This window comes from Ranitomeya variabilis, chromosome 1 (genome assembly GCF_051348905.1).
Source record: "Ranitomeya variabilis isolate aRanVar5 chromosome 1, aRanVar5.hap1, whole genome shotgun sequence".
NCBI lineage: Eukaryota > Metazoa > Chordata > Amphibia > Anura > Dendrobatidae > Ranitomeya > Ranitomeya variabilis.
This window is the reverse complement of record NC_135232.1, coordinates 103982342-104054430: the sequence shown is the minus strand read 5'-3', so window position 1 is coordinate 104054430 and position 72089 is coordinate 103982342. Positions and strand designations below refer to the sequence as shown.

The 72089-nt window shown below is 41.4% G+C and overlaps 1 protein-coding gene across 1 annotated transcript; it reads right to left on the bottom strand.

The window, feature by feature from the left end:
- Positions 1-40463: 40463 nt before the first annotated feature.
- OTP (orthopedia homeobox) lies at positions 40464-51550 on the bottom strand. The gene is made up of 3 exons (XM_077287103.1): positions 51391-51550; positions 49510-49916; positions 40464-42307 (listed from the first exon to the last, which is right to left on the bottom strand). The coding sequence occupies exons 1-3, from the start codon at positions 51425-51427 to the stop codon at positions 41786-41788; spliced, it is 966 nt and encodes a 321-aa protein (XP_077143218.1). The 5' UTR covers positions 51428-51550; the 3' UTR covers positions 40464-41785.
- Between the last annotated feature and the right edge of the window lie 20539 nt (positions 51551-72089).

Sequence of the window (72089 nt, the reverse complement as noted above, 5' to 3'; positions counted from 1 at the left end):
CAGCTCCACTGGAGCATTTACCACCAATGTGCGCCTCTGCAGGGCGGCAAGTGATGTCAGCAGTGTGATCACATGATCTGATCACGCTTCTCGCGTCACTCTGATCAGGTGGTCAGAGCTTCAATTGTACTCGCATCTGCAAGTATAATTGATTCCTGGTATCTGATGTGCTGCAGCTTCTCTGTTCTGGGTGTCAGCTTAACAGCCGGTACAGAGAACAGCTGACTCCCCACAGTCCAAGGGGTGGCAGAATGCAGCCGCCGGGGAAGAAACTGCGGAACGCTGCATTATGTGCCCCAACTGAGCCCCCTGCAGGCTGCGCTCAGGGCACATGCCCCGGCTGCCCCCCCTCCTAGATATGCCTCTGAAAGGAGTCAGCGGCGCAGAGCCCCAGATGTAGACAGTGAGCGGGTGGGCACCGTGCGGCCTGTGGACCTCTGATTTCCAGCCCCACGGCAGTCTCAGTCCGCGGGCTGGACTGAGACAGCCAGAGGGCCGGATGTGTCCCGCGGGCCTCACTTTGCCCAGGCAAATTATGCAATTCACCACAAATTAAATTTTTGTGGAAAGTTCAACTAAGTTGGCAAATTTAAATTTCACAGGCTCCACTCATCTCTGGTGTCATCCTGGTTGTATCCTAGTTGCTTTCATTTTTGTTCTTATATTTTTTATTTTTTTTTTACTGTAGCAGGTGGACTGTCTGAACTTTTTTTATCCATTAATTTATAATAATAGATCAATATGAATCCCAGATGGAAATCTCAGATGAAATTAATATTGTTTCTGGTCTCAGATACCTGGTTGCCAAATAAAACATCCTTCTCTTCTAACTTACAGTACATAATATACGGTAAGTTCCCTAAGCCTTAAGGTAGGATCACAACTTGGTCAAGGCTTCTTGATTCCTTCATTTACTTAGTATTTACCTATAAGAATTTTCTATCATAATCCCATCTGGTGCTCATTGTACTAAGTAAATATATGTTTCTCTACACAATTAACATTCTTTTCATTTGTCAAGACAATAATTACATGCAACATTGTACAATCCTTTAGAAAATGCCATCTATATTGATGTTTGTGAGCACTAGTAAATGATTGCTTTAATTAACTTTATGAAAAATTACTTTATTAATCATTAAGTAAACCTTGGTGAAAACATGATGAGCGCAGATCCAAGGAAAGTGATGTTTGCATTAAATGGGTCTTGGCTTTAAAAGGGGCTCCATTAACCCATTTAAAAACTATTAAATCTGCCAAACAAAAATTAGGAAATGATGACAGGATGATGTGTCTTTCAGAAATCCCATCTATTACTCACTTCTCTGGCAGGAAGTATGTGCACGGGAATGTGCATGACAATGTAAGGTATCCAAATATACTACATTAAAAAATATGGGGGTACTGAGTGCTTAAATGTCTGAAAATAGCAAAAAAAATATTAATAATATACTTTTGATACCATTAGACTTCCTATTGTTGTGCATTGATGTGCCAACAAATGACTTGTCTATTGTAATGACAATAAGGTGCAAAAGGTCACCTCTATAACCTCTATAATCATCTAATTTGTGAGTATACTAAAATGCTTTTTACTGTTTTCAGATGAAATTGATTTTACGAGTGCAAAAGGTTTTAATTTTTACTAAATTATATCAGCTTGCTTTCTTTAAGTAAATAAGGCAGTAATAGGATTTATACAGTGTTTTGTGCCAACCCTGAAGATAAAGGTTCACTTGTAATAATAAAGTAACAGTTGTGCAGGGAGACGGTGCACATGCACCCCTTCTAAAGTCATTTTATGACCCTATTTTCTAGACGTTTTATGATGTGAATGCCTCTTCCATTGCAATGTGCCTTGTAAAACATTCCCTTAACTCTGATAATAGTACTTTGTAACCATATATTGAGATCAATGAAGACTAGATTGAAAACTGTAGCGCTATGCCGGCATCCCTGCATGACGCCCATCCCTCCTCCCTGCAGGGACGCCAACACACTCACTGTCCTGACTGCTCAGCGGTGCATCCCTGTTCTATGTGGCTTCCTGGTCTCCTGGCGGCGTGCCTAATGCGCGGTCCCCAATTCGGGGCAGCACACGCACTTTGGAAATGCCCCCAGCCAACAGCTGGGAGGCATCTAGTATTTAAGGTACGCTCCCCTGTAGGGAGATGACTTTACAACACCCTTTCCTAGTGTTAGTTTGTGTTTATTCCTATTAGTTTGTTGTCAGGTCCCTGAACCTATCCCTGAACCTATTGTATTTGTGTCTGGACCTGTAGTAGATCCCGCTTAGCCTGAACCTGAATCCTGAAGCCACACCTGTGGTACCTGAACCATGTGGTCGCACCGCCACTACTTGAACCTTGAAGGCACTGTGGCAGCACCTGAACCCTGACACTTCTCCTGGGATACTTTTGGTAAAACTACTAAACTCACACTGCTCCAGCGGTACCTGTGAGTGAAGCTGTATTTGCTATACCTGAATCTATAACTGTTCTGGCAGTATTTGAATCAGTACCAGTGCCGTCTCTGGTTAGCGATTCAGAGTCCGTACTGTCAGAGCCTATTCCAGTATCCAAATCCAGGTCTGCCTGTGGCTCTGTGTCAGTATTCATTCTGCCCGATGATCCAGAACCTGTGTTGTCTGAGCAGAGTCTGAATCCTGTCCTGCCAGGAACTCCGAGCCCTTTTCGTGTCTACGATCCTGACCTCTTGGGTCAGCAGCTGCAGCACCAGGGACTGCCTAGGAGTAGTACCTGGCGGCTACCTGCAGCTCAATCATAACTCCACCATGAAGAGCTCTAGCAAAAACCAGATGGCCGCTTAGCAACGCCCCTCCTAGGAAGGCCCGGATCATGGCACAGTGGGTCCACAAACCATGTGTACATGACAAAAACAAATCAACTTTATCAGACAAAAAAACTTTGCAGGAAGTACAGGGATTGGACTGCAGAGGATTGGTGAAAGCATTTTTTGTCTGAAGAAGCCCCGTCTAGACTCCCCAGAAAGTCCCCAGAACTCAATCCTATTGAGAATCTGTGGTCAATCCTCAAAAAGTGGGTGACCGAGGAAACATACAGAAATTGTGATAAATTCCAAGCACTGCTTAGGCAAGAGTGTGTTGTCATCAGTCAGGATTTGGACCAGAAGTTGACATCCGGATGTCAGGGCGAAGTGCAGCAGTCTTGAAAAATGAAGGACAGGACTGTAAATATTTAGTTTTTGCAGAAACTTGATATATTTGTCAATAAAAGTATAAAAACGTATGAAATGTTTGTAAGACTATGTTCATACATTGCATTATTGCTGCATTTTTTGCTGTTTTTTATGCAAATTTTAAGCTGCGGTTTACAGTACTAGCAAAAGCTATGAGATTTCATAAATCTCATGCACACACATTGCTTTTTTCCTGATTGAATTGGAAAACTGCTGGACTTTTTAAAACTGCAACCTGTCACTTCTTTCAGCATTTTTTCATCATTTTCCCCATAGGAAGCAATGAGTAAAGGCAAAAATGCAGCAAAAATGCTGAAAAAAAGACAGGTATCAGGTTTTGCAGCTTTTTAGTGAAAAAAAGAAGGGAACTGTGTGTATATGTATGTAGCAGAGTTGTGTGCATATTCATATATGCAGCAGAGGTGTGTGTATGTGTGTGCTGCAGAGCTATGTATAATGCACATGCTGTAGAGAAACACTAACAAGCGCTGTTACCTTCTTATTATACCATAGATCATTAACCCCTTCCCGCAAACAGCAGTATATACCGTGGCGATCATGTGCGGGTGTCAGCTCTATGTGAGAGCTGACACCCCGCAGCAATGCCCAAGATCGATGCTAGCACCGATCACAGGCATTTAACCCCTCTGAAGTCAGTAGTGACAGTGGCATAGAGGAGCATCGCGCAGGGAATCGGTTCCCTGCGCGCTTCCATCAGGACAATGCAATGCAATTGCGTTGTCCTGATGGATTCCATGGAGACCCACAGCCTCAAGATGGCCACGGGGTCCTTCCGGGGCCTGCAGGGAAGGTGCCTTGTGAGCTGGCATGCCTACTTCCCTGCATGTCAGATCTTGATGTGATACTCTGCAGTGCAGAGTATCAGATCAGCGATCTAACACTATACAGTGATGTCCCATCCTGGGACAATGTAAAAAGAATGAAAAAAAAATTTCAATAAATACATTTATTTATGCAAATAAAAAACAATAAAAGTATACATATTTTTTGTATCGCCGCATCCATAACGACCCACTCTATAAAACTGTCCCACTATAAAAGAAACAAAGCAACAAACAATGCTTTATCATCACACCACCGAACAAGGCCGGCGTCACACTAGGCGTATGAAAATACGGTCTGTTTTTTACAGCCGTAATACGCAGTAATTGTCCCAAAACACTGTTCCGTATTCAATGTGAGGATGCGATTTTTACGCACAAATTTATCCGTGTGTCATCCGTATGGCTTCCATACGGCGATTTTTTCTCGCAGGCCTGCAAAATGGACATATCATGGATCCATCGGCTCAAATATTCTTAAAAACATATATACAGTCTATATATATATATATATATATATATATATATATATATATATATGTCAGTGAGACATATATATATTTATATTTAATTCAGCGTGAGATTGGATTAATAATGGATAGGTGTCATAATTGATGCCTCTCCATTATTAACCTGGCTTAATGTCACCTTACAATAGCAAGGTGACATTAACCCTTCATTACCCAATATCCCACCGCTACACGGGAGTGGGATGAGAGAGGCTAAGTGCCAGAATAGGCGCATCTTACAGATGTGCCTTTTCTGGGGTGGCTGGGGGCAGATGTTTTTAGCCAGGGGCGGGTCCTATAACCATGGTCCCGCTCTAGGCTATTAATATCTGCCCTCAGTCACTGGCTTTCCTGCTCTGGTGGAGAAAATTGCGTGGGAGCCCATGCCAATTTTTTTCCGGGATTTAACCCTTTAATTTAATAGCTAGAGCCCCCAAATTTTACACAGAGACACTTTTTACATTAGTAAAGAGGAATATGTAATAAAAGAAGGGATATGAGATGGTTTACTGTATGTAACCATGTCTCATATCCTGTCGGGTTTGTGAAGGAGATAGGAAAAGCCGGCAATTGAATTACCGGCTTTTCTGCTATCTAGCGCTGAATTAAATATAAATATATATATATATGTCTCACTGACATATATATACCTATTCTATGTGTACACATTTATTCTGCCTATTCTATTTTATTCTGCCAGTGTGATTTTACTGTACACCGCACTGAATTGCCGGCTTTTCTATAGAACACCGGTGCGTATTTCTCGCAAGTCACACGCATGGTCCATGCGTAATCTATAATTTTATCGCCCCCATAGACTTTCATTGGCGGATTTTTTGCGCAATACACTGACAAACGCAGCATGCTGAGATTTTCTACGCCCGTAACATATCATATATTACGGATGAGTAATATACGGCAGATAGGAGCTGCCCCATAGAGAATCATTGGGCCGTGTGCAATGCGTATTTTCTGGACATATTTTCTGCGCTCATACGTCCGTAAAACTCGCTAGTGTGACGCCGGCCTAAGAAGTGCAATAACACACAATCAACAAGACTGATGTAAATTAAAATAGTACTGTTGAAAATATAATCTTGTCCCGCAAAATACAAACCACCATACAGCTCCATCAGCATAAAAATAAAAAAGTTATAGCTGTCAGAATAAAGTGATGAAAAATAATTATTTTTTCTATAAAATAGTTTTTATTGTGTAAACGCGCCAAGACTAGTGTTGAGCGATACCGTCCGATACTTGAAAGTATCGGTATCGGAAAGTATCGGCCGATACCGGCAAAGTATCGGATCCAATCCGATACCGATACCCGATACCAATACAAGTCAATGGGACTCAGGTATCGGACGGTATTCCTGATGGTTCCCAGGGTCTGAAGGAGAGGAAACTCTCCTTCAGGCCCTGGGAACCATATTAATGTGTAAAAGAAAGAATTAAAATAAAAAATATCGCTATACTCACCTGTCCGACGCAGCCGGGACCTCAGCGAGGGAACCGGCAGCGTTGTTTGTTTAAAATTCGCGCTTTTACTTGGTTACGTGAGGTCCCGGCTTGTGATTGGTCAGGGCGGCCATGTTGCCGGGACGCGGACCAATCACAGCAAGCCGTGACGAAATTACGTCACGGCTTGCTGTGATTGGTCCGCGTCCCGGCAACATGGCCGCCATTAACCAATCACAAGCCGTGACGTCACGGGAGGCTGGACATGCGCGTATTTTGAAAAGCGCGCGTGTCCAGCCTCCAGTGACGTCCCGGCTTATGATTGGTCACGGCGCCATGTTGCCGGGACGCGGACCAATCACAGCAAGCCGTGACGAAATTACGTCACGGCTTGCTGTGATTGGTCCGCGTCCCGGCAACATGGCCGCCATTAACCAATCACAAGCCGTGACGTCACGGGAGGCTGGACACGCGCGCTTTTCAAAATACGCGCATGTCCAGCCTCCCGTGACGTCCCGGCTTGTGATTGGTTAATGGCGGCCATGTTGCCGGGACGTCACTGGAGGCTGGACACGCGCGCTTTTCAAAATACGCGCATGTCCAGCCTCCCGTGACGTCCCGGCTTGTGATTGGTTAATGGCGGCCATGTTGCCGGGACGTCACTGGAGGCTGGACACGCGCGCTTTTCAAAATACGCGCATGTCCAGCCTCCCGTGACGTCCCGGCTTGTGATTGGTTAATGGCGGCCATGTTGCCGGGACGTCACTGGAGGCTGGACACGCGCGCTTTTCAAAATACGCGCATGTCCAGCCTCCCGTGACGTCACGGCTTGTGATTGGTTAATGGCGGCCATGTTGCCGGGACGCGGACCAATCACAGCAAGCCATGACGTAATTTCATCACGGCTTGCTGTGATTGGTCCGCGTCCCGGCAACATGGCCGCCCTGACCAATCACAAGCCGGGACTTCACGTAACCAAGTAAAAGCGCGAAATTTAAACAAACAACGCTGCCGGTTCCCTCGCTGAGGTCCCGGCTGCGTCGGACAGGTGAGTATAGCGATATTTTTTATTTTAATTCTCTTTTTTACACATTATTACATTAATGTTGTTGCGATACCCGATACCCGATATCACAAAAATATCGGATCTCGGTATCGGAAATTCCGATACAGCAAGTATCGGCCGATACCCGATACTTGCAGTATCGGAATGCTCAACACTAGCCAAGACATAAAAAAAGATATAAATGAGGTATTGCTGTAATCCTACTGACCCGAAGAATAAAACTGTCTTTCCAATTTTACCACACGCGGAACGGTATTAATAAAATCCAAAAAGCAATTCCTAAATTGCTGGCTTTTGTTCACTCTGCCTCCCAAAAATCAGAATAGAAAGCGATCAAAAAATGTCATGTGCCCAAAAGTGGTACAAATAAAAATGTCAACTCGTCCCACAAAAAACAAGCCCTCACATGACTCTGTTGGCTGAAATATGAAAAAAGCATAGCTCTCAAAATATGGTGATGCAAAAACTAGTTTTTGCAATAAAAAGCATCTTTTAGTGTGTGACAGCAGCCAAACATAAAAACCTGATATAAGTCTGGTATCTCTGTAATTGTACTAACCTGAAGAATAAAGTCGCCTAATCACTTATACCGCACAAGAAACGGCATAAAATATAAATAAAACCAATTCTTCACATGCTGTTGATTTTTTCATTCTGCCCTCCAAAGACCGCAGTAAGGCTCTGCGCACATTTATCCTGTACTCTATTATGAGCTCTTACACCGGGGTTTCCATGTAAATCTCTGAAATACGTGATTCAGAATGAACCCACAGTGGAAAATTCCCTATAATGAGGCAGATGAAAGCACTGTGGACGCCGTCTGACCTGTGATGTGGCAGTGTCCATCTTTTTAAGATTGCATAAATGTGCAATCGGCTACAGTTTTGTGCGCTTCTGAAAAGGACACCGCTGAACAGAGGCCAGACAGAGTCCAGAGTAACTCTGCTGCCTCATTATAATGAATGGATCCCTCCGGGGTTTCATCTGAATCACGTCACTCAAAGATTTAGATGGAAACCCCAAAGTAAGTGCTCAGCATAGAGCGCAAGATAAATGTGATCCAAAACGTTATGTAAAATGTTCCCAATAAAAGCTTCAACTTGATCCACAGGAAAAGCAAGTCCCCACTCAAATCTGTCATCTGTTAATGGAAATATAGGGGGCTTCAACGTAACTGGTAGCACAAAGGCTCTGGAAAAGCTAAATGGCTCCTCGCTCCCCAAAAGAAATTCAGCAAATTCTCTGCTTCCAAATCCAAATGATCCCCCTTCCTTCTGAGCCCCAGTGTGCCTAAACCACATTTAGTGCCCACATGTTGGGCATTTCTGTAGTGACGAGAGCCCGCCTAATTTACTGGTGTGTGTCTCCAGAAGCATGAGCTGGGCATAATGTTCTGGTGACTGCAACGTACTGGTCACTACAATGGCAGTTTGCAATTTTCACTCAGCAACATGCACTGCTGCCTGTTTCTGGAAAACACCCATGGAGCCAAAATCGTCACTACAACTGTAGATAAATTCCCAAAGGGTTATAATTTCCAAAATGTGGTCACTTGAGGGGGAATTCTGCTTTTCTAGCACAGGGACTTTTTATATGGAATCCGCAAATTAGTCTAGGAAACTCTGCGCTCCAGGAGGCAAATAGTGCTCCATCCCTCCAGAGTCACTCCGGATGGCAAAGTAGTACTGTAGAGCCACATATGGAGTATTTCTACATTCAGCGGAAATTGTGGGACAAATTCAGGTGCCATTTTTACCCATTTCCCAGAGTGAAAATATAAAACTTGGGGCTAACACACAATCTTGGTGGCAAAAATGTAAATTATTTTTTCACTGCCCAATGGTATAAAAGTGTGTGACACACCTATGGTGTCAATATAATCAGTGCACCCCTAGATGAATTCATTGAGAGGTTTAATCGGTAAAATGGGGTCACGTATGGAGGGTTTTGCTGTTCTGACACCTCAGGGGCTCTGTCAATGTAACATGGCACCCTCAAACAAGCGCAGCAAAATCAGCACTGTAATATGTCGCTACTTCCCTTCTGAGCTTTGCACTGTGGCTCAAAAGTAGTTTTCAACCACATATGGGGTATTGGTGAACTCAGGAGAAATTTCACAACAAACTTTGGGGTCCATTTTCTCCTTTTACCCCTGTGAAAATACAAAATTTGAAGCTAAAATGATTTTTGTGGAAAAAATGTGATTTTTTTATTTTCACGGCTTAACGTTATAAACTCCTTTGAAGCACCGGGGGTTTCAAGGTGCTCAATACACATCTAGATAAGTTCTGTAAGGGGTCTAGTTTCCAAAATGGTGTCACTTCTGGGGGTTTTACACTGTTTAGGTATATCAGGGGCTCTCCAAATGCGACATGGCAACCACTAAGGCTGGGGTCACACTAGAGAGGAATACGGACGAGGGAGAGGCGCAATAACAATGCATTGCACGCGGACCAATGTTTCACTATGGGGCAGCTCCCATCAGCCATATATTTCTCGGCCGTATTTTACAGGCTGAAAAAAATTGCAGTATGCTGCGTTTGTCAGCGTGAATCCACCAATGAAAGTCTATGGGGGCGAGAAAAACACGGATTACACACGGACCATGCGTGTGACTTGTGAGAAATACGCACCGGTGTTCTATAGAAAAGCCGGCAATTCAGTGCGGTGTACAGTAAAATCACACTGATAGGTTAGAATAGAATAGATAGAATAAATGTCTACACATAGAACAGGTATATATATATATATATATATATATATATATATATATATATATACATATATATATATATCATTGACACACATGTATATTTATATTTAATACAGAACTAGATAGCTTAAAAGCCGGTAATTCAATTGCCGGCTTTTGCTATTTCCTTATCAAACCCGACAGGATATGAGACATGGTTTACATGGTTTACATACAGTAAACCATTTCATATCCCTTATATTTTTACATATTCCTCACTAATAATGTTAGAAGCGTCTGTGTGTAAAATTTGGGAGCTCTAGGTATTAAAATAGAGGGTTAAATCACGGAAAAAACTGGTGTGGGCTCCAGTGCAATTTTCTCCACCAGAGTGGGAAAGCCAGTGACTGAGGGCAGATATTAATAGCCTAGAGAGGGACCATGGTTATTGGCCCCCCTGGCTAAAAAGATCTGCCCCCAGCCATCCCAGAAAAGGCGCATCTGTAAGATGTGCCTATTCTGGCACTTAGCCACTCTCTTCCCACTCCCGAGTAGCGGTGGGATATGGGGTAATAAGGGGTTAATGTCACCTTGCTAATGTAGGGAGACATTAAGCCAGGTTAATAATGGAGAGATGTCAATAAGACACCTATCTATTATTATTCCAATAGTAATAAAGAGTTAAAAAACACACACACATTATGAATAAAGTATTTTAATGAAATAAATACAAGGGGGTTTTAATATCTTTATTGTACTCTCAATCCAACTGACGACCCTTGATCTTCTGAAAAAAAAGGAAAAATAAAAAAACAACAATATCCCATACCTGTCCGCTGTACAGTCATGTCCCACGATGTAAATCCATCTGAAGGGGTTAAATAATTTTACAACCAAGAGCCTGCTAATGCGGTCGCTCTGGCTGTAAAAACTGGGGAAAGAATGGAATGCAGCTTCGTTGACTTGCAGTGCTGCACCCCCTGGTGGCATAAACTCATATGAACTCCTAGTGTGGGAATTTTTCTGAATATTTTCACACGCTAGAGTTCATATGAGTTTATGCCACCAGGGGCGCAGCACCGCTAGTCATCGAAGCTGCATTCCATTCATTCCCCAGTTTTTCCAGCCTGGGTGGCTGCATTAGCAGGCTCTTGGTTGTAAAATTATTTAACCCCTTCAGATGGATTTCTGTCTCTGAGCTCCTTGGCCAGTTCCTTTGACGTCACGATTCTGATTTGGTCTCATATACACTGTGAGCTGTAAGGTCTTATATAGACAGATGTGTACCGTTGAAATTAAAGTAATATCAATTTAATTAAACACAGCTTGACTCCAGTGAAGGAGTAGAACCATCTCAAGGAGGATCATAAGGAAATGGACAGCATGTGACTTAAATTTGAGTGTCTGAGCAAAGGGTCTGAATACTTATGACCATGTGATATTTCAGCTATTCTTTTTTATTACATTTGCAAAAATTTCTACATTTGTTTTTTTTTTTCAGTCAAGATGGGGTGCAGAGTGCACATTAATGTGAAAAATGAACTTTTTTGAATTTACCAAATGGTTGTAATGAAACAAAGAGTGAAAAATTTAAAGAGGTCTGAATACTTTCCGTACCCATTGTACAGGTGGTTCTCACAAAATTAGAATATCATCAAAAAGTATATGAGCTTCACTTTCTGTAATGAAGAGCTGAAATAAATTAACTTTTTGATGATATTCTAATTTTGTAAGAAGCACCTGTATGTGTGTGTGTATATATATATATATATATATACAGTGCCGTATTTGCCACTAGGCACTTGAGGGCACGTGCCTAGGGCAGGGACAATGCAGGGGGTGGCACCTGAGCAAGTTTAAAAAAAAAAATATATATATATATATATATTTTTTTTTTAAAGTGCGGGGTTGCCCAGCCCACCCACCTCAGTCCCGGCTGCTGCGGGGGGAGGGGGTCTCGGGCGCAGGGCTGCCATCAGGGCATTTCTGCCCTGACTACTGTATGGGGCAGAAATGGGTGCTGTACCTTTAAGCAGCAGCAGGCCCAAGTGCATCATGGTCCTGATGCCGGTCATGTGACACGCTGCGCGCTCTTCTTAATGTAGGATCACTGGAGCAGACTGAGTGCAGAGAAGCAGGTCATGTTTGTGGAAGAAGATACTGAAGTCGGCGGTGAGCAGGGAGAGGAGGCGGGCAGTGTGTGAGGACTCAGAGGAAGCTGCAGTGAGGAGTGAGGTGAGAGAGGAGACGGGAGTCTGCTGATGTGAGTGAGGAGAGGGGAGGCTGGTAAGGAGAGGAGATGAGAGGCTGGAAAGGAGAGGAGATGAGAGGCTGGTGAGGGGAGTCTGGTAAGGAGAGGAGATGAGAGTCTGGTAAGGAGAGGAGATGAGAGTTTGGAGAGGAGAGGAGATGAGAGGCTGGAGAGGAGAGGAGATGAGAGGCTGGAGAGGAGAGGAGATGAGAGTCTGGAGAGGAGAGGATATGAGAGGCTGGAGAGGAGAGGAGAGGAGAGGCTGGAGAGGAGAGGAGATGAGAGGCTGGAGAGGAGATGAGAGGCTGGAGAGGAGAGGAGATGAGAGCTGGAGAGGAGAGGAGTTGAGAGGCTGGAGAGGAGAGGAGATGACAGGCTGGAGAGGAGATGAGAGGCTGGAGAGGAGAGGAGATGAGAGGCTGGAGAGGAGAGGAGATGAGAGGCTGGAGAGGAGATGAGAGGCTGCTGATGTGAGTGAGGAGAGGGGAGGCTGCTAAGGGAAGGATATGAGAGGCTGGTGAGGAGAGGAGATGAGAGGCTGGAGAGGGGAGGCTGCTGAGAGGAGCTAAGAGGCTGGTCTCATGCTGTATATGGGGAGGCTGTGTGGGGCTCATGCAGTGTATATGGGGAGGCTGTGTGGTGCTCATGCTGTATATAAGGGGCTGTGGGGGGTTTAAATATATATAGGGGGGTGTCAGCATACTTAATTTTGCTCAATATTAAGTGGTACAATTAATATTAATTAATATTGAGTAGAATTATTTTCATGCTATTGGTTCTGCCTCCACAACAGTCATGGTCTTTCATCTGGCCCCTCGGGGAAAATAAATTGCCCACCCCTGATCTAGAGACATGGAGTGAGAAGCCCACAGACGATAGCAACAGATTAGTCAGTTCTCTCACTAAATTATCCATCCAGCTCTTCAAACTATTCTCTCTGAAACGTCCAAGCATTGCAGAGATAAACTTCCTTGCTTGCAGTCTGACTGATGCTGCCCGTGGTGTTGGTAGTATGAATCGACTGACAGGTTCCCCTTAAAAACCTGTCAGCCAAACCGTGCAACCGTGGCAGAATCAACTGACCATGTACTGTGTATGAGATCCACCAGATTCTCACATGACAACTAATGGAAAGGTTTGCTAAGGCTACTTTCACATCAGCGATTTTCTCAGTTCGCGGCAGATACTGCAGTTTTTCCACAACTCTGCGTTCGGCCTCATTCATTCCCTATGGGACTTTTGGACATGTGCGGCACTTGAGGTGAGACAAAAAAAAACACTGCTGGCAGCATTTTTTTTCCTGTTGCTGCAAGTACCGCATTTGCCGGATCGCAGCAAAACCGCAAGTGCCGCAAGTCCCATAGGGAATGAATGAGGCCGAACACAGTGTTGCCATAAGTGATCCATTACGGATGCAGAAAAACTGCCGGATCTGCCGCAAATGTCAAAAATCGCTGATGTGAAAGCAGCCTAAGTCACTGTCGATAGTGTCTGCATTAGTCATACTCGCCAATGGGGGAGGCAGCACAAAAAGCGCCTAGGGCAGCAGAAACTCTAAATACAGCCCTGTATATATATATATATATATATATATATATACAGGGTCGGACTGGGGTGCCTAGGGCAGGGGCCCACTCTACAGCTTCCATAAACAGGGATGTTAATCATATTTGCAATATACCTCAGTAGGAAAATAAGTTTCTGGCAGCAGTGAATAATGAGCCCGAATGTTCCTGAGCTCCCGGCTTTCTCTACACCCGGGCCCCTGATTTACAGGGTTTTACAGGCACATGTGGAATTATATACTTAACAAAAAAGTGTGAAACAACGGAAATTATGTCTTATATTCTAGGTTCTTCAAAGTAGCCACCGTTTGCTTTGATGACTGCTTTGCACACTCTTGGCATTCTCTTGATAAGCTTCAAGAGGTAGTCACCGGGAATGGTTTTCACTTCACAGGTGTGCCCCGTCAGGTTTAAAAAGTGGGATTTCTTGCCTTATAAATGGGGTTGGGACCATCAGTTGTGTTGTGTAAAGGTCTGGTGGATACACAGCTGAGAGTCCTACTGAATAGACTGTTAGAATTTGTATTATGGCAAGAAAAAAGCAGCTAAGTAAAGAAAAACGAGTGGCCATCATTACTTTAAGAAATGAAGGTCAGTCAGTCCGAAAAATTGGGAGAACTTTGAAAGTGTCCCCAAGAGCAGTGGCAAAAAACATCAAGCGCTGCAAAGAAACTGGCTCACATGAGGACCGCCCCAGGAAAGGAAGACCAAGAGTAACCTCTGCTTCTGAGGATAAGTTTATCCGTGTCATCAGCCTCTGAAATTGCAGGTTAACAGCAGCTCAGATTAGAGACCAGGTCAATGCCACACAGAGTTCTAGCAGCATACACATCTCTACAACCACTGTTAAGAGGAGACTTTGTGCAGCAGGCCTTCATGGTAAAATAGCTGCTAGGAAACCACTGCTAAGGACAGGCAACAAGCAAAAGAGACTTGTTTGGGCTAAAGAACACAAGGAATGGACATTAGACCAGTGGAAATCTGTGTTTTGGTCTGATGAGTCCAAATTTGAGATCTTTGGTTCCAACCACCGTGTCTTTGTGCGACGCAGAAAAGGTGAACGGATGGACTCTACATGCCTGGTTCCCACCGTGAAGCATGGAGGAGGAGGTGTGATGGTGTGGGGGTGCTTTGCTGGTGACACTGTTGGGGATTTATTAAAAATTGAAGGCACACTGAACCAGCATGGCTACCACAGCATCTTGCAGCGGCATGCTATTCCATCCGGTTTGCGTTTAGTTAGACCATCATTTATTTTTCAACAGGACAATAACCCCAAATACACCTCCTGGCTGTGTAAGGGCAATTTGACCAAGAGGAAGAGTGATGGGGTGCTACACCAGATGACCTGGCCTCCACAGTCACCAGCCCTGATTCTGAACCCAATCGAGATGGTTTGGGGTAAGCTTGACCGCAGAGTGAAGGCAAAAGGGCCAACAAGTGCTAAGCATCTCTGGGAACTCCTTCAAGATTGTTGGAGGACCATTCCCGGTGACTACCTCTTGAAGCTCATCAAGAGAATGCCAAGATTGTGCAAAGCAGTCATCAAAGCAAAAGGTGGCTACTTTGAAGAACCTAGAATATAAGACATAATTTCAGATGTTTCACAATTTTTTGTTAAGTATATAATTCCACATGTGTTAATTCATAGTTTTGATGCCTTCAGTGTGAATGTACAATTTTCATAGTCATGACAATACAGAAAAATCTTTAAATGAGAAGGTGTGTCCAAACTTTTGGTCTGTACTGAATATATATATATATATATATATATATATATATATATATATATACACACACACGCACACACACACACACACACAGCCAAAATTGTTAGTACCCCTCGTTTGATGGCAGAAAATCCCACAATGATCACAGAAATATCTTGAATCTGACAAAGGTCGCATGGACATTAATTAACATTACATTACATAACATTACAATACATTACAATTACATAACATTACATTACAATATATTACATTAATTAATGTTATATTGTAATTACATTACATTAACATTAATTAATTAATAGATTAAAAATCTATGAAAATGAGCAAGTGAAAGCCTGACATTCCTTTTAAACCATGCTTCCACTGAATTTAAAAAAAAATAAAACTCATGAAATTAGGCCTGGACATTAATGATGGTACCCTTAACTTAATATTTTATTGCAATCACTGCTATCAAGCGATTCCTGTAATGGTAATAATCTTTATTTTTATATAGCGCTAACATATTACGCAGCGCTTTACAGTTTGTACACATTATCATCGCTGTCCCCGATGGGGCTCACAATCTAAATTCCCTATCAGTATGTCTTTGGAATGTGGGAGGAAACCAGAGTGCCCAGAGGAAACCCACGCAAACACAGAGAGAACATACAAACTCTTTGCAGATGTTGTCCAAGGTGGGATTAGAACCCAAGCCTCCAGCGCTGCAAGGCTGCTGTGCTAACCACTGCGCCACCGTGCTGCCTAATGGTCAATGAGACTTCTGCACCTCTCGACAGGTTTATTGGCCGACTCCTCAAGAGCAAACTGGCCCATTTCCTATAACCATCCCTCCAATGTTCTTATGGTACTTTGTGTTTGCTAATTGTGTAAGAAGGCTAATGGATGGTTAGAATACCCTTGAAAACCATTGTGCAAGTATGGTAGCACAGCTGAAAACAGTTTGGCTGATTACAGAACCTATAAACCCGACCTTCCTTTGAACTAGTTGAGAATCTGGAACATTAGATTTGTTGGTTCCATAAAACTCTCAAAATAGCCAGAAAAAAGAACTTTCATGTGAAACGCGACAGCCTATTCTTGTTCTTAGAAATGAAGGCTATTCCATGCGAGAAATTGCCAAGAAAATGAAGATTTCCTACAACCGTGTGTACTACTTTCTTCAGAGTAGAGCACAAACAGGCTCTAACCAGAGTAGAAAGAGAAGTGGGAGGCCCCGCTGCACAACTGAGCAACAAGACAAGTACATTAGAGTCTGTAGTTTGAGAAATCGACACCTCACAGGTCCTCAACTGGCAGTTTCATTAAATAGCACATGCAAAACGCCAGTTTCAGCGTGTACAGTGAAGAGGCGACTCCGGGCTGCTGACCTTCAGGGCAGAGTGGAAAAAAAAAAGCCATTTCTGAGACTGGCTAATAAAAGGAAAAGATTAATATGGGCAAAAGAACACAGACATTGGACAGAGGAAGATTGGAAAAAACTGTTATGGACAGACGAATCCAAGTTTGAGGTGTTTGCATCACACAGATGAACATTTGTGAGACGCAGAACAATGGAAAAGATGCTGGATGAGTGCCTGATGCCATCTGTCAAGCATGGTGGAGGTAATGTGATGGTCTGGGGTTGCTTTGGGGCTGGTAAAGTGGGAGATTTGTACAAGGTAAAAGGGTTTTTAATAAGTAAGGCTATCACTCCATTTTGCAACGCCATGCCATACCCTGTGGACAGCACTTGATTGGAGCCAATTTCATCCTACAACAGGACAATGACCCAAAGCACACCTCCAAATTATGCAAGAACTATTTTGGGAAGAAGCAGGCAGCTGGTATTCTATCTGTAATGGAGTGGCCAGCGCAGTCACCAGATCTCAACCCCATTGAGCTCTTGTGGGAGCAGCTTGACCGTATGGTACGCAAAAAGTGCCCATCAAGCCAAACCAACTTGTGGGTGGGGCTTCTGAAAGCATGGGGTGACATTTCTCCAGATTACCTCAGCAAATTAACTGCTAGAATGCCAAAGGTCTGCAGTGCTGCAATTGCTGCAAAGAAAGCATTCTGTGACGAAAGCAAAGTTTGAAGGAGAAAATTATTATTTCAAATAAAAATCTTTTTTCGAACCTTGTCAATGTCTGGACTAGATTTTAAATTCATTTGGCAACTCATTTGATTAATAAAATTATGAGCTTTCATAGAAAACACAAAATTGGGTGACTCTAAAATTTTGAACAGTAGTGTGTTTCCATGACCGCATGTTGCTAGATGATGCAGCAAACCGGGACTCGACATTTTAGTGAGGAAAGAGGCACTCCAGTTTACGAAAATCTACCATATTTTGCTGGTGGAACTGATGAGACGTATATACTGTATAATGGATATCAACCACAAAGCTTGGTTTTACACAGGGGTGCATATATTGTGGTTAAAAGTGGTAGAACAAAACTTGAGAGAAGCATTTAATCCATACACCATATTAGAATGGGGTTCTCTATGTTTCTCTTGTTTCTTTGCACAGCTCACTTCGGTGTAGGACCCGTGATCCAGCCTGGTCAGCCTAGTATGTATGCACTCAAATTTCTAGGTCCTACCTTTACGACTCCTAGGTCCATTTTGTCTCTTGTGCCGTCTCAGGGTCCCCACTAACCTAAGGTTAAATCTCTGGGACATCCAATTTTATACCACCAAAGTTGAGCTCGCCTGTCTGCTTGTCGTCTTACTCTTCTGAGGTGCCTTAAGGTACCTTCACATTAAGCGACGCTGCAGCGATAGCGACAACGATGCCGATCGCTGCAGCATCGCTGTTTGATCGCTGGAGAGCTGTCACACAGACCGCTCTCCAGCGACCAACGATGCCGAGGTCCCCGGGTAACCAGGGTAAACATCGGGTTACTAAGCGCAGGGCCGCGCTTAGTAACCCGATGTTTACCCTGGTTACCAGCGTAAAATGTAAAAAAAACAAACAGTACATACTTACATTCGCGTCCCCCGGCGTCCGCTTCCTGCACTGACTGAGTGCCGGCCCTAACAGCAGAGCGGTGACGTCACCGCTGTGCTGTGCTTTCACTTTCACTTTACGGCGCTCAGTCAGTGTGGGAAGCGGACGCCGGGGGACGCGAAGGTGAGTATGTACTGTTTGTTTTTTTACATTTTACACTGGTAACCAGGGTAAACATCGGGTTACTAAGCGCGGCCCTGCGCTTAGTAACCCGATGTTTACCCTGGTTACCAGTGTAAAACATCGCTGGTATCGTTGCTTTTGGTGTCAAACACGACGATACACGCTGGTCTGACGACCAAATAAAGTTCTGAACTTTGTTCAACGACCAGCGATATCACAGCAGGATCCTGATCGCTGCTGCGTGTCAAACTAAACGATATCGCTAGCCAGGACGCTGCAACGTCACGGATCGCTAGCGATATCGTTTAGTGTGAAGGTACCTTTACTTGCCTGTGGTATGAAGATCTAACATGCAGTGGCAGTCTTGCTATCTGTATTTCGTTCCTTTCACACACACACTATCTGCAGACTAGTCTGTCACACTCCCTGTGAATGACTTTACCCTCCTTCTCTAAATTAAACTCTCTCTAACTCTCTTCCTCCCAATTAAGTTGCAACAACCCTTTTTTTTTTTCGAAAAAAAATCCTGCTAACTACAAGGCTTGGTTAACTATTTACCCAGGGGCAGACACAGGGGCTGGCTGGCAATTTTCAGCCTGGGGGGCAATCACAAGACAGTGGCCCTCGAGTTACGATGGCCTTCCTTTTCCCTGCTTATATCTGGCCACTGCATTAAAGTAGCAGAGATAACAGGATTTAAAAACAGGCTGGTACACAGATATGGGAACTGAACGGAGCTTGCTGCATAGATATGGGAGCAGAATCGACCTTACTACAGAGATATGGGAGCAGAATCGACCTTACTACAGAGATATGGGAGCAGAACCGAGCTTACTACAGAGATATGGGAGCAGAACCGAGCTTACTACAGAGATATGGGAGCAGAACAGAGCTTACTACAGAGATATGGGAGCAGAACAGAGCTTACTACAGAGATATGGGAGCAGAACCGAGCTTACTACAGAGATATGGGAGCAGAACCAAGCTTACTACAGAGATATGGGAGCAGAACCGAGCTTACTGCAATGATATAGGAGCAGAACGGGGCTTACTACAGAGATATGGGAGCAGAACAGAGCTTACTATAGAGATTGGGAGCCGAACCGAACTTACTAGATTCAGAGATATGGGAGCAGAACCAAGCTTACTGCAAAGATATGGGAGCAGAGTTGAGCTTACTATAGAGATATGGGAGCAGAACCGAGCTTACTACAGAGATATGGGAGCAGAACCAAGCTTACTACAGAGATATGGGAGCAGAACAGAGCTTACTACAGAGATAAGGGGGCAGACCCGAGCTTAATTAGTCTACTACATGGAACCAAGTCTGCTACATAGAAACTGGAGCAGAACTGAGATTACGACATACATACAGTACCATAATCTAGATTACTACATTGATAGAGTACCAGAGCCAAGCTTATTGCTTAGATATGGTGCCATAACGGAGCTTACTTACAAACATACACACAACAATACAGCTACACAGTGCCTAGTACTATCACCACTACACAGAGAATACATAATATTATAATATCACCATTACCTCTACATGAAACTACATTCTATACAAAGACCAATGATGCCACCATACACTCCCTGACAGAAGTTATGTCGCTTATCCATGTTATGTAAATAAAAGCTTATAACCTGACGTTAAATTCATCCATTGGTTGTATAAGTTATTCTTTTGAAAGCTGAAACCTTCCAAAATGTGGTTTAGGTTAAGAAAATAAATTGTTATCAAAGCAGAAATATTGATCAGTTAATGGACACAGAATGGTCAGATTTTGGCAAGACAAAATTTTTATTGCCCACAGACAAATAATTAACTTAAAATACAAATATATGTTGCATAACATTGGTGAATGAAGTTGTGGTGCTCATCTAGATTCTTAGCTTTTTGTCTTCCAAGCTTCCTCTTTCATCCTTCCCCAAACATGCTCAATGATGTTCATGTCTGGTGACTGGGCTGGCCAGTCCTTGAGCACCTTGATCTTTTTTGCCTGGAGGAACTTTGTTGTAGAGATGGATGTATGAGATGGAGCACCATCCTGCTGCAGAATTTGACCTCTTTTATGATTTGGAATATAAGAGGTAGCTAATACTTCTTGATATTTTAGGCTATTGATATTGCCTTCCACCTTGCAAATGTTTCGCACACCCCCATACTGAATGTAACCCCAGACCATGATCTTTCCACCAACAAATTTAACTGTCTTCTGGGTGTATTTTGGATCCATACAGGCTCCAGTAAGTCTCCTGCAGTGTTTGTGGCAGGCAGCTGTGGTGTAATTCTACTGAAGAGAAATCCACCTTCTGCCACTTTTCCAGTGTCCATCTATTTAGCAGGCTGTGGGAGTTTGCAAATGCCACACGGTTTTTTATTTGCCTTTTGTTTAGTGCTGGCTTCTGGGCACTGATTCGACCATGGAGGCCATTTTGAGACAGAATCCTACAAACTGTTCTAGTTGACACAGGGACTTGAGGTGACCAGACCTGTTGGAGCTCTGCTGCTGTGGAAGAGGGGCTTGCTTTGGATTTTCTAACCAACAAACATTCCTCCTGAGCATTTGTCTTGCGGGGTCTGCCGGACCTGGGCTAGTCAAACACATCTCCAGTCTCTTCAAATCTTTTTTTTAATTCTTTGTACTTGACACTGAGACACATTAAAGGTGTCCGCCACCTCTGCAGTGGATCTGGTCTTCAGCCTCTTGATAATCCAGGCTTTGGTCGCAGGGTGGATTTTTGGCATGTTGTCAGAGCTTAAGTTGCAGTTCAAGTGAAGGTCTGGGGTGCTGGGTTTCTTTTTATACACACACACACTAAATAACCGATCATTTACTGAGCACAGGTGAGGATGTAAACTAGGATTGGGTGCATTATATGACCAGGCGACAAAACTTTTGTCTTGCTAAAATCTGACCATTCTGTGTTCATTAACTGATCAATATTTCTGCATTGATGTCAATTTATTTTCTTAACCTAAATCTCATTTTGGAAGGTTTCAGCTTTCAAAAGAATAATTTATACAACCAATGGATGAATTTAACATCAGGTTATAAGCTTTTATTTACATAACATGGATAAGCGACATTACTTCTGTCAGGGAGTGTACACCTTTTACTACTTGTATACTACAATACTGATCATTAATTTTAAAAAAGCACAATACTAAGTGCCATTGTATACAGGAACTCTGTATTTACGGTCAGTGTAAAGATACTACAGTGATCACTGGTGACATTATACACAGGAGATCTGTATAAGGTGTCAGTGTACAGGTAATACAGTGATCATCACTGCCAGTGACATTATACACAGGAGCTTTGTATATAGTATACAGTGTATAGTGTCAGTGTACAGGTAATACACTGACTCACTAGTGATGTCTCTAGCTGAAGTCCTTCATCTTTGCTCTTCATTTTTATCCAGCACAGACTGCCGTCACTTCTTCCAGCCAGGACTCGTCTCTGCATAAAATAACACAGTTACCTAGAGCACGGCTTCCAGACCACATTCCCCACTTTTTCCCTTTCTTCTACACCATGTTCCAAATTATTATGCAAATTATATTTTTCTCGGATTTTCCTAATTGGTTGGTGCAAATGACAGTCAGTCTAATAAAAGTCATCACCCGTTAGAGTATACATCGAATTTTATTGAAGAAACCTCCCAATGATAACAGTATAATCTCCAAAATGAATAAAAACTCAAAATGCACTGTTCCAAATTATTAGGCACAGTAGAATTTCTAAACATTTGATCTGTTTTAAAGAACAGAAAATGCTCATTTGTGGAATTTGCAGCATCAGGAGGTCACATTCACTGAACAAAAAAGCTAAGCTAAACATCCTAACAGGCCAAGTCACATGTTACCATAGGAACCCTTCTTTGATATCACCTTCACAATTCTCGCCTCAATTGAACTTGTCAGTATTTGGAGAGTTTCTGCTTGTATTTCTTTGCATGAAGTCAGAATAGCCTCCCAGAGCTGCTGTTTTGATGTGAACGGCCTCCCACCCTCATAGATCTTTTGCTTGATGATACTCCAAAGGTTCTCTATAGGGTTGAGGTCAGGGGAAGATGGTGGCCACACCATAAGTTTATCTCCTTTTATGCCCATAGCAGCCAATTACTCAGAGGTATTCTTTGCAGCATGAGATGGTGCATTGTCAGCATGAAGATGATTTTGATCCTGAAGGTACAATTCTGATTTTTATACCATGGAAGAAAGTTGTCAGTCAGAAACTCTATATACTTTGCCGAGGTCATTTTCACACCTTCAGGAACCTTAAAGGGCCCAACAAGCTGTTTCCCCATGATTCCGGCCCAAAACATGACTCTTCCACCTCCTTGCTGACGTTGCAGCCTTGTTGGGACATGGTGGCTGTTATGAACTATACTTTTTGGCTCCCTCTTGTGGTCACTAGCGGTATGGCTCTTGGATACTCTTTCCCCAGGTTGGTAGTCACCTGGTTCGTTAAGACTCTGGGTGTTTCTATTTAAACTTCCTGGAGTCTTAGTCCATTGCCTGGCATCCATGTAACCAGTCCTTGTCTGGTTGCTCTTGTCTACTGGTCCTGATTTTTGCAACATAAGCTAAGTTCTGCTTTCTTGTTTTTTGTTATTTGTATTATTCTGTTTTTTGTCCAGCTTGTTCATAATGTGATTCCTGATTTTGCTGGAAGCTCTAAGGGGGCTGATATTCTCCCCCCATACCGTTAGTCGGTACGGGGGTTCTTGGATATTCAGCGTGGATATTTTTGTAGGGTTTTTCGCTGACCACATAAGTCCGCTTTCTATATTTCTGCTATTATTTAGTGGGCCTCTCTTTGCTGAATCTAGTTCATACTTACGTTTGTCCTTTCCTCTTACCTCACCGTTATTATTTGTTGGGGGCCTGTATCTACTTTGGGGTATCTTTCTCTGGAGGCAAGTGAGGTCTGTATTTTCTCTGAAAGGGTTAGTTAGATCTCCGGCTGGCGCGAGACGTCTAGAACCAACGTAGGTACGTTCCCCGGCTGCTATTAGTTGTGAGCTAGGATCAGGTATGTGGTCAGCTTAGTTACCACCTCCCTAAGAGCTAGTTTTTATGTTTGCAGACTTTGCTGTAGACCCTGAGATCCTCTGCCATTAGGATCACAACAGGTGGCCATCCACCAACCATCCACTACTCCATCCATCTGGACCACCCAGGGTTGCTCGACACTCATCAGTAAACAAGACTGTTTGGAAATCTGTCTTCATGTATGTCTGGGCCCACTGCAACTGTTTCTGCTTGTGAACACTGTTTAGGGGTGGCCGAATAGTAGGTTTATGCACCACAGCAAGTCTTTGAAGGATCCTACACCTTGAGGTTCGAGGGACTCCAGAGGCACCAGCAGCTTCAAATAACTGTTTGTTGCTTTGTAATGATATTTTGGCAGCTGCTCTCTTTATCCAATTAATTTGTCTGGCAGAAACCTTCCTCATTATGCCTTTATCTGCATGAACTCTGTCTTTGCTCTGTTTCAGTCACAAATCTCTTCACAGTATGATGATCACTCTTAAGTTTTCATGAAATATCTAATGTTTTCCTACCTTGACCAAGGCATTGCACTATTTAATGCTTTTCAGCAGCAGAGAGATCCTTTTTATTTCCCATATTGCTTGAAACCTGTGGTCTGCTTAATAATGTGGAACATCATTTTTAAGTAGTTTTCCTTTAATTAGAATCACCTAATAATAATAATAATAATAATTTTATTTATATAGAACCAACATATTCCGCAGCGCTTTACAACTTATAGAGGGGACTTATACAGACAACAGACATTACAGCATAACAGAAATCACAGTTCAAAACAGATACCAGGAGGAATGAGGGCCCTGCTGCTCGCAAGCTTACAATCTATGAGGCAAAGGGGAGACACAAGAGGTGGATGGTAACAATTGCTTTAGTTATTTGGACCAGCCATAGTGTAAGGCTCGGGTGTTCATGTAAAGCTGCATGAACCAGTTAACTGCCTAAGTATGTAACAGTACAGACACAGAGGCTATTAACTGCATAAAGTGTATGAAATGTATGTATCACCTGGAAAACTAATTATCACATGTGTTTAAGATTGATTTTAGTGATCCATTGAGCCCTGAGACACAATACCATCCACGAGTTTATTTGAAAAACAAAACAATTAAATCTTTATGACACTTAAATCCAATTTGCATAATAATTTGGAACATGGTGTACACTAGACATCTGAATACAGAGGTGCACCCACAAACAATATATAATTGGTTATTATGCAACCTCATAGATTGTAAGCTTGCGAGCAGGGCCCTCATTCCTTTTGGTATCTGTTGATCTATGTGTTTATTGCTATGCTTAATGTCCATTGTCTGTACAAGTCCCCTCTAAAATGTAAAGTGTTGGCACTATAGAAATAAAATTATCATAATTATTATTATTAACCGACCATTCCAAATATAAATTATAATCCATCACTGTGCACCCACTAACTATAAATAGCCACTTTCCCCATTTAATATATAAATTAATTAGCACCTGTACTCTTTCCCCCAATTCATTACCAGTCACTTCATCCTCAACGCCCCCCACTATATACCTACCACTCTAAAGGTACCTTCACACGAAACGACTTTGTAACGATATCGCTAGCGATCCGTGACGTTGCAGCGTCCTCGCTAGCGATATCGTTTAGTTTGACACGCAGCAGCGATCAGGATCCTGCTGTGATGTCGCTGGTCGCTGAATAAAGTTCAGAACTTTATTTGGTCGTCCGATCGCCGTGTATCGTTGTGTTTGACAGCAAAAGCAACGATACCAGCGAAATTTTACACTGGTAACCAGGGTAAACATCGGGTTACTAAGCGCAGGGCCGCGCTTAGTAACCCGATGTTTACCCTGGTTACCAGTGTAAAATGTAAAAAAAACAAACAGTACATACTTACATTCACATCCCCCGGCGTCCGCTTCCCACACTGACTGAGCGCCGCAAAGTGAAAGTGAAAGCACAGCACAGCGGTGACGTCACCGCTGTGCCCTGCTACTGCCGGCGCTCAGTCAGTCAGTCAGTGCAGGAAGCGGACGCCGGGGGACGCGAATGTAAGTATGTACTGGTTGTTTTTTTTACATTTTACGCTGGTAACCAGGGTAAACATCGGGTTACTAAGCGCGGCCCTGTGCTTAGCAACCCGATGTTTACCCTGGTTACCCGGGGACCTCGGCATCGTTGGTCGCTGGAGAGCGGTCTGTGTGACAGCTCTCCAGCGATCAAACAGCAACGCTGCAGCGATCGGCATCGTTGTCGCTATCGCTGCAGCGTCGTTTCGTGTGAAGGTACCTAACCTTTCGTGTGAAGGTACCCTAACCCCGATTCATTATAGTTACATGCCCCTCCCACCCCAATTCATTGTCATGTCTTTCTCTCTCACCCTCTATTCATTATCAACTGCTCTACCCCACATCCAATACATCATTTACTCCCCCACCCTTAAAATTAATTATTTGTTCTTCCCCTAGATCATCATTTGCTCTCCCCACCCCCTCTTCAATTGATCATTTGCTCTCCCCACCCCCACCTTCAATTAAATTGCGGTCCCCTGTCCCTCACACTGAATTTATCATTTTGCAGCCCCCCCACTTTAATTTGAAGTCCCCTTACTTCATTCATTGCAGTCCCCTATCACCCCCTCACTTCATCTGCAGTGCCCCTTCATCATTTGCAGCCCCCTATCCTTCCATTTCATCATGAGCAGTCCCACATCAGACACACTTCATCATGTGCAGTCCTGCAGTCCCCTTCCCCCGACTTCATCATGTGCAGTCCCCTTACCCCCCACTTCATCATGTGCAGTCCCCTTACCCCCCCACTTCATCATGTGCAGTCACCCTTACCCCCCACTTCATGTGCAGTCCATCTTACACTCCACTTTATCATGTGCAGTCCCCATTACCCCCCACTTCATGTGCAGATCACCTTACCCCCCACTTCATCATGTGCAGTCCCCTTTAACCCCCAATTCATCATGTGCAGTCCCCCTTACCTCCCACTTCATCATGTGCAGTCCCCTTACCCCCCACTTCATCATGTGCAGTCCCCTTACCCCCCACTTCATCATGTGCAGTCACACTTACCCCCACTTCATGTGCAGTCCATCTTACACTCCACTTTATCATGTGCAGTCCCCATTACCCCCTTCATGTGCAGATCACCTTACCCCCCGCTTCATCATGTGCAGTCCCCTTTAACCCCCAATTCATCATGTGCAGTCCCCCTTACCCCCCACTTCATCATTTGCAGTCCCCTTACCCCCCACTTCATCATGTGCAGTCACCCTTACCCCCCACTTCATGTGCAGTCCATCTTACACTCCACTTTATCATGTGCAGTCCCCATTACCCCCCACTTCATGTGCAGATCACCTTACCCCCCACTTCATCATGTGCAGTCCCCTTTAACCCCCAATTCATCATGTGCAGTCCCCCTTACCCCCCACTTCATCATGTGCAGTCCCCCTTACCCCCCACTTCATGTGCAGCCCCACTCCCCCTTCATCATGCGCAATCCCCCTTACCCCCACATCATGTGCAGCCCCATTCCATCATGTACAACCCCACTCTCCCCACTTCATCATGTGCAGTCTCCTTTATCCACTAAACTATCATGTGCAGCCCCACTCCCCCTTCGTCATGTACAGCCCCACTCAACCTTCATCATGTGCAGCCCTACTTACCCCCTAACTCCATCATGTGCGGTCTCCTTTAACCCCCAAATTCCATCATGTGCAGTCTCCTTACACCCCCCACTTCATCACTTGCAGTTACCCACCATAAAATTTCTTGTATAAAGAAAACAAAAAAGTTCTTCATACTTACCTCACCAGTCGCTCCCCTGCAGTGCCTCTCTGCTTCTAGCATCTGGGTCATGTCGGCGTGTGCGTGAGGACGCCATCGCTCATGCCCAACACCTAACCTGGGAGTATAGAGAACATGAAGGGAGCAGTAGCTGCGCAGCCGTCAAGGTGACAGCCAAGCATAGCTCCTGGCCCCAGCGCAGACGTGTGCGCTGACTGAGATGTGGCTGTGTCTGCTGCCGGCCATGTCACAGTACAGCAGACATGGCTGCGTACAATTTGCTGTGTGGCTGTAGCCACCACCAGGCAGCCGGCCCTGAACAGCTGCTGGGGGAGCGGCCCGGGGGGCATTTGCCTCTTTGCCACCTGGGCCAGTCAGCCCCTGGGCAGACATATCATTGGTACAGGGGCCCAAAAGGTAAGGGAGACCATTTCTACCTCCAAAGCGGGTGCAATTTTGCATTATGATGAGCTCTTTGGCTGCAAAGGGCCCATACATTGTTCTTGCACAGGGGCCCTTTTCTGTCTGTATCCGCCATTGTGTTAACCCCTCTGTGACCTGCAATGTTCCCTTCGATATCATTACATTAGAATTATACATAATACTATAAGCAGTTGCATCAAACGTCAACATATAACAAATGCATTATTGCAGCACATATAGGCCATAGCAACATCTTCAGGGGTGTCAGACATCTCTCTTTTACATGTGCACCAGTTGGGGACTTTAAAAATCTGAGGTGTGTTTGTGCAAAATGAAACCCTACCACAATTGACCGATCATACACGAGAATAGTATGCAAAAGGTAATGCCAGGGGCCTCATGAATATGCTGCATAAATGTGCCAGCTATTTTATACACAGTTCTCTACATTTTGTTAATCTGTGTTGTAGTTGAAGCTCCACCATCATATTTCACGTAGATTAAGTAATCCATAGATTGTATTTGCAGTTAGAAAATCAATGTGTAGCGTCTAGTCAATGGTGCTGCTGATTTCCTGCTTGGTCATCAGCTTCATCTGCATTTTTCTTCATCCAGTTTAGGATAAATGAGCAGGTCGTCTCCCCAAGGTAAAGCTCAGGACACTAACCAATAGTTTGTTTATGCCGTACTGTAGCCTATTGGCAAGCCTTCAGTTTATCGGTCCTGTGCACATGAAATAGCGCAGAACACTCATGGCAACTTCATTTTCTTTCAGTGAGTACAGAATTATTGTAAAAATTCTATACATTTTCTTCTCCGTACATTTACATTCTAAACATTGAAGAAAACCGTCCTCTAGGAATTACACATTCATGAAAATATCGAGGACATTTATTATGCTAAATGAACCAAAATTCTTGTGCAATTTGCACCAAAGAAAAATGTTTATGTCCTTCCACCACATTTATTATGCGCTTATGATTTATTTTTAGTGACTTGTTCAATATCATAAATGGAGTTTTGTGTCCGATGCTGGATGCTGGGATTAATCTGAATTTGTTTCAATAATATGGTTGAGTTTCTTGCCTTGGTTGGATGTCTTTGTGGTAGGGAGTATAATCCCATAATGTGATTCAAAGAAAATCATGGCATGTTGCTCTATACATAGTAAGCTGGCCAACGTTTCAGTCCAAATTGGACTTTGATCATATCCGCGGGAAGAAGGGTCAGGGGTGTTTGTGCTATGATAAAGCTGACATATCATGCAAAGACATTTAGAAATCTATGAAGACTTTCTTGTCTCCAATTTGTATATTTTGAATAAGAGCATTGCTTGCCGTATGGCGTCTAATATATTGAATAGAAATGTCAGAATATATTCACACAAAGCAAATGTATTGCAAAAATTTCTGTGACAAATCTGCCATGTGGGAATATACTCTAAAGTAGATTTGGGCAAGCTGCAGCCAGCCCTCTGGCTGCTCCAGTCTGGCCCATGAACCGAGACAGCTGAAGAGCTGAAACAATGATCCCCCAAGCCCTCCCCCGATGCCATCCATTCGCCACTGTTGCCACTTCCTGCATCCTAAAGAAGCAGACAGTGGTGAATAAGCGATGTGAAAAAGACTTGTATATACTAATAGGTCACAGACTGCACATGAGTCAACAGTGTGATGCAGCAGCAAAAAAGGCAAACACAGTTTTAGGATGTATTAAGAGAAGCTTAGAGTCTAGATCACATGAAGTAATTATCCCCCTCTACTTCTCCTTGGTCAGGCCTCATCTGGACAATAGATATCAAGGAAGAAAAGAGAAAATGCGGCACTCACCCTGATGAATTGCAAATTAAAGTCCTTTATTCATCATAACTTGACAACGGACATAGCAAGGAGAGGTGGCTGGGAGAGATCAGCGGTGCGGGGAAAGAGAACAGGACTACGATCGTTTCGCGCTTGTCCGCTTCCACGGGTCCACCCGTGAGCACCACCCTAACATTGCTGACTATACACGTGCTATAGGAGTCTTGCAGTGGAATCCTCGGGCTGTGAGTACACCACCCGCTACGTGATACCTAGTGCCGTTCATGCTTTACACTCATCTGGACAATACTGTGTCCAGTTCTGGGCACCACATTTTTAAAAAGAAATTGAAAAATTGGAGCAAGTTCAGAAAAGAGCTACCAGGATGGTGAGCGGTTGAAAACTATGCCCAGCGAGGAATGGTTAAAGGATCTGGGAATGTTTAGCTTACAAAAAAGAAGGGTAAGAGGAGACTTAATAGCTGTCTACAAATATCTGAAGGGATGTCACAGTGTAGAGGAAGCATCTTTATTCTCATTTGCACATGGAAACAGAAGCAACGGAATGAAACTGAAAGGGAGAAGATAGAGATTAGATATTAGAAACAAAATTTTGACAGTGAAGGTGATCAATGAGTGGAACAGGCTGACATGAGAGGTGGTGAGTTCTTCAATTGAAGTCTTCACACACAGGTTGGACAGACATCTGTCTTAGATGGTTTAGTGAATTCTGTGCTGGATGAGCAGTGGGTTGGACATGTTGGGGGGAACGAGAGCAAGATGAGTACGTGTTGTTTGTATGTATAAATGGAGGATATGTGGAGGATCTCATTGTATATATGGAGGCTCTCTGGGGCTCACGCTGTATATAGTGTGGCTATGTGGGGCTCACTCTGTATAAAAGGAAACTATGTGGGGACCTACGCTGCATATATGTAGGCTATATGGGGCTCACGCTGTATATATGGGGGCTATGTGAGGCTCAAACTGCATATAGGAGTCTATGTGGGGGTTAGCGCTGCATATAGAAGGCTATATGAGGGCTTACATTGCGAACAAGAGGCTATGTGGAAGCTCATGCTGTATGTGGTGCCTCATATTGTATATAGAAGGCAATGTGGGGCTCATACTAAATGTAGGAGGCTATGTGGGGGTTCATACTGTATATAGGAGGCTATGTGGGGGCTCATATGGTATATAGAGAGGCTATGTGGGGGCTACATACTGTACACAGGGAGCTACAGTGGGGCAAAAAAGTATTTAGTCAGTCAGCAATAGTGCAAGTTCCACCACTTAAAAAGATGAGAGGCATCTGTAATTTACATCATAGGTAGACCTCAACTATGGGAGACAAACTGAGACAAAAAAATCCAGAAAATCACATTGACTGTTTTTTTTTAATTTTATTTGCATATTATGGTGGAAAATAAGTATTTGGTCAGAAACAAAATTTCATCTCAATACTTTGTAATATATCCTTTGTTGGCAATGACAGAGGTCAAACGTTTTCTGTAAGTCTTCACAAGGTTGCCACACACTGTTGTTGGTATGTTGGCCCATTCCTCCATGCAGCTCTCCTCTAGAGCAGTGATGTTTTTGGCTTTTCGCTTGGCAACACGGACTTTCAACTCCCTCCAAAGGTTTTCTATAGGGTTGAGATCTGGAGACTGGCTAGGCCACTCCAGGACCTTGAAATGCTTCTTACGAAGCCACTCCTTCGTTGCTCTGGCGGTGTGCTTTGGATCATTGTCATGTTGAAAGACCCAGCCACGTTTCATCTTCAATGCCCTTGCTGATGGAAGGAGGTTTGCACTCAAAATCTCACGATACATGGCCCCATTCATTCTTTCATGTACCCGAATCAGTCGTCCTGGCCCCTTTGCAGAGAAACAGCCCCAAAGCATGATGTTTCCACCACCATGCTTTACAGTAGGTATGGTGTTTGATGGATGCAACTCAGTATTCTTTTTCCTCCAAACACGACAAGTTGTGTTTCTACCAAACAGTTCCAGTTTGGTTTCATCAGACCATAGGACATTCTCCCAAAACTCCTCTGGATCATCCAAATGCTCTCTAGCAAACTTCAGACGGGCCCGGACATGTACTGGCTTAAGCAGTGGGACACGTCTGGCACTGCAGGATCTGAGTCCATGGTGGCGTAGTGTGTTACTTATGGTAGGCCTTGTTATATTGGTCCCAGCTCTATGCAGTTCATTCACTAGGTCCCCCCGCGTGGTTCTGGGATTTTTGCTCACCGTTCTTGTGATCATTCTGACCCCACAGGGTGGGATTTTGTGTGGAGCCCCAGATCGAGGGAGATTATCAGTGGTCTTGAATGTCTTCCATTTTCTAATTATTGCTCCCACTGTTGATTTCTTCACTCCAAGCTGGTTGGCTATTGCAGATTCAGTCTTCCCAGCCTGGTGCACGGCTACAATTTTGTTTCTGGTGTCCTTTGACAACTCTTTGGTCTTCACCATAGTGGAGTTTGGAGTCAGACTGTTTGAGGGTGTGCACAGGTGTCTTTTTATACTGATAACAAGTTTAAACAGGTGCCATTACTACAGGTAATGAGTGGAGGAAAGAGGAGACTCTAAAAGAAGAAGTTACAGGTCTGTGAGAGCCAGAAATCTTGATTGTTTGTTTCTGACCAAATACTTATTTTCCACCATAATATGCAAATAAAATGATAAAAAAACAGACAATGTGATTTTCTGGATTTTTTTGTCTCAGCTTGTCTCCCATAGTTGAGGTCTACCTATGATGTAAATTACAGACGCCTCTCATCTTTTTAAGTGGTGGAACTTGCACTATTGCTGACTGACTAAATACTTTTTTGCCCCACTGTATGTTGGGGCTTATATTGTATAAAAGAAACCATGGTGCTCATACTGTTTATAGTGAGCTTTGTGCGGGCTCTTATAATATATAGGAGTCTGTGTGTGGGCTCATATGGTATATAGGGGCTGTGAGAGAGTTCATACGGTATATAGGGGGATTTCAGCACACTTAATTCTGCTCAATATTAAAGGGCCACTGTCACCCCCCTCCAGCCGTTATAAACTAAAAGAGCCACCTTGTGCAGCAGTAATGCTGCATTCTAACAAGGTGGCTCTTTTAGTTTTGGTTCAAGTATTCCCAAAATAAAGCGTTTGAAACTTATCCAAAATACCTGTCTTTAGCCAGGGAGGCGGGTCCTCACTCCCCAGCTTGAACCGCTACTCTGCCGTCACTCAAATCTTCAGGGGCTTTCGGCGCCGCCCCCTCCGCGCTTTTTTCGCTTCAAAACCGGCGCCTGTGCTGTGTTTAAGCTCTGGCCGTCTGATGTCCCAGCCAGGCTTGCAGACTGCGCCTGTGCGGGCATTGCGGCCACCCACCTTGGGAATCCCAGCCCCGCAGTGTGTTATGCATTATGCACAGTGCGTGGCTAGGATTCCTGGGCATGCGCACTGCGTGTGTCAGCCTGTCACCCCGGTCCCCCGCCTTACAGCATCTGTATACTGTATTCAGCTGATCGTGCCTTCTCATACAGTATACAGTACAGGATACAGTACAGTACAGTATACAGTATACTGACGCTGTAAGGCGGGGGACCTGGGTGACAGGCTGACACACGCAGTGCGCATGCCCAGGAATCCTAGCCCCGCACTGTGCATAATGCATAACACACTGCGGGGCTGGGATTCCCAAGGTGGGTGGCCGCAATGCCCGCACAGGCGCAGTCTGCAAGCCTGGCTGGGACATCAGACGGCCAGAGCTTAAACACAGCACAGGCGCCGGTTTTGAAGCGAAAAAAGCGCGGAGGGGGCGGCGCCGAAAGCCCCTGAAGATTTGAGTGACGGCAGAGTAGCGGTTCAAGCTGGGGAGTGAGGACCCGCCTCCCTGGCTAAAGACAGGTATTTTGGATAAGTTTCAAAACGCTTTATTTTGGGAATACTTGAACCAAAAACTAAAAGAGCCACCTTGTTAGAATGCAGCATTACTGCTGTACAAGGTGGCTCTTTTAGTTTATAACGGCTGGAGGGGGTGACAGTGGCCCTTTAAGTCATTTAATTAATATTAATATAAATAATTAGAATTAATATGTTATTGTTAATATTGAGCAGAATTAATTTCAGCCTATTGGTTCAGCCTTCTACAAGAGTCACTGTCTCTCATGTGGCCCCTCGGGAAAATTCATTGCCCAACCCTACCCTAAAAGTAGGTTCAGGCCTAAAGGATAGCAACACATTTTTGTTTTGTATTATCTGTATCAGTATGACTGCTCTTATAGCGCTGTCTTTCTGCTGGTCCCCACTCGTCTTTGTTGATGTGGCAGCAGTGATTTTTTTGTCTACACTACCTAACCACTGCAGCCAATCACTGGATTCAGTGCTCATGCTTAATTAGCGCTGAAACGGCAGTAAGAAAGCACTGGAACGGCACTAGGTAGGTAAAGCTGATTTTTGTTATTTTCAAAAAGACCAAGTCTTTAGTACACCAGCATACACCTCTAATGTCATCATGCCTAGGCCATTTAAGCCCAGTCAAGGTGGCTGTGCACCAACTGAATATTCATATGGTAGTGCACACTGCTGCCACTTGTTTTCCAAGAGTCAATCTACACTTCCCACTTGATGCTGCTAGAGCCAGATGCCTAATTATTTTACTCGGCTGCTCCTGAGTTCTACCAAACATCATACTCCACTAACAGTACTAACAGAACTGCAGTTCTAGATGTATATGTCAGGAGGTTGAAGAATATTCCCTTTGCACATCCTGGGTAAATAGTTATTTTACAGATCTGTAAATGTAATGTGATATGTAACATATGTACAGCCATTTGAAATGTTTTATATGTGATTGCTGCTATTGTTTATAGGTAAAGTTGAGTACCCTAGTTTTGCCACAAGATGGGGTGCAGCATAGTTTTAGCTACAGTCCTGTGAATAGGTAATTGTAGGAGGGGTCATTGTAGTTATGGGAAGATAGCTTCCTACATAGAGTCAGTAGGGCCTGGGAGCCCATAGAGCTCGGGTGGGCTATTAACCCGAGCAACATAGATACCCCGCAACATTGAGCTTAAGGAAAGTGCCCAGCCATCCAGAACTAGGGGACTAGCATAGCCCCTGCAACGCTAGCATCATCAGCTTCAGGAACAAAAAGCTACAGTGAAAGGACACTGCAGGAAAGACGGGCAGGTCGCTCAACATGTAGCAGATGATAGCATGGGCTGAGGCCCTCAGAGCCGGTGCAAAGCGGCTGAGGGAAACCCCAAATGTGAAATATCTGGACAGGGAGGATGCTGAGATACTGTGTGATATGGAAGGACCCGGGCTCGAGCCGTGTGACAGGGAGAGGAGTGAAGGGAAAGCTGAAGTGATGTATAATGTAAAATCTGATGGTAACGCTGTAATGGATCTGGATGTGCCGCGAAGAAGTGAGAGTAAAGTTTTGCATTTTGAGTTATACCTGGACTGTGTCTCTGTTTATTCACAAGCGACCAGAGAAGACCCTTAAGAAGAGAAAAGGGACCCTGCCATTGCAGAAAATGGATAGACAAGTAAGCTGCCAGGGAGATTTTTATGCAGAGGGAGGCCAGGGCACGCAAAGCCTGAAAAGCTCAGCCACGACTACGGCCCTTGCCGACCTCTACATATACACCCTCAACTCTGCTGTATCAAGATACCTGCCATCCTACTCCACTCTGCTCCTCCAAGGTATTTTACAAAGCCTCAACTCTGTTACATCGTGGTACCTGCCATCCTACTTGCCTCTGCTATTTCAAGGTGCTGTTCACACCCTCAACTCATCTCCATTAAGGAACCTGCCAGCCTACTTATCTCTGCTATTCCAAGATACTGTCTCCATTCATACTTTTCTTGCACTAAGGTGTGAGACTAACTACTCAATTCCAACTGTTCATGCTACAAGATGCACTTTCTCCAGACAGGGGAGTAGCCTCATCTACCTTGGCCCTTATTCTCGAAGCCTCTCACTGTGCCTCTCTTACTCGTTTTTTTCTGCACCTAGTCCATTTTTCTCCAGGCTATACTTAGACCTGCAGAGCAACCAGACCTTACTGTAGCAATTTACAAGCTCAAAGGTATATGAATCCTCTTCCACAGAACCTAACAGCCTGCTCCTGTTTTGAGCACACCCACAGCTCACCCAATATTGGTTTTCTAACTGGACTTACTATATCCACACCCCAGCGGACTCTCTTGAGGTATTTTGGCCTGGATGATGACTCATTTGTTTGATACAGCTTCAGCAATGTCGCACACTGAGAACCTTTGGGCTGACTACACTCAGTCTCTCTTGTTGCTCAGCTTAAATTTCAGGCCCTGCCAGTACAAGTAACTTAATCATTCACCTCTCAAAGGTTTGCTACCACAGGCCCAGGCTTACTACTCCTGACCATCCCACTGTCCTAGCGATCGGGTCCCAGTCTGTAACTTACACAGTACTCAGGTCTCACCACTTTGCAATTTCTTGTTATTCCTCAATTTGGTGAAATCTGTTTTCTTTCTCAGGCTCTTGGTGCTTTGTTCTTGCAGCCCATTGGCTTTTATTACAATTTCTGGATCCAGGCCAGCTCCCTTCTCACATGGAGCAGGTTCCCTTTGTACATAGTGTGGCTTCAGCCACATTTTATCTGCTTTCCACTGCAATATCATCTACAACATTTACTATCCATAAACAATGCCACATTATACAGAATTATGTGAATAATTAAATGTATACATCACATTAAAATTATTTGTACAGGGCAAGAACAAATAAACAACAAAATGCAGTCCTTTACTGGGGTAGGAGAGTTAGTATAACGTTTACTCCTTACAATAACATAGAGTTGTCAGTAACTCTACGCCCAATTTAATATAATTTAATATGATTTTGTGACAATAAATTTCCTTTAAAGTTTGTCTGGAACTGATATAAATATGTCTACCAGAACACAGGACTCAGGATACATTCAGTACAGAGCTATTTAGACGATACATGATTAGCATACTCTAAATATACTGAGAATTTAGGTCTTTATTCTGTACATATTCAGACATATGGCTATAGACTGCAGATCAATCCAAATTTATCACAGCGCGAACACTCTGTGTTACATTTGGCACTAGATATTGCAAATGTTTAGACATTTCTGACAATTTTTTTTTCTTACTTTTTGCCAATCACTTTCTCTTATGCAAAAGTGTCTAGTGAGAAACACAAATCTGTTCTTTTTGGCACAAAACAATTATGCGTGTGTCTAAATTGAATTGCGTCAAAAAAGGAGGAGCAACATCCACCAAATTTCTGGAACAACCAAACTTGAGGCAGTATATCTGTGTATTGTGTATTTTTTTCCTATAGTTTATTAGATTTGTGTACTACTGTTTTCTTCCAGACAATGAGAATATTTTTTCTACATAGACTAAATGGAGTTTTATCATAATATTCCAGATGCAGAAATAAATTCGTAGCATAAGATATAATTCTTGATTTTGTTATTTGATGCTCAGTTTGTGAGTGATGAATTACCAGAAGATGAAAATTTGCAATGAGATTGGGCATAAGATTTAGGTCTCGAGGGCACGACCATTGCCATTTCAGTGTTTAATATTGGACAAATATACAACTTTTACCAAACCTATAATGGCCACCATAGTCTTTTGCAGGGTGCATTATTTTAGAGTAACATCTTCCCTACACAAACAATGCACCTAACTCCTAAGCGGAAAATTGGCCCTATGCACAGTAAAGACACTGCAGCATCCAATTTAGTAAAAGATCAGTCCATATTTTTTTGGATCTCTACATATTTTATATTGTACACTTTTATTACTATTGAGTTTCAATAAGAAGGACTGGATCGTCCTCTAGAAATCTTTGCTCCCTTTTTCTGCCCACCCCCTACATACACTCAGTCCCATATAGTGTATTTATAAAAAATTAAAAAAATACTGTGATTTACATTTTCTGAACTTTATCCACCATTGTATGTCTATATGTTGCTTATTATATACGACCCTATGGAAATGTACCACATTCACTATCACTATGCTGTAGATAAGGAATATAAGAAAAAAACAATAAAGGATAAGTGCAAGGCACAATAAACTGAGACTGAAATAGGTATATTTTATTTATTATTTAAAAATGGACATAACATGTCAGACACAAGATTGTCAAAACTGGTGGGAAATAAATGCATACTAAATATGCTGTAAATATTTGAACAGCACGATATAGGCATTTGATAATAATGACTCCTTGACCAAGCTACGTGCGAAACACGCCTCGGGTGCTTTTCTCCTCTTGACTGGTAATACTTTTTCATGCTACTGTTTACATATTTTACTCATTTCATAAATATTATTTTCACTCCATGATACTCTATACTCTAACTTACTGAGCCTTAATACTATCTATCATACTTATATATATATATATTGGTTGCTGTCTGCAATTTTGTGACTAAACTGTGTACACTTTATTATCAAATGCCTGTATCATGTCGTGCAAATATTTATATTTAATATTCATTTATTACCCACCAGTCTTGACAATCTTGTGTCTTACATGTTATGTTGATTTTTAAATATTCAATAAAAATATACATATTTTATTCTCATTTTACCGTGCCTTTCACTTATCCTTTATTGTTTTTTCTTCTATCTATCTGTGCTTATTGGCCTATTATCCAATGTTCACCAAACCTATGTCTTATATAGCTATGGAATATAGTCAAGGCTTCATTTTGTCAAGTGCTTTTCAAATATTACAAGCAAACATCTAAATGAATGCTAAATATTTGAGAATTTGCATAATAAACTTCTAGCTTGATTTCATGTCTTATGTTTAATCATTTGTATTCTTAGTATTTTCCTTTATTTAAAAACAGGAGATTTTCAAAATTAAAATAAATGAGATTATAGTACTGGGCTAAAAAAATATATTTCTTTAAAACAATATCCCATCAAGACAAAAAAAAGCCTAATTCCTTCTATATCCATAAAGTTTAACTTTTATTAAACTTTTATTAACGCTAACCTTCAGACTGATCTATAAAACATTCTGCTGCTCTAACCATTTTATTTACAGCATATTCACTGTTTATTGTTATTTCATATTTAATAAAACAAGTTTGATATGCAAAAAAGTAGTATTTTACATAAATCCTTACATATTATGATAAATGTAAAAGCATTCTGTAGCTCATGTATCAGCAGTAAACCAGGTTGAATGGACAACATTGAATTATCTTGTAATATTCAATACTGTATAGCAGAATTATAATACGTTATTTACCTAATATAATTATTTTTTTACTATGATACCGTTTGTAAATCAATGTAATATAATTATTTTCCTAATATAAGTTGTGAAACTTTGCAAATTTAGTTTTTAAATAAGGGACCTATGGGATGTCAAACAATAATATTCTATTTCTATATAAATCTATGTGTCTGCAGTAATGATCTTATTTTCTATCTTGCTATTGGAAGGCAGCAATTCTGCAAAATCATTTCTAGCTATGGAAATTATAACAGCGTTCAACCAGTTTCCATATATTAAACAATATAACAAATCAGCTTTGCCCTGTTTTAGTGATAAGAGGCTTTTATGTGTTTTAGTGGAAGATGTCCAAAAGAGAACCTACTATCTAGTGCACCTACATGCTGTTTATGCAAATAAAATGGATTTCCAGTCTGTTTTATGGTCTAGGTTCTTTACCAAGCTTCTACCTTATATATAAGGAAATGCTGCAATCCCCCAACCTAGGTCTCATTTCCCATTATCCTGTAGACTGTAAGTTTGCAAAGGCAGGGAGGACCCTCCTCTGTACCTGTCTGTCATTGTTAGCTTGTTCATTGTAATTTCTATGTTACCCCTTCTCATTTACAGCACCATGGAATCAATGGGGCTCTAAAAATAGATGATGATAATAATAATAATATATTTATTGTTCTCTTTACTCAGCCATTACATTACAGCACAATGGAATCAATGGGGCTATAATAATAATAATAATAATAATAATAATAATAATAATATATTTATTGTTCTCTTTAATCAGCCATTACATGATAAACAGCACCATGGAATCAATGGGGCTCTAAAAATAAATAATAATATATTTATTGTTCTCTTTAATCAGCCATTACATGATAAACAGCACCATGGAATCAATGGGGCTCTAAAAATAAATAATAATATATTTATTGTTCTCTTTAATCAACCATTACATTATAAACAACACCATGGAATCAATGGGGCTCTATTAATAATAATAATAATAATAATAATAATAATATATTTATTGTTCTCTTTAATCAGCCATTACATTATAAGCAGCACCATGGAATCAATGGGTCTCTAAAAATAACTAATAATAATATATTTATTCTTCTCTTTGATCAACCACTACATTATAAATAGCACCATGGAATCAATGGGGTTCTAAAAATAAATAATAATATATTTATTGTTCTCTTTAATCAGCCATTACATTATAAAAAAAAAAAAAAACCTTTACCTTGGTTAATGTACATTTTGTGAATTATTATCTTATTTTATAAGTTTGTTTTTTTTTAAGTTTGTTCACCTTTATAAAGAATAGACAAAATAAGGCTGGTGCAAGAAGTAGACACAAAAATGCCATGTTTTAAATATAAAATGCCCTTCGAATAAAATATTAATATATTAAATATTAATTAGCATTTTCTGTATTCAGAATGGACTCTTCTGATACTTTTAAGGATTTGATACAGCACCCCTAGAGGCCAAAGTAATTTATTTAAAAAAAAATCTATTATACTATCCAAGACCAATTGTACAAGTTATTTCCTCATAGTGTTTAATAGAATTTCCTTGAAATGCTTCCATTCTGTCTCCACACAATCACAAGCAGACCACTTACACCTATGCTGATATAATGACGCATTGTCCAGCTCACATACTGAAAATGATTTTATTTGTCATTTACATTAAATTGATATAAACTTGTCAAGAAAATGTCAAATCATAGGTTTCGTATTCGCTTAAAACATTTAAGAAAAAGAAAACGAAAAAAAACGTAAAATTAATAAATTAGCACAGACAATAAGTTAAAACATATCACAATGTGACCAGTATAGAACAAGAATGCTTTATCTACACCAAACATCCTATCTCACATTTTCTTTGTTCATTCGTTAGAAATAGCCTCCACTCTCTGTAAGTGTATTTGACCAGCACATGCAGAAAAGCTGATTAGTTTTCTGTACAAAGTCCAGGGTTGAAGAAATTACATGTGCCAAGAGGATGCCACTCACTCACCTGCTGAGTCTGCAGGCACAAGTGACATCAGCAATGCTTTAAAGGACTGAAAAGGCAATCTGCCAGCTAATCGCCAGAAAAGGGCTTTTTGCCTCTAGCAGAAAAAAAAAGGAAATAAGACTGAAGATTATTATCTGTAGGAAATAAAAAGTTTTAGAAAAAAGGGTTTGTGGCTTCTCCTATGAGAGAAGTAGATGTCACAAAAGAAATCCATCCAATCTATAGGGAGAAATGGGTTTCTTTTGTGAGCCCCATTGCAGAAAGGTTGTGAGACAATGGTGATCTTGGGGAAACCATGAAAATACATGGATAAAGGAGAATCAGGGCTAGAAAAAAAATAAAAAACCTCTCCCTAGATCTATTTTGGCCACAAGCAGCAATGTGTTCAGACAGGCACCTGCCATCTTCTCCCAGCCACCCGGCATCTTCTCCCAGCCACCCGCCGTCTTCTCCCAGCCACCCGGCATCTTCTCCCAGCCACCCGGCATCTTCTCCCAGCCACCCGCCATCTCCTCCCAGCCACCCGGCATCTTCTCCCAGCCACCCGCCATCTCCTCCCAGCCACCCGGCATCTTCTCCCAGCCACCCGGCATCTTCTCCCAGCCACCCTTGGCTACAAAGTGCCATCAGGTCCCAGTGAGCTGGTGCCTCCTACACATATACTAAGAGAATCCATTATTTGGGGACCAATAACTAAGTCAAATTAGCTATGACTAGAGGATATGGACCAGTGTTGTTGGGAACGGAGGTTCTTGCATTTTCAAAGTCAGCTGCTGAACTGGGCAAGGATGGAGGATCCTTGGTCTAGGTGTTGCCAGTGCCACCACTAGCCCATACCCCTATCTGGGACATATCTGGGGTGTTTTCCCATTATCACCAGTGAGCCACTGCTGGGGGGTCCTGGGGACTATGGATGAATGAGCAGAGCAGAGGGGGACAGGAGGGGACCTGGGGCATTAAGTAAAGCTCATGGATACTGTGTGCTCAAGTGCTTTGCGGCGCAAGGAGGCGATGCTGGTTCCCCTCCACACATCGCTGCTGTCCGGGGAGCTGCAGAGTTGGGGGGATCCTGGCACGTTGCTGGGACCCTGCAGTGACGTGGGCATCATGCCAGGAAAGGCGGACTGGTATAGGTGTGACTGCAGCCCTGCGCCATTGGAGCCCATATTGGACAGCCCCATGGAGCTGGATGGGGGGCCTGCTGCCAGGCTGCACTGAGACAGAGACTGCGCCATTGCTTGTTGCCTTCCAAGAGAAGGGGGCAACGGGAGCTGGGAGACCCCCATTCCGGCAGTAGCCCAGCGGGTATCGTTGGCATGGAAGGAGCACAGGCTGTCGCCCATTGCTGCGGCCGCTGCCGCCGCAGCTGACTGGAACTGGGGCAATCCTGGGGTGGGCAGCAGTGTGCCGGGGGCGCGGAACACATTGGTGGTCTTCTTACGCTTCTTCCACTTCGCACGTCTGTTCTGGAACCAAACCTACAAGAAACGAGATCGCCATTACTATAGACGTAATGCCCACACCCCGGTGCCAGCTCTGCCCTGAGTATCATCATCATCGCCTGTAATGGATCGTGCAGTAAGTAATGGCTGTGCACAGCTCCAGCAGGACCGGCTCATCTATAACAGTCCTACAGAACAGTAATAAAACATCGGAAAGAACAATGGGGAAATAATAAAGAGATGAAACAATGTCTACAGAGTGAGCGGGGCTGAGGTGGAGCTGAGCTATGGTGTAAGAAGCAAAATACAAAGCTAAATCACTGAGGAACAGGGGGAAGAAGGGGAAGAAGAGGAGGAAGAGGAGGGTCGGGTGCATTCAGGCCAGCAGTCACCTGTGATGGACAGCTCCTGGTGCTGAAACCTCGGTGTCTGTGTGTACATATATACCTATATATGGTGTGTGTGTGTATATATATAGTATGTATATATATATATATATATATATATATATATATATATACATATATATATACACATATATTTGCGTTTATATATATATTTATATATAACTATATAGATGTATTAATATATATATTTATATATATATTTGCATATATATATATATATACTTATCAATATATCTATATAGTTATTTCTCTATATATAGATATATCTATGTAAACACAAACATCAAAATATACACATGAATACATATTAATATATATATATATATATATATATATATATATATATGTATATATATACATAAGTATCGATATATCTATCTAGCTATCTCTGGGATATAATATATTATATGGCCACATATATGTGTGTATATGTATAGTGAAGCATGTTCATATATATATATATATATATATATATATATATATATATATATATAGTCGCTTACATGAATGATAGTAATAATAACAGATCTGTTATAACATGATGACATGGCTAACATGCACAGACTTATCGTTCAGTTCTGAGTGGTGGGGTATCCGGTAATAATACAGCTGGTATGTGTGATTGTATGCATTATATATATACAGATAGTAGTATATCCATAGCTCTATCCCTTTGCCCTCATCTCCCTGTATATCGCGTGCCCACAGACCATTCCCCTCTCCTCGCCCTGTATCCGCATCCTGCAGCTCAGGGGGGCGGCAGTGGGCTGGCACTGCACACCTGGGGGTCAGGTATATTATATTTCGGGGGCACATGCACTTGGCTTTTTTTTCTCAGTCTGATCTCATTTGACCTGGTCTGGACTCATATTATACTGTCATCCAATGCTGAAAATAAAGCAGGTCTCATACTGAAGTGAAGGAAATCCACACTGCCTAATAATATAGATATATAGATATTTTGTCTATGTGTTGATTCCTTGGTAATGTGACATGTGTCAGTTACATTCTATAAATGTGTTCCATATTAATACATTGCTTTTATGTATATCGTCTTCCTATATTTTATTGTCCTGCCATCGATACAATGAATGGAACTCTAGAAAAATAAATTGTTAATTGAATTAAAATTATTAATTAATAAACGAATCATGATAAGAAAACTCTGTTCGAAAGGATTTCGGCAAATGTTCAGCTGATGTGTAGAAAAGCTCCAATTATACAGTCATCAAGTTATTACAGTGCAATTACAAATCTGTAGAATCCGCATCTGTTTCCGTTTTTATTCTTACTCGCCTGATTAAATATTATAAGATTAACTATCTTGTGTCAATTGTTTACATTGTTTACATCTCGTTATTGCTATTTTTTACATAACAGAATAAGGAAATTCTAAGACATTTCAGATCAATAAAATGAATCTGATTCCAAACATCCAACCTGATTGTAATATTATTTTTCTAATTTATACTGGATGCTACACTTTAAATAGATGACAAAGACAGAAATGACAACAAACATAATAATAAAATATAGTACTAAATAAATGGTTCTTTATTTATTTCCCCCAATAATTTGCTCACATATTGTAAAATTCTATCCAGATATTCGTGTTTTTTAGTATTTCAGCTTTGAAAAAATGTGGGGTATTTTTTTGGTTTGCATCCTTAAAAAAGGGTATTAATATTAATAATAAGAATAATAATAATAATAAGAATAATAATAAACGTAATAATAACAATAAGAATAAGAGGGGGCATTTTAAGGTTATTGTTTATGAGAACAAATTCAGTTTTCACAATTTATTTATTGTACAATGTAAATGCTGATACTATTGCTATTGATATTATTAATGTTGTTTATTATTGTGTTGTTGTGCTAATAATGTGTTGTAATTATTACAGACCATCGATATATCTATATTAAAACAAATATGAATTGTTATTAGGATTCTATGTGTGATACAACTATTTTGTATGTTGTGAAAAAATATATATTCAATTATTTTCTAAACGATATGACTGATATGGTGCTATAAATTATATTACTATGATATTATTAGAAATATAGAACATAATATTTTGATTATTATGAATCTTGTTGATTAGAAAATTAGAAAATCATGTGTTATATTGTTGTGCCATTTTGAAAGCCATATTGAATAATGCTTTAATACTGTTATAATACTAGCTATTATGTAACATCTGCTGTTATGCTATTAGTATTGTTTGTTTATTACTGTTGTAATATTACTAATATTATTCAAGGTAAAATAAAATAAGGTAGAATATGTTGTTTGATCCAACCTGATCGCTCAGGTCTTCATCTTGACCACACAGAAGCCCCCAGGTCCCAGGCTGACCTTTTGGAGTGGGTTCTCTCAGTGAGCACAACCATGGACCTGCCTGCTCCAGCATCTGCTTGCAGCCCAATATCCAGCAGCATTTCCTCATTGTGCGGCTCTTGCTTTGTATTTAATGAGTGACGAGCAGACAGAAGGAGTTATAGGGAAGCATTAGAGGAATGCAGCAGCTATTAGGGATGTAAACATTCCAGGAATAATAGAGGACTCGGCGCCATTATGTTGGGGGGATTAGTAGAATTGCAGACACAAAATATCATTTTATGTGTCATGGTTTAGTAGAGCAGCGCAGCCCATCCATCAGCGCTGATAGCACAGGCATTAACCATCAGTGCAAATGGCCGCAGCCTGAGCGGTATGTGAGATGCTGGAAATGGGGAGAAGGATGAGGAATGCGCTGTATAGGGGGGGATCCTACAGAGGATATGGAGGGGGACAGGGAAGGACCAGCTGCAGCAGCAGCAGCAGCAGAGACCCTCTCATTACCTGGAAGTGGGGGGACTTGTGGAAAGTGCTGGGGGCAGGGAGTCTGGGGGGCAGGGGGTCTGGGGGGCAGGGGGTCTGGGGGGCTGGGCTGCAAGGGGTCTGGGGGGTAGGGAGTCTGGGGGGCAGGGGGTCTGGGGGGCAGGGAGTCTGGGGGTCTGGGCTGCAGGGGGTCTGGGGGGTAGGGAGTCTGGGGGCAGGGAGTCTGGGGGGCTGGGCTGCAGGGGGTCTGGGGGGTAGGGAGTCTGGGGGCAGGGAGTCTGGGGGGCAGGGCTGCAGGGGGTCTGGGGGGTAGGGAGTCTGGGGGCAGGGAGTCTGGGGGGCAGGGAGTCTGGGGAGCAGGGAGTCTGGGGGCAGGGGTCTGGGGGGCAGGGAGCCTGGGGGGCAGGGAGTCTGGGGAACAGGGAGTCCCTGAGGGGGGCAGGAGTCTGGGGGCAGGGGTCTGGGGGGGTTCAGGGAGTCTGGGGGGCAGGGAGTCTGGGGGCAGGAGTCTGGGGGGCAGGGGTCTCACCGCCATGATATAGACGTACTGTACAGGTATGTGGGAATATATTGCCCGTTTAATTGCTGCACTGTAAATGGGCTGGAGATCGCACAGGGGAGACGGGAGCCCGGCTTCCAGAGAGGCTGGGGCTGCATTATATTCCAGGAGACAACCTTTATGAAGACCTCATTGCAATCTTAGTCTTGGAGATGATTAATGTGAAGATTTGGTAGGAAATCTGGAGAGTTGTATTAAAGCTGCCGGGATCTCAGGTTCATTTCGATCAGCCATCCGTGAACTCGGGGCCGAATTCATTATCCGTTAATAGTGCAGGGAAAGGAGAACATGCAATCTCTCCATGCCATTAGAAAGCCACAAAGAAGCCTCGGCTGTCCCCTATTAAGATGTGGCAGCTGACAGCACCATTTCACGGGACAGGGCCTACAGAGTGTGTGTGTGTGTGTGTGTGTGTGTGTGTGTGTGTGTGTGTGTGTGTGTGTGTGTGTGTGTGTGTGTGTGTGTGTGTGTGTGTATTGTGTGTGTATATGTATATATGTGTGTCCGTGTGTATGTATATATATGTGTGTGTGTATAAATATGTATGTGTATATATATGTGTGTGTCTGTGTGTGTATATTATGTGTGTGTATGTGTCTGTGAGTGTGTATATATATATATGTATATGTGTGTGTGTGTGTGTGTGTGTGTGTGTGTGTGTGTTATGAGTGTATGGACATATATGTGTACATTTCTGTGTGTATATATTATGTTTATAGATGCATATTATGTGTGTATATATTATGTGTATATGTGTATAGATGTATATTATGTGTCTGTGTGTGTGCAAGTATATACTGTGTGTGTGTGTGTATATATATTATGTGTATAGATATATTATGTGTGTGCATGTACTGTATATACTGTGTGTGTGTGGACATATGTGTATATTTGTGTGTGTATATATTATGTATATATATTTATATGTTTTATATGTGTGTATATTATGTGTGTATAGATAAATATTATGTGTGCAAATATATACTATGTGTGTAGATATATTGTGTGTGTAGTTATATATTATGTGTGTGTGTATATATATATAGTATGTATAGATAAATATATGCATCTGTATATATATTACATATATATGTGCGTATATGTGTGTATAGATACATATTATATGTATGTTTATGTATATGTGTGTAGATATATGTGTGCATATATATTATGTGTATGTGAGTAGACATGTATGTGTGTATAGATAAATATTATGTATGTGTGTATTTGTATGCACAAAGTCCAACTATTGCATTCCAACTCTATTATCTATGTAAACACAATTGTATAATTAGGCCTATATACATATATCTATATCGATAAATATATATATATATATATATATATATATATATATATATATACTTAAATACTAGATAGATAGATAGATAGATAGATAGATAGATAGATAGATAGCGTGTATTTAATCAGGGCATATTTGTACACCTATAATGTGCCATATATATATATATATATATATATATATATATATATATATATATATATATCCTTTTAAGAGTCAGTCCCGACCTTCTCTCCTAGGTGGGTGTACTTATACTCATGTAGGGCCGCTTTACATCTTCCTAGGCCTCATCCACGATCCCCCCATCACACTATGACTATGATCAAATTATCACGCAGGAGTTAAACAAAACTACATTTTTTCCATTGATATGTTTTTTATGTAAATATAATATTGAAAGTGAATTAATCCTTGCGAGAGACTAATGATTCTGCTTATTATATTGCCTCTGATGGCGTCATTTGCATGATTCTCACATTGCTGCTTAATAAGCCATCCCGGGTTATAAATAATAGTGGAATTGGTTTCTAATAATTGGCGAGCCATAAAGTGAATGGCTTTTATAGCTGGCACTGCGGCCCCTGGCAGCTCCTGCAGGATAAATCTCTGTATTATTATTTTTAATGTCCCGGCGCTGTATAATCTGCTGATAATAACTCTGCATCATTTTCTTAGCTCTCTTATTATTACAACTTTTATTTTCCTTCTAAATTTATAGAACACAGAAGAAATTAGGCTGATCACACTGAGCGTCTTACTGCAAGGAAGAAACTGTGCAGAAAAGAAGAAGTCCCGGCAATTATCATCCTATGCAAATTCATGCAAATAGAGCATGAGATCCAATGTGAGACATTGTGCATGAGGCGGTGATAATAGGGCCGGTGTCATCTCCCCTTATTACCGCATATATCTCCCTACAACGAGGCTTGTTGTCCTGTAATGGCCATGGCAGGGCGAGGACTCCGACGTGTAATTAGCTCGCTTATTCCTTTGGATTCTTTATTAACTGATACTTTGTATCAACATATATTAGCAATAATGGAATAATGGAATATATTCTCCTATTAAAATAACACATACATTGTCACTGGGTGCTGATTCACCGTTCATTTAGGATTGGAGTTTGTTTAGAAAGCCGGTTAAATTAAATCGCATTAGTAAAGATGTTGTGTAAATAATATAGTAGTGTACATTTGTTTTGTAAGGTGTATAACAGGAGAGGATTCCAAGGATAATTTTCTATATTAATTGTGAACTTGTTTTTTAACTAAATTTTTTTCTAATGCAACAAAAAAAAGCATTAAAAAAAGTAAATTGTAGCAAAAATGGTTCATCAGTACCACTGACAGAGGACAGCTCAGATTTCAGCACCACTGACAGAGGACAGCTCAGATTTCAGCACCACGGGCAGCGCTTCTGTACAGAACTATCAAATGAATAAATGAATGTGCTCATATAAAGAGGAATAAGTGTGTGTGTGTGTGTGTGTGTGTGTGTGTGTGTGTGTGTGTGTGTGTGTGTGTGTGTGTGTGAAAGTTCCCTATATATAGATGCATAAAACGATATATGTGTATATATGTGTGTGCGCGTATAATACACATATGTATGCATGAAACTATAAATGTGTGTGTGTGACACGTACATATATATGCATAAAACTATATTTTATATAGGTGTGTGTAATATATATATGTTTATGTTTTAAATATATATAATTTTATGCATACATGAATATGTGTAAATCACACATACACACAAATATATAGTTTTATGCATTCATGTATATGTATATATTACACAAACACACATGTATAGTTTTATGCATACATACATATATGTATACTGTATATTACACACACATATGTATATAGATTTATGCATACATATATGTAGTATATATTATATATATAAGAGAGATTTATGGATACACATATATGCATATATTACACACACATATAGAGAGAGAGATTTATGCAAACATATATATGCATATATTACACACACACACACACACACACACACACACACACACACACACACACACACACACATATAGTTTATGCATGCATATATAAGAATATATCTCATACACATCCCTCTATTTCTGGGGCTGTGCCTGTGCCATATGTCCGGGCGTCTTACCTGCACCCTGGACTCCGTGAGGCCGATCCTCAGGGCCAGCTCTTCCCTCATGAAGATGTCCGGGTAGTGGGTCTTGGCGAAGCTCCTCTCCAGCTCGTTGAGCTGTGCTGGGGTGAAGCGGGTCCGGTGCCGCTTCTGCTTCTGCTGGCCCTGGCCCTGCTGCTGCTGACCCGCCTGGTTGGGGTTCTGCTGTTGCTGCTGTTTGTCGGGGTCCTTGGAGCTGACGGCCAGTGAGGACTGGTTGGATCCCACGCTGGTGATGTCGTCCCCGGGAAGCAGGGTGGTGCCCTCTACCTGGTCGGCGCCGCTCCCCAGATCTCCCGGGTGCACCGAGTCCGAGGCGCCCACTCCAAGGCGGCATTTCACCGCCTCACGGTGCCCGAGCAGCTCCACCGCATCCTTCATCCCTGTGCAGGAGGAGAGGAGATGTGAGCCGGGGCCCAGGACTGGCATCTGACCTACACATGCTGCCCACCTGCTCACCATGCCAGGGGATAAGTACAGGAGCGCTAATTCAAGATGTTCTGCAGCTGTACCTGGCACCACCATGGCCACTATGTACCAAGGCATCAGAGATGCAACCAAAGTCGGAGTGAACACTGTGCCTGGACACTATTATATACCTGGACACTATTATATACCTGGGCACTATTATATACCTAGGTACTATTATATACCTGGGCAATATTATATACCTGTGGCTATTATACGCCTGGGCACTATTATACACTTGGGCACCATTATATACCTGTGGACTATTATTTGCCTGGGCACCATTATAAACCCGGGCACTATTATATATCTGGGCACCATTATATGCCTGGGCACTATTATATACCTGGGCACTATCATATACCTGGGCACTATTATATACATGGACACCATTATATGCATAGGCACTATTATACACCTGGGCACCATTATATACCTGGGCACTATTATATATCTGGGCACTATTATATACCTGGGCACTATCATATACCTGTGGACTATTATATACCTGGGCACTATTATATACCTGGACACTATTATATACCTGGGCACCATTATATGCCTAGGCACTATTATACACCTGGGCACTATCATATATCTGGGCATTAATATGTACCTGTGCACTATTATATATCTGGGCACTATTATATGCCCATCAGTCAACTTCAGGGTACATCAATTCTTACCATTATTTGGACAATTATTTCGCATGGTCTGTATATGTCTTTGCCACCCCTATTTATCTCACTAGTCGGTGCAATAAAGCCTGGCATTATAGATTGCCTTGCACTGGACCTCCATGTACTGCACACTTAGGAGCATGGAGGAGGCTGCTCCTCACTCACCATCCCTAATGTTAGAGATGAGAGCTGTCCTGCATGGTGGCCCCTTCCCTGCAGCACAGACTGGCATCTGGGCACCGCAGGACAGCATTGCTAAGTGTGCAGCAGACTTTATTCAGTGGAACTTTCCCGGCCACAATCTGCAGTGAAAGTTGTGTTTATTTATTTCTTCTCTCTACAGAAAAGTAGGAGAAACTCCATAAAGTAAAGTTTGCCTGAACACAGCAGCAGCCCTGGAGCCTACACTGGGGCAGACCCTGTGCCCACACTCCATGTCTAGGAACCAAAGAAGCCAAATCCACAGATAAGCAAACAACTCATCTCAAAGAAGAAAAAAGCCCCAAGTGCGGAGCTGTGTGTAAATAGAATTACCGGCGGCTGCTCGGACCTCCGCATCCCTGTATTATAAGACTGCAGTTAAATCAAATTAAACTTTAATACTACACAATTACTTTAGAAGGAATTAGCCCATTTAGAGTGCATTAAGGCGGAATCAGGCACAAATTGACGCTTTCCCGGGGAGGGGAGAAGGGTGGCACAAACTCACCGAGTCGGGCGTCCAGGAGGTCGGCGTGAGACAGCATCGCGCACCGCTCCAGGGCGAAAGCCTGTCCCCCCCAAATCCTGCCGGCTGCTTAACGATTGCAAAATAAAAATAGATAGATAGATATAGATAAGCTAAATGAAAGAAAATTCGGTTTGTGCTTAAAAAGGGGGGTCCCCTGCATTATAATGTCCTTTACCGAGGCGGGGAGGTGCTTAGTGCCTGGGTGCGGGCGGCCACCGGCGACCAATCACCGAGCGATCTGCAAATGTCACCGACTCCGCTCCCAGTGCTGCTGCTCCAGGCTGGGGGCAGGGGCTCCGGGCAGCTCACCGCACACCGCCACTCCAAACGTGCCCTCCACCTGGCCCTGGCACCCCTGGACCGTACACGGTGCCACCTACAATGGGCCACATCTGCTTTATATCATTGCGAATCGCATCTAGCAAAAAAAAAAAAATTGCAATTTCCACAATGGATGGAAAGTGATCAAATGAAAGCAGTGAAGAGGAATAGTACTATATTCATCAATTATCCGGAGCCTGGAAAGAATGGAGGCATTGAAGCTCTTCTCCGAATTCATATGATTTAGGCTTATTTTCTAAATAATGTTCTAAATAAATTGCAATCGACATTATTTCTATTATTTATTTTTATTGTTGTTATTGTTTGGAATTAAATTAGATTGATATCAATAAAACAAAACCTCGTCCCTTTGCATTAGGGCGTCTTAAGGGTTAAATGAAGGTTGATAGATAAAATTTAGCGGATCATTTACCCGACACTTATACAACTAATGTTGGACGAGCGATCATTATTGATACAGACGTTTGTATTCAGTAGATGTGAATAAGGAGCTATTTTATTTAAATGGATAGATAGATAGATGATAGATAGATAGATAGATAGATAGATAGATAGATAGATAGATAGATAGATAGAGATTTGGGATATATATATATATATATATATATATATATATATATATATAGATATAGATATATATGGGAAATATACATCAGATAGATAGTTAGCTATGAGATAGATAATAGATAGATAATAGATTTATAGATAGATGATAGATAGATGAGAGATGATAGATAGATACATACATACATAGAAATATAGATAGATGGTAGATAATAGATAGATACATGGGTGAGAGGCAGAGGGATACATAAATAGATAGATAATAGTTAGATAGATATATAGATAGATGATAGATAGATAATAGATAGATAAAAGATGATAGATAATAGATAGATAGATAATAGATAGATATATAGATAGATTATAGATAGATAATAGATAGATAATAGATAGATAGATGATTGATAGATAGATAGATAGATAGATGGATAAATAATAGATGATAGATAATAGATCGATAGATAGATAGATGATAGATAGATAATAGATGATACATAATAGATAGATAGATAATAGATAGATATATAGATAGATTATAGATAGATAATAGATAGATAATAGATAGATAGATGATTGATAGATAGATAGATAGATAGATAGATAGATGGATAAATAATAGATGATAGATAATAGATCGATAGATAGATAGATGATAGATAGATAATAGATGATACATAATAGATAGATAGATAGATAGATAGATAGATAGATAGATAGATAGATAGCTTTATGGGTGGCAGGCAGACGGATAGAAATGAGTGAGGTAGATTAGATACTTAGATAATAAGAATATGATAGAAGTTGATGGACTAGATGTAGTTGATGTCCTGTCACTGGAGTATAAACCTGGAGCAGAATTTCTATCATTCAGTGTGATTGTCTAATGTGAACAGATCCTCCTCCTCCTCGTCCTATGAACTGGATTTCTACCATTATCTTAGATCTTCTCTAGCCCTCCTGCCTTCGTATCTCCCTGTATTACATGGTCCTGTGTTTGCTGATAATATCTCTCTGGTTGTGATTTAGATGAACAGATCCATCTCCTCCACCCTTCCTGTGAATGGCCCTCCACACTGAGTATGGGGGTCTATGGTAGATGTGCGGCTCCTGCTAGTAAATCCCTGTGCACACCTGCGGATTGTGCATGAACGTCTTCCATAGACAAAGTGGATTTCATGCAGTAAATAGAGTGAAGTGTTCTTTCTTTGCCTGTGACTGTGGGAAGTGCAGGAGCCATGTGCAGCGCTGTGAGCGGGGAAGCCAAGCATCCCTAATGCTCTGATTCTTCAATCCCAGCCAACAACAAAGTTTAGATTAGCAATATATTTCTAACCAGAGTCATTTTCAAGATCATTAGGCATTTATGTAATTAGTGCCAAATCTATAAGCTTTTATTACGATTATTAGAGTAAAATCAGTCTAAATTTGTACTAATTTACTACTGTTTAGACTTGGCTGTCAAACCCCGAGCTTCTTATTGTAAATGATAAGTGAGGAAATTAAGTGCAAAATTCTGTACCAGTTCTGATGCGCCTGCAAACAATCCGTTTCAATTGTGTTGAGGCAGAGCACAATGCCCTCTCCAAGGCATCTCTGCTGGTTTTTCTTGTCTCTTCCTTTTATTTGCACAACAAGAACACTGAGCTCGGTGCACAGTTCAGGCAGAGACTTACCACCTTGATGAACATTGATTTTTAATCCTACATTGATGCAATTAAGATTATTCATTTAGCGCATAAGTATAAAGAGGAGAGAGATAGTGCAGGGACCGAGCACAGGGGTCCATGGCTGCTCCAGGGTTTGACACCAGCAGATGCAGGGGCTTCTTCCCCTTGTCTTTATGGACAAGAGATGAACAAAGGAGGCGGCAGAGCAGATCTGGCCACTGTCTCCCCCTATTCTGCTCCCTGGGCTCCTCCACATGTTTACACTTGGGTTCTGTCTATTGCAGGGACTGAGCAATGGATCACTTCCAGCACCTATAGATGAACCCAGGGTCAGCACAGACACAGGGTGGGGGGTAAGGAGAAAGTCTGGAGACCAAAATCAGAAAAAAGGGGATCGAGGAAAAACTCTGGAAAAGGGAAAGTGTGTGGAGACAGAGGGGTAGATTGCTGTGAAGGATTAGGGAATGTGTAGACATGGCAGAGATGAGTTTGTGATTTGGAATATTTCCTGGTAGTAGGATGTGATATCTGTGGTTTGACCTGGGTATGTAGGCAAAACATAGATATATATATATAGATAGATAGATAGATAGATAGATATAGATATATACAAAAGCAGATATTAGAGAGATAAATACATACATACATGTTAGATGAAAAGATAGATACATACATGCACACACATAGATATTAGATAAATAGACAAATATTAGAAACGGATAGATGACAGATAGTTAAATGGGTGGATATTTAAATAGATATACATTAGATGGACAGATGTATACATGAATATTAAATAAATAGATAGATAAATACAGTATATATACATATATATTTATTAGATAGACAAAAATGTGGATAAATAGATACATATATACATTTTAGATGGAAAGATAAATAAATAAATCATAGATCTGACAGTTTACAATGAGATCCTGCACGAATCTTAGCATCAGATCTAAATGGAATGATCCTGTATCAGAGGAACCAGTGCCCCAGACGGTCACTACTCCACTATTCACATAGTTGGTTCCAAACACGATCCATGTGAGATTATCCCCTTGGTAATCACGGTATCTGCATCTATGCTTTATTATTATTATTATTTTAATATTTTATGTTTATTTTAATCTTTATTTTCTTAAATAAATGCTCCCAATCTATATCTGGATGTGGCAAAGGAAAATTAATGTATTTTCCTATAATAAGAAATGGTGAATGATAATAATAATTGTTTCAATAATTTTAATATTAATAACAATAATGAATTTACAAGCCATGATCATGGCACAGTAGTACTACCACTACTACGAATAACAAGGATAACAATAACAACGAAAGCAATAACAGCAGAAACAATTTTAACACAAGACTAATATACTAAAGCAAATAATTACAATAGTACAAATAATACATGAGACATAATACTATATAGTTTAGTTAGTTTAGTAAAAAGAAAGTACTACTAATATTAATGAGAATAGTAGAAACAGCTGTCTATAATTGTACATCTGATAATGATATAATAATAGCAGTGGTAATATTGATAGTTGTAATGATCTATGTAATAGCTGGTTCGGACTATGGCTGTATAACAGTAATAATACTGATGGCGGTGATAATTGTAATAATAATGTTATTAGCAGGACTAATAGTAATAATGGAGTAAGAGCGGATAATGTGAGTGCATGCAGGCGGAGGAATTCTGTGGTCATAAATCCTGGGGTAATAGTTACATGTGGGCCACATGACAGCAGTAATAACAATAAGGTGTTATTAGAGGAGGATCAATCTGTGTTACCCTCCGTCCAGTGATTGATAGAGCGCTTCATTTTATCACTTTTCTATTGCTCTTGATTTTTCTGCTACTATAAACAAACTAAATCATTTCTTTTCAGGGGGAAAAGTGCCCCCTCCTCCAACACCAACCTTACCAGCACCACTGACAATGGAGGGAGAAAAGGGAGCTCTGAGCAGCAAGGAGGCAATCTGCCATGGCAGCATACGATACAGTCACACTATGGCTGGATAATAATCAGATATTACTCTGCAATCCAATTACCATTCCCATATCGGCTTATATATTCTATAAATAAAGAGATATAAGCTTATGTATACATATACGTGTGTGTGTTTATATATATCTATATATCTATATCTATATGTATATATATATATATATATATATCTACATGTATATATAAAATATCTATCTATATATACATATATCTTTATATCTATATATGTGTGCCTTTATATATATACACACATAAATATATGTATGTATGTATATATATATATATATATATATATATATATATATATATATATATATATATATATATATATATATTCTATAAACAGAGCTGCCTCTCACCATTCATGGCGCTGGGAATTAAGTCCCCCCCCCCCCCCCCCCCAAAAAAAAAAAAAAAAAAAAAAAAAAACCACCAACAACTAGTGTCTCCTACCCCATTACACTGTGAATAGTAAGCCTAAGTTAGACCTATGCTTTGTGCATGTAATATGCATGAAATACTTTCCAATGTAAAGAACCATGGAGTTAATGGTGCTTTCAAAATAAATTAGATAGATAGATGATAGAAAGATAGATAGATAATAGATAGAAAGATAATAGATAGATAGATAGATAGATAGATAGATAGATAGATAGATGGATAGATAGATAATAGATAGATAATAGATAGATAAATAATAGATAGATAGATAGATAGATAGATAGATAGATAGATAGATAGATAGATAGATATTATCAGAGGTGATCAAAATGTAAGAAGTGTCTTGGAAGATCACTTGAATGCAAACTTAACAGGATTTTCTATGACGGTTGCAGTGATTTTTGCTCCATAAATAGGTTTTAGATTGTAACACACATGTAGAACTGGAACAATGGGAACTACCAGAGAATATATTGGTCGGCCCCTAATGCAATTTATTTAGACAGTTTACCACTCATAAAAATAGAGATTGAATTCTGTACAAGAGGATCTGCCAGGGGCCTGGCGCAAGGAAACAGCTCTTTTTTTTTCCTGCCCTTCTCTTTCTATTTTTGTTCTATTTTAACTAAGTACAAAAATGTTCCAAAATAGATATAAATCCATCCCCAGACCCTGCCCATGTACAAGGCTGAGGGTCTCCTGACAGTGACTACACAGAGGATACATTCAGCTGCCACACTGTAACCCATCACTGCCTGATGACAGCATCAATAAATGTTCTACAGTATAAAATCTATCTATCTGTCTATTATCTATCTATCTTTCTATCCATTTATCTATCTATCTATCTATCTATCTTTCTATGTATTATCTATCTAGCTATCTATCGATCGATCTATCTGTCTATTATCTATCTATCTATCTTTCTATTATCTATCTATCATCTATCTATCTATCTATTTATCTATCTATTATGTATCTATCTATCTATCTATCTATCTATCTATCTATCTGTCTATTATCTATCTATCATCTATCTATCTATCTATCTATCTATCTATATATTATGTATCTATCTATCTATCTATCTATCTATCTATCTATCTTTCTATTATCTATCTATCTATCATCTATCTATCTATCTATCATCTATCTATCTATCTATCAATCTATCTATCTATCTATCTATCTATCTATCTATCTATCTATCTATCTTTCTATGTATTATCTATCTAGCTATCTATCGATCGATCTATCTGTCTATTATCTATCTATCTATCTTTCTATTATCTATCTATCATCTATCTATCTATCTATCTATTATGTATCTATCTATCTATCTATCTATCTATCTATCTATTTATCTATCTATTATGTATCTATCTATCTATCTATCTTTCTATTATCTATCTATCATCTATCTATCTATCTATCTATCATCTATCTATCTATCTATCTATCTATCTATCTATCTATCTATCTATCTATCTATCTTTCTATTATCTATCTATCATCTATCTATCTATCTATCTATCTATCATCTATCTATCTATCTATCTATCTATCTATCTATCTATCTATCTATCTATCTTTCTATTATCTATCATCTATCTATCTATCTATCTATCTATCTATCATCTATCTATCTATCTATCTATCTATCTATCTATCTATCTATCTATCTATCTATGTGTGTGTGAATGTGTTCTTGTGTATGAGTGTTTGCGTCCATGATGTTGGTATTTTGGACTCAAATGTATAGAAATTCTGTTATGAAAACAAACAATAATGTATAATAGCAGAACAATCCCGATTCCCGCTGCAAAGCAGGATGTGACAATTCCCATTGCTGGTCTCTTGTGCTGGATTGTTCATTTTAAGCAGACCCTCCAGCCCCCCTTTCATAATTAAAGATCTACCATTTTCCTATTTCTAGCTTGATGACAATAATCAATTTTAATTCATTCTAAATGACACTCAGGAGCTTGTGTGTGAGCTATTTGCTTGTGGAAAAGGAGGAAGCTCTGTCTGTTACCACAGGGGTCTGTGCTGGGTCCTAGGGCAAGGCAGCATCGTCCATAGAGCAGAGCTCAGCTCCTGTACGGTTGTGTCACACTAGTAGAATAGACCCTTCCTGATGGTGGACACACATAACTGGTAGGGAGTCCATCTGAAAAGACTGCAGCTGTCAGCAAGACTGCTCGTCCAAAAGAGCCAAGAAGCTGTCATGTCCCACATCATCCTCTTTTGAGACAAGCTATCTCTTTCTATGACAAATAGAACATAGGTCTGATCCATCAAACCTTGGGCAGGAAAGAACCGATGGAACACTACCTCCTACTAAGGATGCTCTCGCGGCAGAAAGTTCTTCAACTATAATAAAGAATTGTGCAAAAGTTTGAGGCAGGTGTTGAAAAATGATGAAAAGCAAGAATTAATGATGAGCGAATATACTCGTTACTCGAGATTTCTCGAGCATGCTCAGGGGTCCTCCAGCATACATGTGGAGGTTGCCTGGTTGCTAGAGAATCCTCACATGTACTTATGCTGGCTAACAGATGTAAATCATTCAGCTGCGGCAATAAAAACAAAATCTCCGAGCAGTAAAAAATACTCGGAGTACCCCCGAGCATGCTCGAGAAATCCCGAGTAACGAGTATTTTCGCTCATCACTAGTAAGAATGCTTTAAAAAATAGAATAGTTTATTTTTCTCAAAGGAGAAATGTAAATCACATCAATATTTGGCGTGACCATCCTTTACCTTTAAAACAGCATCAATTCTTCTAGGTACACTTGCACACAGTTTTTGAAGAGGGAGGTTGTTCTAAACATGTTGGAGAACTAACCACAGATCTTATAAGCTTGCACAATTCCTTCTGTCTCCTATAATTTATTCATATTATTCACATACATAGCTCCATTATTTCCACAGCGCTCTACATACATTATCATCGCTGTCCCCATTGAGGCTCACAATGTATAATCCCTATCATTATGTCTTCTGGAGTGTGAGAGGAAACTGGAGAACCCGGCGGAAACCCACACAAACATGGGGTAGAACATACAAACTCCTTGGAGATGTTGTCCTTGGTGGGATTTGAACCCAAGCACTGCACAGCAACAGTGATAACCACTGAGCCACCTTGCTTCCCAGGCAGACTCGATGATGTTGAGATAATCACTTCCAGGACTCCTGTTCTTCTTTATGCTCAAGATAGTTCTTAATGACATTGACAACATTTTCAAAACATTTAGATTTGCTCAGTATGGAGTATGAGGACCACGGCAGAAATCCAATAACTTACATGCCTTGGCATGAGTTTAATAATAGTTGTCTGAGGAATGGTCTGCTCTGCTAACTACACTTGGGCAAATCATCAAGATCCGCTGTTGGCAGCTCCCTGTGCAATTACTGAAGAAACTGATGCAGGCTACGGTGGGACATTTAGGCCACGCAGGCTGCTTACAATAGCATAACACCAAAAGAAACAACCTTCACACCAAGGCAGAGAAGTAAAATAAAAACAATCTTTATTCCAATATAACACATATATATATTAAAATCAATTGTTGGCAGGTACGGTATTCAAGACACAGGACAAAGGTGGGTAACCCAGAATGAAAACTCCATAATGGATATAGGTAAAATAAGTCAAATAAATGCCCATGTGCAGTTACTCATACATATTACACATCATAGCAGTAAATAGCAGCATAAGTGATATTGCTACTAAAGGCAAGGTAAGCCAGTAAAGTGCTAATGTGCTAATGCAGACAAGAAGTATACAACACACATGATATCGGCAAGTAGTAACATATATATATATATTTACCAGTAGGAGCTCCTGGGGACCCACCACACCCGACGCGCGTTTCGCACCGAAATGCTTCGTCTGGGGGTCTGGGGGACCCCCAGACGAAGCATTTCGGTGCGAAACGCGCGTCGGGTGTGGTGGGTCCCCAGGAGCTCCTACTGGTAAATATATATATATATGTTACTACTTGCCGATATCATGTGTGTTGTATACTTCTTGTCTGCATTAGCACATTAGCACTTTACTGGCTTACCTTGCCTTTAGTAGCAATATCACTTATGCTGCTATTTACTGCTATGATGTGTAATATGTATGAGTAACTGCACATGGGCATTTATTTGACTTATTTTACCTATATCCATTATGGAGTTTTCATTCTGGGTTACCCACCTTTGTCCTGTGTCTTGAATACCGTACCTGCCAACAATTGATTTTAATATATATATGTGTTATATTGGAATAAAGATTGTTTTTATTTTACTTCTCTGCCTTGGTGTGAAGGTTGTTTCTTTTGGTGTTTTGCATATTCCTTCATGGCAGTACACTAGGGATAATTATAGGAGTTTACAATAGCATAAGTAGCACGTGGCCTGGGGTTGTTGTGTTCAAAAAGTGCTCCTGGGACTTTTGGAGAAATGGCTGTACCACTGGTTCTATGACCAAATCCAGGGCCGGCCCGAACGTATAGGTGAACTAGGCGGCCGCCTAGGGCGCCGATTCTAAGGGGGCGCCAGAGAAAAAATAGAAAAAATTATAAAAAATCTTTTCAAAAGTCAAAAGGTGTATGGAGCAGAGCTGAATGTGTATGACATGTATGGAGCGGAGCCGTGTGTGTATGAGGTGTACGGAGCGGAGCCGTGTATATGAGGTGTACGGAGCGCTTTTGTGTGTGTATGAGGTGTATGGAGCGGAGCTAAATGTGTACAAGGTGTACTTAGCGGAGCCGCGTGTGTACGAGGTATATGGAGCGGAGCGCGTGTGTACGGAGCGCAGCCGTGTGTGTAGGAGTAGCTATGTGTGGCCATTATACGGTACGAAGTATCATGTGCGGCCAATATACAGTATGGAGCATCATGTGTTGTCATTATACAGTATGGAGCATCATGTGTGGCCATTATACAGTATGGAGCATCATGTGTGGCCATTATACAGTATGGAGCATCATGTGTGGCCATTATACAGTATGGAGCATCATGTGTGGCCATTATACAGTATGGAGGATCATGTGTGGCCATTATACAGTATGGAGCATCATGTGTGGCCATTATACAGTATGGAGCACTGTGTGGCCATATTTTTTTGTTTATAATTATTCTTTATGAAACAGTGTGATCAGCAGTGCTAAATGGGTGTGGTTGGGATGTGGATATGGGTGTGACTAGTTATGAATGGGTGTGGTCAGAGGCGAGGCCTAAAATTTGCCGCGGCGTGCTTCGTGCGCCGCAAACTTTGTCCCTCTTTCCCATCTTCAAAAGTTGGGAGGTATGTTAAAAGTAGTAGGGGCGCAACAAAATAGTTTCGCCTAGGGTGCTGTAATCTCTCGGGCCGGCCCTGACCAAATCAATGTAATGCTGACCTGTCAGGCTATGTTCCCATGATGAGTTTTTGCTGTGTTTTTTTATGCTGCATATTTTAAAAAAAATGCCAATAACCAATTTTGCTCAATGGTGCCTAAAATTTGCAACACCTAAAACTCACCAAAAGCCTTAGGCCGTGTGTCCACGGTAAGTAAACGCTGCTTGTTTGATGCTGCAGCGTCAAACACGCAGCGTCCAGATGTTCCAGCATAGTGGAGGGGATTTTTTGAAATCCCGTGTCCACTATGCGTGGAAACCCGCACGCGGCGGGCCTGCGACTCCGGACATGCTGCGCGTCTTTTCAGATCGCAGCATGTCCATGCTACCTGCGGCGACGCTGCATCGCCGCAGGTAATATCACAGGGCCCTATGGCGAGGGGTGCGATGATCCCGGATGTGTACTGTACACATCCGGCATGATCGCGTCCCAGAAAGGGGGCGGGGCTTAGCGCCGAGCGGCTTCGCCGCTGCGGCGATACCGCCGGCCATCCTGAGCGTGGACACGCACCCTTAGAGTATCGGAAATGAAGACTATCCCAGCTACAGACATTATGTCACCCTACGCCAGGAGTAGGACTGGTGTGATGTTCCCCTCTTGGTGTCCTCCTTATGGTGTAGCTAGATATATGGAAACTCGGCAAATGTGCTCTCACACATCAGTTTTTTTGTACGTGAAAAATGGACTGTTTTTTTTTGTTTTCTGGGTTTTTTTTGCCATTGTGTCAGTGTTTATTTTGTTGTATTAACTTTTCTTGTAGAAAAAAATTCTCAACTTGCAATATCCTTTAACCTGTAAAATGAGAACACATAAATGCCATCTGGTTGCGATCCTTTGTTTTTCACAAGGCCATATACTTGGATTAGTGACTTTGGTCTGCAACATGGATAAAAGTAGGCATGTCTCTGTCTTTTTTGTGCAATCAATCTGCACAGACAAAAGGACATAAGAAAAGGCACATTAATGGAAAAATGAAAATAACAGAGACCGGAAACAGTGGCAGAGAGTCAGTGTCAGTGGGCCAGGGGAGGGTGAGAAAAGCACAGTTTGTTTGTTTTTTAAACTAACTGCATATTGTGAAAAGGTGAGGTTCTTGAAAAAAAACATTAATTTTAGAGTCTGTTCTGGCACTTATATTAATTTTGTAGTCTATTGTTTATGTTGGGGTCTGATATAGGGTCTAAACTAATTTGGGGTCTGGTATGGGGTCTGAATTAAGTGATCTGCTCTAGAATCTGAATTATTGATGGGTCTATATAAATTTTGCTGTTTGGTCTGGGGTTGGAGGATTTTTTTGTGATTTGGGTGTGTGGTTTTGTTTCTACACCTCTCTCTGTATATATTTGATTTGCATGTTCACACTTTGCGTTTTTGCTGCATTTTTTTGTCCGGAGGCAAAACCTGCTGTGTTGGCAGTAAAGAAGCTGCTTACAAAAAGCAGGTTTTGCTGAGCTTTTGCTTCCTTTTTATTGCTATGTTTTTCTTGTTTCTTGTGCGTGCTGATAACGTTTAGTGGCACAAAAAAGCCTGATTTAACTTTTTTAAGATTGATGCACCAAAAATGCAGCAAAAACGGATACCGGCATCTTTTGCTGCTTTTTCACGCTTACCCATTGTTTCCTATGGGTGAAAAAATGCTTCAAATACGCTGAAAGAAGTGACATGCTGCAGTTTACAAAAAATGCAAGTTTTCCAAATCAGTCAGGTAAAAAAAAAAATAAATGTGTGTGCATGAGATTTCTGAAATCTCATAGACTTTGCTGGTGCTGCAAAACACAGCTTAAAATTTGCATTAAAAAAGCAACATGTGAACATAGCCTAACGGTGATGGTTCCAGTAGGGCTATAGAGGAGAATAATCCCGGATGGCTGGGGAAGTAAATCTTGAACGCGCTGTCACTTCCTGTATGGCTGTATGTATGGGGATCTCTCAGCAGGCAGCCTCCTGTCAGTAATTACACCGGCAGCACTTCTTCTGCAGCCCTGAAGTCGGTTGCTTTTGTGAGTTCTATTTACACAAGATGCATAATCATATATCAGTTATTCAGTTTGGTGACAAGTCTGGTAATTGGAATAAAGAGGGAACATCTCAACCTTATCACTCTCTGGAGCCACACATAGCACTAATAAGACTGCATCAATCTTAGCCAGCAAATAAATACAATAGACAAACAAACAAATTCTCCTCCAACAAGTTAATGTGGTGCATCTGAGTGGAAAGTAGATCTTTTCACGCGTTCTGGAGATGAGGAGTGACTTTTAATACAATCACAAGAAAAACAAATGTAATTCTGTAAGCAATTTCAGAGATCAGCCTTCCCCTATCCAGTGGAGAGGCAGCCATCCTCACACAGGCGCCCTGGCCCTGGTATTGCTCACCCAGATATTGCCAGCTACCTGAACAGCAGCTTTAACCCTGTGCTGGTGACTACGTCAATGTCAGGGGCCTAGAAAATATTCCAAGACCATCCAGGCCTCCAGCCCCGCTAACCTTTGTTCATGCCAGGCCTCATACAGCAGCAATGGACCAAGACTCGAAACTCACATAATTCAATGGCATGTCTTATCCGAGCACGCTCAGGTGTTATTCAAGTATCTCAGGCAAGCTCGTATATTATGTTCGAGTCCCTGCGGCTGCATGATTTGCGGCTGTCAACATTTGGGGATTCCCTAACAAACAGGCAGTCCCCCATGTGTTAAGGTTGCCTAACAGTCACAAACCATGCAGCTGCAGGGACTCGAACATAATATACGAGCACACCCAGATGTTGGATAACACCCAAGCATGGTTGGAAAAGACATTATCCGAGCATGTTCGCTCATCACTAGTGGCTAGCTGTAGGGTGCCCTGCCTTGAATTATGTGAGTTTCAAGCATGTTCGCTCTTCACTACTAGCGACGCATGGCACCTAATACTTCTAAGTCACCCATTCATTACCAATGATGCAATGCATTCCTCAGTCTTGGCACAATGCTAGTAACACCCTTACTGCCAGTAACCTGCATGGTGTTCAGACCCACTACTAGTAAGTTTCTTGGGTCACTTCTACACATGAGTTTTTTTTGTCTGTGTTTTTTTCCCAGGGCACTGGATCTATTTTTTGTCCGTTTTTCTCATATGAAAAAAGAAATCACAGCTTTTCCTATTTATTAAGCAGATACAGGTGCTTCTCACAAAATTAGAACATCATCAAAAAGTTAACTTATTTCAGTTTGTTCAATATAAAAAATTAATTTCATATATAGAATCATTACAGAGTGATCTATTGCAAGTGTTTATTTCTATTAATGTTGATGATTATGGCTTACAGCCAATGAAAACCCAAGTGTCATTATCTCAGTAAATTAGAATAACAAAAAACACCTGCAAAGGCTTCCTAAGAGTTTAAAAAGGTCCTTTAGTCTGTGTCAGTAGGCTCCACAATCATGGTGAAGACTGCTGACTTGACGGATGTCCAGAAGGCAATCATTGACACACTCCACAAGGAAGGTTAGCCACAAAAGGTCATTGCTACAAAAGCTGGCTGTTCACATAGTGCTGTATCCAAATATATTAATGGAAAGTTGAGTGGAAGGAAAAAGTGTGGTAGAAAACGGTGCACAAGCAACTGGAATAACCGCAGCCTTGAAAGGATTGTTAAGAAAAGGCCATTCAAAAATTTTGGGGAGATTCACAAGGAATAGACTGCTGCTGGAGTCATTGCTTCAAGAGCCACCACACATAGATGTATCCAGGACATGGGCTACAAGTGTCGCATTCCTTGTGTCAAGCCACTCGTGACCAATAGACAACGCCAGAAGCATCTTACCTGAGCCAAGGAGAAAAAGAACTGAACTGTTGCTCAGTGGCCCAAGGTGTTGTTTTCAGGTGAAAGTAAATTTTGCATTTAATTTGGAAATCAAGGTCCCAGAGTCTGGAGGAAGAGTGGAGAGGCCACAATCCAAGCTGCTTGAGGTCCAGTGTGAAGTTTCCACAATCAGTGATGGTTTGGGGAGCCATGTCATCTGCTGGTGTAGGTCCACTGTGTTTTATCAAGATCAAAGTCAGCGCAGCCGTCTACCAGTAAATTTTAGAGCACTTCATGCTTCCCTCTGCCGAAAAGCTTTTTGGAGATGGAAATTTCATTCTCCAGCAGGACTTGGCACCTGTCCACACTGCCAAAAGTACCAATACCTGGTCTAAAAACAACAGTATCCCTGTGCTTGATTGGCCAGCACACTAGCCTGACCTTAACCCCATAGACAATCAATGAGGTATTGTCAAGAGGAAGATGAGACACCAGACCCAATAATGCAGATGAAGTGAAGGCTGTTATCAAAGCAACCTGGGCTTCCATAACACATCAGCAGTACCACAGGCTGATCGCCTCCATGCCATGCCGCATTGAAGCAGTAATTGATGCAAAAGGAGCTCCGACCAAGTATTGAGTGCATTTACTGACCATACATTTTAGTAGGCCAACATTTCGGATTTTAACCCTTGTCAGGCTGAATAATTTTACAACCTTAACAGGCTGCATAGGTACAATTGTATCTTCACATATACCTCCACTGTGGGAAGACTTTACTTGGTTTCAGAAACTAAAGTTCATTCAGCTACAAATGTTATGCTGATATCTATTGTTCAGTGTTGTTACTGGTCACTTATGTTGCTGTCAATTAAGTTAATTCAAACTGGGAGTGGCTTCTACTTGTCTTCCTGCCTCCCTCCTCTCATTAGCCATTTTGCTGTTCATCTCATTGCTGTGAGCACACATTTCTAGGCTTGTGAAGTCTTCAATTTCTTGGAAAAGAAGGTAGGAAAGTCTCACAGCATCTAACAGCCAGTTATACCTTTATTCTCATTATGTGGGGACAGAACAGTCAAATTGTCTTTCAGCCTGGACTTGGCTTACATATATTTTGTATGAAACTTATCACTATAGGTATAATTTTTATACGAAAAATGGATAATAATTAGTATCTACATATTGTTTTACGATGTTTTATTTATATTCAGCACAAAATACGAAGCCAAAATTCATCTAGCAAGTCATCATGAGTGATAGTAATGCTGGATCTAGTTTCCGCCATAATCCAAGAAAACGTGTTTGCAGGTTAGTATAATTTTGTGAAAAGCCAATAATGTAGTATTTCGGAAAATTATTTATTTTACATTTTTTCATATTTACAGATTTACGTCTGACGAAATAATGCGAATGCTAGAAGAATCTGATTCTGAGCATGAGGATGAACCATATGTTGCATCTGATGATGAAAACTATGTACCACAAGTGGATGTTACTGAAGAAGATTCAGACATTGAACAAGAAATGGTCATAGAGCATGAAAATGAATACGAATCAGACGAAAGTGTTGAGGATGATTCTGTGCCTCAAAGTGCAGGCGACATTTGGACTGCTAAGGATGAAACTCAATGGTGCAGTAATCCACTGCCAAATGCACAAACAAAATCTCGTAATGTCCTACGAAAAAGAGGTGGCCCTGCAGCAATCAGCAACCTATATACAGCAAAAGAGCTATTCAAGTCCATCATGACTCCCGAGATGTGTGACATCATATTACGGGAAACGAATCGAAAGGCCAAGAGAGTTTGTGATGCTTACAACAACGAACTGGTACAACGTTTTCCTGATTCTTCCAAACGGCCACCACAAAAAACATTCAAGCAATTTACTGAAACTGAACTTCATGCATTTTTGGGCATACTGATTGCTGCTGGTGTGCACAGAGCCAACAAAGAGAATCTGGAGGAAATGTGGAATGTTGCTGCTCTGCCTCTTATACGTGCAGCCATGTCTCGTGACCGCTTCAAGATGATACTCAGATTTATCAGGTTTGACAACGAAAATACACGTGCAGAACGTGTGCAAACAGATAAAGCTGCACCAATACGGGACATCTGGACAATGCTGAACAGTAATCTGGAGAGAGCCTACAAGCCATATCATTGTATCACCGTCGACGAGCAATTATTTCCATTTAGAGGTCATACTAAATTTACCCAGTATATACCTTCAAAACCAGCTAAATATGGCATAAAGATTTTCTGGGCTTGTGACTCATCAAATGCCTACCCTTTACAAGGTCAGCTCTACACTGGGAAACCAACTGATGGTCCTCGACAAGTAAACATTGGAGAACGAACAGTATTGGACCTAGTGAGCTCGTATAAAGGCTCTGGAAGAAATGTCACCACCGATAACTTCTTTACAACCATGGAACTAGCTAAGGTATTGAACTCCTGGAACATGACACTAGTTGGTACAGTGAGAAAAAACAAAAGGTTCCTACCTAACAACATGCAGCCTGCCAAAGAAAGGCCTGTAAACTCGACAAATTTTGCCTACAATCATGATGCAACCGTCTGTTCATATGTACCAAAGAAGAACAAATCAGTCGTGCTTCTATCATCTATGCACATGACGGGAGAAGTTGAAGAGACACTAGCAGCCAAGCCAGAGATAATAAAATACTACAACATAACAAAAGGTGGCGTTGATGTTATGGATAAAATGTTGGGAGAGTACACTGTGAAACGACGAACATCACGTTGGACTTTGGCATTTTTCTACAATATGATTGATGTCAGTGGGTTAGCATCCTACATCATCTACAGAGAACACAATCCAAGCTTCAGGGCAAAGGATCAACGAAGAAAGTTCCTGAAAGATCTCGCAAATCAGCTGTGTATGATTGCAATTGAAGATCGTAGTACAAACAAAATGATAATGAGAAACCATTTTCTTCGAGGTGCAGTAGAAATGGTGCTTGGACGATGCATTGTGGTAGCATCGCAGCCAGCAGCTGGCCCCAACATACCTCATGGTAGTCGTGGACCCTCCCCTGTTGTTGGTAGTTGCTATGTCTGCAGAGACCTGAGGCGAAAACAACGCAAGACTAGAAAGTCTTGTGTGGTTTGTGTGAAACCCATTTGCGATGAACACTCTGTAGCAAAGCCAACATGCATTACTTGCAAAGAAAATCAATAAAAAAAAGTTTCTTACATTTTCTTTTATAATGTAAATGAACAGTTTTTTACTTGTTTATAATAGTTAAATAGCATTATCATTAAAAAAAAATTTATGCTTTTTCCCTTGCATTATCTTCATTCAAAATATATGAGGTACATTTGTACCTATGCAGCTTGTTATGGATGCAAAAAGATCTCGACCCCTTATCTCGGAAGCGGGTGGAGATATTTTATTGAAATTTGGCCAATATATTCTGGACCAAAAATGTAGAGATGTCACGAAATTTCAGCCCTCTACGTCTTTTCAAAAAAAAGTTATTGCAATTTTAAAACGGAATAGTTACAATTGTACCTATTCAGCCGGATAAGGGTTAAAATCATTTTTCCAGCTGGTGTTATAAAGTATTCTAATTTACCGAGATAACGAATTTTGGGTTTTCATTGGCTGTATGCCATAATCATCAACATTAACAGAAATAAACAGTTGAAATAGATCGCTCTGTTTGTAATGACTCTATATAATATATGAGTTTCACATTTTGTATTGAAGACCTGAAATAATTTAACTTTTTGATGATATTCTAATTTTGTGAGAAGCACCTGTGAATATAGACAGTGCACAGATGACATCCATGTGTTGTTTTTTTTCTTACGAAGCCATTGACTTGCATTAGTGAGTTTGATCCCAACACGTATCAAAGCAAAGCATGTCTTTATTTTTTTTTAGAACAATCAGCAAACAATAAAAAGAAGTGTGAAACGGCTCATTGACTGAAATAGGTCCGTGATCTATCCGTGATCTATCTGCAAAAATAACAGGTTGCACATGTACAAAAATAAAAACATGTGAAAGATCCCCTAATGCCAAGGTCCAGTTCTCTATTGTCAGCCTCATACCAACACATTGGTCCAATCCTAGGAAACCATTACATCCAAGGGACCTGCCAAAATCTGTAAGCCAGAATCGCACTAAGGTCCTGGGCTATTGTTAATAATGCATATAATGTCAGGAAAACCGCAGAGCGACCTGCAGCCAGATTGACATAGCAGCCTGTTCCTATTAACCCACCTAATAAAATGGATTTGAAGAACATTCACAAACAGACAGTCTCAGCAATGCTTACAGGACCAATAGCAGTCGGGGGCACAATATCCCACATCCGGCCAAATAGAGCGACGCTGGCGTCACTGTCCCCACCTTCGGACTTACCAGTAAAGAAGAGTGAGAGCTTTGGCTAGCCGGTCACTTCCTCTTGATTAAGCATATGTCTGAAGGTAAGGCCAGTGACGCCAGCGCTGGTTGGGCATCGGGCTCAGTGTCATACAGTAACAACCACACGTGAGCCCCGAAAACGTGAGTGCCCACACTTCTGAAATGGCGCCGGCACGGGAGATGAGTAATGGTATTTTTATTTTCATGGGGGCAAACACTCAGATTGAGAAGCAGTTGTCCTACTAGTAGACAACCCATTTAATGCTAGGGCTAAGTCTCTAGATTAAAGTAGACTGAACACTGTGGTGTAACTTGAAGCTTATGGCACTCAATGCAAAATCTCCAATAAGTTCCTCAATATCTCAGATCTTTAGTATTAATAGTATTTTCATATTTCTAAAGGGACCTTTTGTCTCCAGTGTCCAAGTTCAATTGGATCCTCTGCACCTACTATAGTTACACCCCAGACTGTACCGCTATAATCAGTGTTCCCCAACTCCGGTCCTCAAGACAGGTCATGTTTTCAGGATTTCCTTAGTATTGCACAGGCAGGGGTGTATTAAGGGTAGCCAGGGCCCTGGGCTGTTCAGACACTGTGGGCCCCCCCGGTCATGTGACGGGGGTCATGTGACGGGGTCATGTGACGGGGGTCATGTGATACCTGAACCAGATTATTCCAGAAAAGTGGCCGGGCCCTACTCTACTGTAACCTATTAAATATTTGTTAAAATATGCAATACAATTTATATATATATTTGTATATTTTGATTTATTTTTCAGTTTTTAAAATGACCAATATCACATACAAGGAACAAATACCACCGCACCATGACCAAACCACAAATTACAACCACAGTGATCGAATAATATCACATACAAGGAACAAATACCACCGCACCATGTCAAGACCACATATTACCACCACTTGGTGACCAAATAGCACATACAAGGGACAAATACCGCAACACCATTTCCAGACCACATATTACCACCACATAGTGAATGAATACTACAATACTGATCAGTAATAAAAAAAAACAACACAATACTATCACCATAAGTGCCAGTATTCACAGGAGATCTGTACTTAGTATGCAGTGTCTGTGTAGAGGTAATACAGAGAACACTGGTGGTATTATACACAGGAGCTCTGTATATAATGTATAGGTAATACAGTGAACACTGGTGACATTGTACACAGGACCTCTGTATATAGTATACAGTGTATAGTGTCAGTGTATAGGTAACACTGACTCACCAGTGACGTCTCTAGGTGAAGTCCTTCATCTTTCATCCAGCACAGACCGCCATCATTTCTTCCAGCCAGGACTTGTTTCTGCAGGAAATAACACAGTTATCTCGAGCTCCGCTTGCAGAACACATTACTTAATTTTTCACAACTTCTACATTACACCACATGAAGAAAAAAAGGCGACATAGTATCACTCTGCACAGTAACAGGACTGCACCCCTGTTGTGAATTTGGATTCTGGGCTCCCCCGGTGGCTACTGGTGGAATTGAACTTGTAACATCATCTTCCCTGTTCACCTGTTCTGATTAGATCTGGGTGTCGCTATATAACCTGGCTTCTCTGTTAGATGCTTGCCGGTCAACAATGTTATCAGAAGCCTCTCTGTGCTTGTTCCTGCTCCCAGACATCTACTAGATAAGTTGGACATTCGTCCATGTTTTGTTTTTGTATTTTGGTTCCAGTTCACAGCTGCAGTTTCGTTACTGTGTCTGGAAAGCTCTTGTTGATCAGGAATTGCCACTCTGGTATTATGAGTTAATGCCAGAGTCCTAAAGTAATTTCTGGATGTGTTTTGTTAGGGTTTTCTACTGACCATGAAAGTATGCGTTCTGTCTTCTGCTATCTAGAAAGCGGACCTCAAATTTGCTAAAACTATTTTCCTGCTGCGTTTGTTGTTTCATCTCATATCACCGCCAATATATGTGGGGGGCTTCTGTCTCCTTTTTGGGCATTTCTCTAGAGGTGAGTCAGGTCTTATATTTCCCTCTGCTAGCATTATTTAGTTCTCCGGCCGGCGCTGGGCATATAGGGATAAAAA

What these genes read in the sequence shown, in the direction of transcription:
- OTP (XM_077287103.1), bottom strand. Translation starts at nt 51,427, where the DNA reads ATGCTGTCTCACGCCGACCTCCTGGACGCCCGACTCG. An exon ending in CCTCCTGGACGCCCGACTCG is followed by an intron (nt 49,917 to 51,390) that starts GTGAGTTTGTGC and finishes CCTCCTGCACAG; the next exon opens with GGATGAAGGATGCGGTGGAG. An exon ending in TCACGGAGTCCAGGGTGCAG is followed by an intron (nt 42,308 to 49,509) that starts GTAAGACGCCCG and finishes CGTTTCTTGTAG; the next exon opens with GTTTGGTTCCAGAACAGACG.